At 34.7% G+C, this 60,948-nt stretch overlaps 2 protein-coding genes, 1 long non-coding RNA gene and 2 pseudogenes across 3 annotated transcripts; 3 read left to right on the plus strand and 2 right to left on the minus strand.

Annotated features, from left to right (window-relative positions):
• Window positions 1-1,184: 1,184 nt before the first annotated feature.
• Window positions 1,185-5,362, minus strand: LOC122276206 (annotated as a pseudogene).
• Window positions 5,363-18,625: 13,263 nt separating this feature from the next.
• On the plus strand, window positions 18,626-21,224 carry LOC122276202 (MDIS1-interacting receptor like kinase 2-like). The gene is made up of 2 exons (XM_043085772.1): window positions 18,626-19,346; window positions 20,556-21,224. The coding sequence occupies exons 1-2, from the start codon at window positions 18,701-18,703 to the stop codon at window positions 20,939-20,941; spliced, it is 1,032 nt and encodes a 343-aa protein (XP_042941706.1). The 5' UTR covers window positions 18,626-18,700; the 3' UTR covers window positions 20,942-21,224.
• LOC122277051 lies at window positions 21,188-46,483 on the minus strand (annotated as a pseudogene).
• Window positions 37,752-38,736, plus strand: LOC122276222. The gene is made up of 2 exons (XR_006228808.1): window positions 37,752-38,279; window positions 38,357-38,736. It is a non-coding gene; the product is annotated as an uncharacterized LOC122276222 (long non-coding RNA).
• Window positions 39,918-42,886, plus strand: LOC122276203 (MDIS1-interacting receptor like kinase 2-like). Its single transcript, XM_043085773.1, has 2 exons — window positions 39,918-41,076; window positions 42,228-42,886. Exons 1-2 carry the CDS (start codon window positions 40,434-40,436, stop codon window positions 42,539-42,541), a joined length of 957 nt encoding a protein of 318 aa, XP_042941707.1. The 5' UTR covers window positions 39,918-40,433; the 3' UTR covers window positions 42,542-42,886.
• Window positions 46,484-60,948: the final 14,465 nt, after the last annotated feature.

The following is a 60,948-nucleotide window of genomic DNA, read 5'->3' on the forward strand; positions in this document are numbered from 1 at the left end:
GGCGCAATTTGCTCATATGGACTCCATCCAAAGACGGCATGTTTACGGTTCGAAATGTTTGGGAGTGCATGCGAATGAAGTCCCCCGAAACTCCATGGTCAATGTGGGTTTGGCATGAATTTCTACCAAAAAAAATCTCGATTATGGTATGGAAAGTGTGGAACAATAGCCTTAGTGTGGATGATAGATTGAGAAGGATAGGGATCCCGATTTTATCAAAATGTAACTGTTGCCATGTAGGTGGATATGGGGACATTAATCACGTGCTCTATGCTGGTGACTTTGCTCAACAAATATGGAGGAGATGCACTCAGCACTGGGAATTCCTTTTTGGGAGGAAATAACATCGAAGGAAAATATGTTACTATGGTTTAGGCGTGCATTTCGGCCATCTCAAATGGGAGTAAGCTGGGGTGTACTCCCCTCCATTGTTACATGGAAACTGTGGCTGAGGAGATGCAGGGCAGGTATGGGAGAAAATACAAATTCAATAGAAGACGTGTGGCAGGCGGTTAGACTTTGGACGACCAGGTTGATGAAGGACTCCTCAAGGTTTCAGAAGCATGTACGTGGGGATAAAGAAATGCTGAAGGGTCTGAACATTGATGTAATACCACTGAGGTTAAAACATGCACAAGTGGTCAGGTGGATAAAGCCCCAGTAGGGGAGATATAAGCTCAATACAGACGGAAGCAGTAGTCCAGGTGCTTCAGGCGTAGGAGGTCTCCTTTGAGATGCCAACGGTAATTTAATTTTTGCTTTCTCCGTAGACTTTCGTTTTGGAAGTAATAACGCGGCTGAATTAAAGGCTACCCTATATGGACTAAAGATCTGTCAAGAATAGAAGATTAATGGGGTGGAGGTTGAAACCCACTCACTTCTGGTGGTTAAGTAGATTTGCGGTGCTAAATATAGAGTGTGGTATCTTGAAGACTATTGGGATGAAGTCTTGAAAATTTTTAGAGAAGGTGATCACTCAATTCAGCATGAAATGTGTGTCACAAGAATTTCTCTCTCACAAAAAGCCGAATGTCATACCCTTGACTACAATTTCACTCTCGCAACTGAGGAAACAAGCAACATATATGACTGGATCAGGATTTGCTTATTGTTAAGGTATTTTGTGTGTTGCCAATGTGTCGTTTACATTTCTCTGTCTTTTAAGCATTCCAAATCACCCCATAAATATGAAGTACTCACTTTTCAAGGTTGGAAGTAGTTTAAACAGAATGGGGTCTGTGTGTTTGTATGAGATAAGTTTGCAAATATAAAGTAGAAGTTAATTAAGTAAAATCACAAAGAGAATTTCAACAGATTCATCATTTCTTCTTCATGAACAACAAGCTTTCAGAATATCTTTGATATCAGGATCATCCCCAGCTTCTTTATCCTGCTCAAAAAGAAATAAACAAATTTTACATCTAGTTAGAGTAGTATCTAGCATAAGACCTCAAAACTTTAAAACCTTGAGTAGAGTCTTTCAATACTCCTCTTCGATCTTAATTGTATAAGAAAATATATTTAGACAAGGTTACAGAAAGTGTAAAAATATACACGTTAACTTTTTTGTGCATTAGGAAAAAAAGGAAACTATTGATCAATAACAAATATATGACAATGGTCATATTGATGATTAATGGTGTTCTGGGCATGAGGACAAAAGAGAAAGGGGACAAGCTATGATGAGGAACTTAATTACCTTGTGAACGTATGAGATGTTATTTTTGCCAGGACCTGCAACTATAATTCCACCTTGCTGCCTGAGAAACAACAAACTTCCACTTGTTAATTTTAAAAATAGGGAAAAAACCATCAGTAACAAAAAATTATTTTCTACCCTTGCAGCGAACAACTCATATTTGAAAAGCTTAGCCAAAATAGATAAAGATCATTAAACCAACTGTCTTATTGAAGGCAGACCTTATAACCTGTACACTTCTATATATATTTTTTTTAATTTACCCATTAGTGTAGAGTCAACTGTTGCCAGATTTCTTTGGTGGCTTCCCAGGATCTTGTTTAAGCCACCAAGGGGATTTAGTTGTGATGGATCTAGATTCTGTTGATAATACCATTAAGTCAAGTCATGATGTAAGTTTTGTTGATAGTTGCTAGGAGTTCAAGAAAAGTACATAAGTGGATACTTTGATATCATCTTTTTAAAAAGTAGACATAGTAGTTACAACAAGATGTTTTGCATACCAGCCACCTCTAGTCACGGTGTCCTTTTCAAATGAAAGCTTCCAGTCTTATTGATAACCTTCCATGTATAACTGTATTATCTTGAGACCTACCTACAGTGTCACAGAAATAACTAAACTAAAAATTCCTAGATGCAATCACAAAGTGCTAATTTTCACAAATACCTTATGTAAGCCACAAGTACTAGTAGAGTTACCAAAAAAGGATTTTCACTTACTTTAGGAGTGAATGTAGTTGAAACCCCTGAGACAAATTGTAAAGCCTCATATGATGAGTGGGTTAGGTCGGCATAAACTTCTGAAACAAACAACATGTTTTATTAGAAGGCTGCAAAATTAAGACACATTACATTTTTTTGTTGGGAAGTATAGACTCCACAACCTAAAATTGAAGACATTTCTCTCATTCTTTTACACCCTAGCTTTGATAAGTAGTAAGGTCTTTCCACAATGTAAGCTGCTTTGCAACAACATGCATGACACTGACATTGCTGCCATTACCAAACCTTCACCATCTCATCCTCATTATTACCACATTATTCTTCTTATCATCATCATCAATTGGCAACAGAAACAATGGTTCCATATCCACACAGACCCCTTTATTATAGAGTAATTGAAATTCCAAAATATAAAAACTGTAAGAACTTAAATATAAATAGGAAATTTAAAACAGAAAACAAAATAGAACTAGGAGTGCACATGTAATTAACCTAGAGACACAATCTCATCTTCATATTTCCATTTTACTCCATTGAAAGTAAAACCAAAGTAGAACTTGATGTATCACTGCTAATATAATAGAATTCACGTAGTATAAAAATTCTTCAAAAACATACCTCATTTGAATTTTGTTTTCTCAAAAAATGCTCTTGCCTGCATAACATTACTGCTACCAGTTACTTAAAACATTCATGTTATTTCCTTGATAAAAAATTGGGACAAAGGGTGAGAAATGATTTCAGTGAAGGATAACGTTGTTAGTCACATATTTATCCTTAAAAAACACATGAAGAGTGCCATTGGTTTCCTCATGAAACTTCCATACATATTTACAATCACCCTTATTCCAAGGATGGCATATTGGCACTCGACAAATACACAAGCACCTTATTATTGTATCCTTAATTCATCTATCAAGTTTTACTGAAGCAAGTATCAACAGTTCAATTAATTATCAGTACATACCTGATCAATACTACCAGGTCCAATTACAACCAAAGCTACTCCTGAAGCATCCATTATATCCTGTCAACATATCATATATATATTAGTACTATGTTGACATAAACACTTCCCACTTATCGTTTTAAACCAATAAAAATTAAGGGGGAAGATGCCAATAAGTTATTAAGTCTTTTTTTTTTTTTTTAACTACCTGTAAGGGTACGAGGGGGTTCCCTACCTAGATATGAACATAGTAGCACCCTACATGCTGGGAACTAAATAGGAGGGACCTAGACGGAGATAAGCCTCATTCGCTTCTTCAAGTCGAGTTTGAACCCCAACTTAGATCCTAGCCCTAATAGGAAATTGAATGAATCCTTTCGTAGTTAATACTAGTATTCTAATTAGGTGAAGCCATATTCGGATTAGAGCTCATGATCTAGTACATGTCGAATCACTTAGGCATAACCCAAGAACTATTGAGCCACCAACCTTGGTAGTAGGTCATTAAGTCTTCTATAGGCTTCTATAGGCTACAGGAACTTATCCTAAAGATAATTATGTAATGTCCTTCCTTGGAAACATCCATTCAATTGATTTGAAGCTAGTATTAATATAAAATAAAATTTTTTCCTCTTCACGGATCCAATAATTTCTAATTAACATCAACATTTTCATCTATTTTATGCTCCTCAACAATCTTTCTTTGTTGTTAATATCATGGGGGAGCAAATATTTTGTTTCTTTTCACAGGTAGAAATTATGTTATGGCTGAATGAATGAACGCATGGCATCTATAGTCCATCCACACATTTACCTTCTTGGTGGCAAGATAATCAACTCGTTTGGCAAAAAACACACCTGCAAAATAAAAGACAAGTACCATATGCAAAATGAAGGATTGGTGCGCACTACTTAAAGTGAAAATATTACCTCTATTAGCCTCTACTATCTATTTTCTGTTCATTGTGACATAAATCCACACAAAATAATCATATATAAATATATATAATCTCTGACCCGAAATGGCGAGCGAATGCCACTACAGCTTTCCTGTCTTTCCACAAATCAAAAATTGGGATCGTATTTCCATTCAAATCGAACACTTTCACCGTGTCAAGCACACTTGCTGTAACTTCACCCACCATTGAATTATCGGCAGCTATTGACATCCACACATGTCATAATTCAAAATAATTACGTTTGTTTGCCGCGAAAATGAGGAAATATAAAGTATAAACATCATGATACTCAATATTTTCAGTGCAAAACGACGGAAGTGAATAAAATGACACATATTATTGTTCACTTTTTTTTCTCTTTTCTGTTTATAGAAACTAAAGATATATGATAAGTGCAAGAAATTTAAACAAACCTACCAGGAGAGCCAGATATTGCAGAAGTCATGACGAGGGTTTGCCGTGGTGAGAAATTGGTTGCATACTTGAAGTGTTTGGGAATCGTAGAAAGTCTGAGAGTGCGATTGGGTGATAGGCCAGGAAGCACATGTGTAGAAGTAAGGTTGGTGGTCTTGTTGGAGCAGAGATTATTGGTCGAAAGTGTGGTAGACAGAGAAGTCGCCATGGATGGATGCTCGAAGGATAAGCTGAAACTCTGCCCAAGGACTCTGGTTGCTGAACTTTTTGGGCGGAATCGTGTCCGTTGGTCGTAATTGTGGGAAATGGAGTTACACGTGGCAACATTCTGGTTGGTCAAAATGCTTCAATATTAGAAATTCGCGTGGTTATTCTTTGGCAATTAAAACTGCATGATCTTTCATTGCGTTCTTATAAACTGCATGTCGCTCCAGAATTTGAACCAATTCGATTTCCTTTCTCCCCTCCCCCTCCAATGGCGGCCATTACCCTCGTGTCAAAGCCCTACTTTATTTCTTTCTTTGAGGAGATGCTTTTATCACCGGCCATTGTATCCTATGTCAATCCTCCTTTTGCCACTCCCGTCCCTCCAGAAGCCTGACCATAATCTCATTTCCGCAATGATCTCACGGATAGAAATGTCCAGTGGCTATTACTGGGCTCCCCAGCTTGGAAATGGGAACCTTCGCCAGCCGCCTCTCTAACATTCTCGGCGTACCCCGCGTCGCTAACGGCGATCTCGTCTCCTCCGGCCCCCTCTCTCAACTGGTTTTTCTGTCTAATCCCTGATCTGTTCGTTGGAGCTCATATTACTTTGGATTCTTATTATTTTTCACACAGGCTATCTTTCGAAGTGCGCTAATTTTATCCCATTTTTTGTTTGTTTGTTTGTTTGTTTTTTTTTTTCCTGTTCTGAAATCTCTGATTCTTGCTTACTATTTAGCGAAATGGTTTTTATTTTTTCTGTTCTGAAATCTCTGATTCTTGCTTACTATTTTCTAAAAAAAACAAAAGAAAAAAAAAATCTGTCCGCCAATGTTTCAATATTATAGTTCATAAATAAGTTACGTCTGTCATGTATAATCCCGCTAATTTATCATTTGTTGATATATTTGGGAGTTCTTTCCAATTAATATCCATGACTCTGCTAGAATATTCCTGAAGTAGATCGAGTTTTAACTCAAATTTATAGAGTCCCTCATCATATGTGTGTCTATTCGATATTTGTGATGATTTAATTGTTTGATTTGTCACAAGTAGCTAAGAATCACTCTATTTGAACTATGAGCTGTCGGGCTTGCCCTGAATTAGTGTTGTTAATGTTTTACTGTTTTTGTGTTAAAGACTCTATTTGTTTGGTTCTAAAGTTATTTTTGTAGAACTGTTTTTCTCGTTTTCTGGTGTTTGATTGGGTTTTGAGATGGCTGGTCTTCTGAAATTGATATGGTGAGCAAAAATTCCAGCTTTTTTTTTTTTAAAGACTGGTTTCAAACTCAAAAAATTTTGAAAACCAACTCAAAAGTCTTAAAACCAACTTATGCCATCGCCGGCCGTCTATCCACCACCAAAATCTCCCAATATTAACCATTGAATTAGGGACAAAGGCACTGACGTTGGAACATATACAGATACACACACTATACCCCTAATGTCCCGGTGCCCCTTTTTTAATCTCTTCACTACAATGTGTAACCATGCTGGGTATTGCTCATTACCCAAAAAAAAAAAAAAAAAAAAACGTCCATAGCAAAACTTTGACCATAATTAGCTACCCAAATTTTCTGTTAAGGGAAGTTTTCTTTTTCCATCCCATTGCAGATAGATGAAACCTTCAATGGTACGTGAAAAAGTGTTTTGGATTTCTTCCTCTCTTTTATAGCGAATCTGAACTGGTTTATATATATATATGTATGTATTTATATAAACTTCTCGGATGGTATCAAAATCAATTGAAACTTCTTTGAATTTTCCCAGAAAACTGAAAAAGGTTATTATTTAAAGATTTGAGACTATCATAGGTTTATAGTTTTTTAACTATGAAAATTATTATCTCAGGTACATCTTTTAATATGAAAAGTACTGTTATTATAGAAGTATAATGTGATGCATTAATACCAACTCTATAATTAAAAACAACATTTTATATAAAAAAATTTATGCTAACCGAACAACAAAAAGAAAAAAACAACTATTTTCAAGTGACAACCAAATTTCAAAAAATCAGTTGTTTTCTTGCAAAGAATTTTGCTGAAACAGTATCCATAACATAAATGTTATACTTCAAAACAAATGGAGCCTGGCTGTTTTATGCCTTACTTACACCTTATTTTGGAGGGGAATGAGATTTAAAAAAAAGAAGTAAAATATGTAATATCTCATTCATCCCCTTGATTGGGAGTTTAACAAGCTAGGAGGGATGATTCCCTCATTTGAAAGTTTGTGAACGGAATGGGAGGTGAGACTATACATTCCTTTTGTTTTCCCTTCAAAGAATCAATTGTTCATTCGCACAAACTTGGAAGGAATCTAAGGAATAGAAGTCATAAAATCTTGAACGAGATTATTATGATACCCCTTTTATTTTGTTAGATGCCTGTACCACCCCTCTTCATGCCATGAAACACACATCTAGACACCTCTTCACCTTATTGCTATTTAGCTCTATGTTATAAACATTGTAACTTATGTTCATCAAATGAGAAATTGTGAAATTGCATTTCATGGAACATTTGCTATATTTATTGGGTGTCCTTTTTCGCTACTGTGTGTGTGTGTGTGAAGATAATGTAGTGTAGAAGTTAATTGCTAAAATTCCCAAGGACGTCAAAAAGAATAAGATGAAAAAATATATAGGAGACTTTGAAAAGAATTGGTGAATGCCATGACATGGTTAAGGAAGTTTTTAGTGGATTTGATTGGAAGGATTCTTTAACATGTGACAAGTTGAAACTGGAGTTTTGGAGCCGTGATAAATTGCTATATTTTCGTGAGTTTATTTTTATTACTAAGATTTATATTTGTTTACATAGTGCTAAGAATTTTTTCTTAGTGTCTAAATTTGTAGTCAAGAAATGGTTGAAAATACATATTTTGACACATTACTATGGTACAACTTTGAGCCAAATTCATAGCAACAGCTGATCTTGCTGAGACTGAAAAGTAGAAACATGTAAGGTATGTTACCTTGAGTACTACTAATGACATCAATATGATGATTTTATAAAATGAAGTTCTTTTGTAAAGCTTTAAAATGGATGAAATTGATCAAATTATGTCACTTGAATTTAAGGCTTTTCAAATGATCAAGTGAAGAAGGAGAAAACCTTTTATAAAAGCAAAAAAATACTAGATTATGGTAAAAAGAACAAAATACAATTTCTCATTATTTGATAATATGGCTATGACAATTGATAAGACAACTAATGTTATTAGTGTCATTGCAAAGTCTTTATAAAAAGAGTAATGCTACATACAGTCATTTTTGCGCACTCTCTGTGCACTCCACGGATATGATTGGCTGGATTAATTTTTTTTTAATACACAACCAATCATATCATTGGAGTGCACAAAGGAGTCCGCAAAAATGACTGCACATAGAATTTTTCTTATAAAAATTATCGAGTGTAGAAACCTTAGGCTTTGCAGGTATTGGACTGTATACAACTTGTGTTATTGACTTCATATATTTTTGTGGATAATCCTATTTATAAAGAGATTTTATTTGGTTGCACAGTTGAATTCAGAAATGGCTCTTTTTGTAGTCACTAGTGACAGAAGTTGGATGCCATTCCAATTCCTGTAAAGCTGTAACGATTTCCGTTGAAGTCTTTTTGATAAAGACTTTGCAACAACACTCTTAATATCGATTGGCTTGTTACTTATCAAAAACATATCAGTTGGCTTATTAGTTTTCATCATATCATAAATGAATGGTTAATTGTATTATATTTTTTGTCATATTCTGGTATTTTTGTCGCTTTTAGAAGACTGTTTCTGGTTCTATCAAAAAAAAAAAAAAAAAGGAGACAGTTTCTGGTGAAGGTGCTTGGAAAGGATAAGCATCAATCTCAAATAACATCATTTGTTTGCTTTCATCAACTTCAAGTTGTCAAAATAAATTTTAATCTGGAAGACCAACATATATATATTGATGTCATCAATAGTGTTTGATATTATATACCTTACATGTTTCTCCTTTGCAGCCTTAGCGTGATCACCTGCTGCTCTATCTTTGCCCCAAATTTGGGAGGTCTATAACAATGTTATCGAGTCTTGATGTTTATTCTTTGAGGAAAGTCATTGTTTAGTGAGCATTGATTCTTGTGGAGAAAGAGTCTCAACGTCATCTGTTCATGTTACTATTTGTCTTGAAAAGTTTAAGTTAAATGTAATTGTGCTGCTGCACATAATTGTGTGTATAGGGTTTTATACAATCTGTTTCAAATATAAAAGCGCGGCCAAGAATATGGATGATTCAAATTAACACACTTTATATTGATGCACACTGAGGTTTGAGGTAATTTTCTTTTGTGTCAAGCATCTATCATAGCAATGTTATGTTTCTTTTGTAAAATGTCTCCTATTTTGTCTGGATTCTGTTTTCCTGTCCAATTTTTTTATTAGATTGATGTGTCCTTTTGGAGAGGTTGTTACTTCTAATGGTATAAAGATATTGTGTCATTGACTCTTTTGGGTTTAGTAGTTTTCCCTCCTGGTATAAAAACATTTGCATCATAGATATATTTACTTATAAAATGATCTCGGAAAACATTTTCTTTATTTTTCTGTGCTGTGCTAAGTTTGGAGAATTGACTTGAATCCATGTAAATTTGTTGATTGGATCTGTGGCATGGTGGTTTTAGGAAGTTATTGGCTGAGAGTTCAGCTCTTTCCAGTCTTGGATTGTTTCAGGAATGGTGGTGGACAAGATGTAGGAGTCTTTGGCTATTAAATGTAATGATTTCTGATTTTGCGGTATTTTTTCTTGAGTTCTTAAAGTGGATTATTTTCTATGCATGCCATTCTAGTTTTTCAAATTATGGGATCTAGTTATTATTGTAGAAAATGAGATTATTATTGCCCTCCTCCACTTTGCAAAGGTGGAGATAGTTTCTTGGATTTGGGTGTGACATTTTGATTATAGTGAATGCCAATAATTGTTTTGAATTAAAGGTTTTGGACAGGAAAGAAAAAACATCTTTTTGAATGCTTTTTGCAGTTGAATTTTATACAATGCAATGGACTAAGCTCACTAGTAGGATATCAGACCATGTTCTTAAGCATTTTATCATGTCATTACAATCTCTTCATCCATCTTGTTAATTAACCTATTGGTTCTCAATTCAACCAATTTTTGTATTTTCTGTTTAGACATGTTATTTCCACAATTTTTTTCACAACTAGGAAAACATTTCTTGCACGTTACACTACTGCTAGTATGTATGTGTGTATATATATGGTAACCTTTTATGTGATGCTAGATATATATGTATAGTAACCTTGTATGTGATGCTACGCTGCCTTTCTCTTGCTTGCCACTGATATCTATCTATATGGTGACCTTGTATGTGATGCTACGCTGGAGGCAAAAAGGTAATGCTAGATTTGGACTTTCATTTCTTCCCTTTGGCTTTAAAACGATGCTGTCTATTACAATGTGGCCTGAATTGTTTTTGAATGTCTCTGTCATTTCAGTATCAGTTGCAATGTCTTAATCCAATTATTATTTGGCAGCACTTCTTTGCATCTTTTCTATCCCGTGATGAAGCTTTCAAGCTCATAAATGATGGATGGTTGAATCATAGTAATGGTGTCAAAGGAACTACAAAATAGCAGGTGTTGAATAATAACTTCGTTTATTATGGTGACTAACATGAGTTTTTAATTTTTTTGCTGCATCAACTGCTGCCTCATTTCTCCGACGGCAGACATTTTTAAGTTTGGAAGAAATTTCCATAACAAAGGTACTATCTGTTGTTTTTTTATTCTATATTTTGGTTCACTTATTGAATCTAAATCCTTAATTATAACTCTTTGCAGATGCCTTCACACTGCCTTCACAATGCCTTCACCTGATTTTAACAATGAGGTTTTACAAACAGGTCTAGACATCAGAAGTTGCTTTATGAAATTTTTTAGCATCTTAAATTTACAGGGGAGGGTTTGGCATCTGATTCACTTCAAGAACGACTGGATTTATTTGGGGATACAACAAACTTGAGGAGAAAAAGGTTAAAAAAGCAATATTTTGGGTTTTAATCTCTCCCCTTAATTTTTATTTTTCCATTATTTCTTGCTCTGTCTCCCTCACTGATTGGTTCTTCTACTCTTCCATCCTGTTCGAGGAAAGCAAGCTACTGAACCAATGACCTGAAAATAACTAATTAACAAATATTTTATACTTCTTGGAATATGCTTATTATATTTTTTGGGTTTTAATTATAGAATATTTGACTAATATTATTTTTCTTTTGCATGTAGATCTACATTTTGGCTGGCAGAGAATCTCTGCTCAATGTGAGCCAAACTTTTAACTCACCCATGGCTCTTGCTTTTACATGTTAATTTTGTAGCAACCCTTCCCCATAGGGTTAGGAATGTTACTTCCATTACTTTACTTCACGTCAGGTGTTAAGAAATGCCATAATTCTTATTAAACTAGTTTTCTTAATGTATCATATGTTACAAAACCAAAATAATTAATACAATGTCCTTTATATAGTCATAACAGATGGAAGCATATCCTAAATACTGTGTAGGATTCTTATTAAGGCATGATTAAGTCAAGCTTTCGAAAACTAGTTTTTGCTCTATAACTTGTTCTAGCCTGCTGACCCAATCCCCATCACCATCAATACATGGGATGTCTAAAACACCCTTTGTACTGGTCATTATTTTACCATTGTGTCCATTTCATAATCATATAACATCTTTTCTCACCTCTTTGGTTTCACTTTCAGCTCGAACTTATAGGTATCACAAGGTATGCATTATTTGGATCTTCTCTTCTATTGTTGTGTTTGGACATTTGGGAGCTTGTGTTTATTGCCTTGACTTTACACTAATGAGCTAAAAAAGAATGCATAGTAAACTAGTAATGAACATCAATTTGGATTTCTATTATAACTTGACTTTTCCAGTGGTTTGGAAATCCACTTTGAACATATAGTGTATTGTGCGTTGCTTTGTCTCTTTATTTCTCATAATAGTTCATTTTTTGCAACATGCAAGCATATGGTACCTACTCTGCAATTGATGGGTGTAGTTAGAAGTCAATTTGTTTCAGTTTCTTATTAAAAAAAAAAAAAAATTGTTTTAATTTCTTGCTTGTGCAATTGCTTTTTTGAGCAAGAACCTATAATTTGATTTGGATGTGTATTATATTTCTTATGTGGTCTGTTCTAGTGCAAATTTGTTTTTTATATTTTTTTAAAATTTTTTCCCGCGAGTACACTTGTCCCGAAATTATTTTTTTGCCATTTAAGACTATTTTTGGCGATTAGTTATCGACAAAAGCGACAACCCATTGGCGACTCAAAATTGCCGAAAATGTGTAATTTCAGCGATATTTACTAGTATTTCCAGAGAAAGGCTCACCGGAAATTGAGATTTTTCTTTTAGTGTTAAACCTTTATTTGAACATGCTCGTCAGTCCAATCTCTACCGCCCTGGGCCATTTAACTAATTTGGAATCTTTACACTTTAGTTGGAATAAAATCAATGGATCCATTCCTCCCGAAATAGGGATGTTGAAATATTTGACCTATTTAGACTTTTGTTCGAACATGCTCGTCGGTCCAATCCCTACCACTCTGGGCCATTTAACTAATTTGGAATTTTAAGACCTTAGTGTAAACTATTTAAATAGAAACATTGTCTATAACCACGATAGCTTTTATTTGCTGAGACACGTTAACCTTAGTCATAACTTTATTAGTGGAGAAATACCCATTGCATTTGGGATTATAGTCTGTCTATCGATCTTGGATCTTAGCTACAACAATCTTACGTGCAATATTCACCCTTCTCTTATTTTTATACAAGTAATCAACTTGTCACACAAATCCTTGAAGGGTCGAATCCCAGAAGGTAAGGTTAACAAATGATTAATGCTTTAGGATGAGGAAAATAATGTTTTATTTTCTTTTTACTCTGACGTAACTGTTTTATGTATGCTTAAAGGTAAGGTTTTTCTTAAAGACTAATGATGTTAACTGAAAACACTTTGTTTATATTATGTTTAGTGCATGATGTGGTTCTTACCTAGTATTCGACTTATTTTAGTTGTTTTTATATTTTTATACCCCAGGTGACAAAAGGTTTTGAGGATACAGTAGGTAAGAATGTTCTCCAGGAAGGTGAAATTGATAATTAGACTTGTGGCATTGAGAGAGGATTTGGATTTTATCTTTAAGATTCAATGAATTCTTTTTTGGCGATGTGTAGAACATGACAAACTATTTTCTTTCCGTAAGTGCAACTGAATAATTCGTAGTGGACATTTACCATCATCAACGGCAAGTCTGCTTGAAGTCCCATCCTTAGAGAGCACTCATATGTTTAGCATCCCTAAAAGTGCGCCTCCCGAGACTCATTTCAGGAGGCACTACAGTTATATCTTACTGAAAAGAAAACCAACAGTTTATTCCTGTATATCTTACGAGTTAAACTACATATTAGCCACTGTAGCGCAACTAGAAATCCTAAACAATTATCTCGTCTGAGTGCTCTCTACCAATTGCATACCATAGTTTATGGTATATTTTCTTTATATAGGAGAGATATAAATGCATCTTTGAATTCATTTGATTTTGACAAACCGAATAGCGTTCTCCCTCTCTTTTAATTGGTGGGTTGGGGAAAACTTTTGGCATGACTGTTGTGCCGGTTGTCTCCTTTTGTGAAAACTGAGGTGATGCTGCGTGCCATTTTACAAATTTAAAGGTATTGTAAATAGCTTTAAAATTATGTCAAACAATGGAATTGAATTGGAGACCTTCGTTTCATGGTGGTTGCAAGTTCATTTGGACTTGTGATTAGTTTTAAGTTGGTACTCATGCTCCATTTGTGTGCTTGCTAAAATATAATGACCTGTATCGTTGGGTGGCTTACAAAGTACTTACACTACTTTGGATTGGTTGATCTTAGTCTCTGCTCATGGCTTAAAAATAAGAAGGGGGAAAGGAAAGGAAATTTGTTGTATGGATATAGATATAGACACATAGTGACAACAGCAATATCAGCAAGATCTAAAACATGATCAGCATCTACTTCCCAGCGAGTAAACTATGTAATTGCATTCCTTCCTAGATGAACCCAAGTGGATAAGTATTTTGTTGACTTGAATGTTTGGGTAACAATTAATTGAGTTCTTTTAAGATGAAACGTCTAAATCTACTTCGATCTGGACAAAGGAAGGTGAAGGTCCTATTTTAGGATGCAGATTTGTCATCCATACATGTTCACAGATTGGTTAAATTGATAGGATTTTTAAGTTTGGGTTTCAGTACAAGCCAACAAAGCTAATTAAGTGAAACTCCTGCAATAATAATATCACAATTTCCCCTTCAAATTAACTCCACAAATGAAATCATAGTTAGATGTTTTACCAAACTTCATGACTTCAAACCTATTTTTTAGCTTGTTCTATGGCCCACCAACCAAAATGGCCATGAAAGGTTGAGTAATCTCTACAGACTCGATATGTACTTTGTATTTAAAATAGTCGGATGAGTTGCATCGTCTTTGCCTTTTTCTATTTTCTTGGCAGTTGGTTAAATTCTACATCACCTGAAGAAATGCCTCTGTTTAAGCAACGTCTAGTATCTTGGAATTAAATCAGATTCCAAAAAGGAATAGTACAGCCCCAGATAAGCATAGTACATTGATAGTACACAAATTTTATTTGTGGTAAAGCGTGTAAAACACTAGTGATTCACGGGATCCCCTTGGGGTGATCCACCCTGAAGAATGCCTCCCTTTACCATTTTTTAAGTTTTTATTTTTAATTTTTGTTTTTGAATTATTATTGGAAATTATTGGATTGCTTCTAGCTATTTGATTAAAAATGGAAGACCCCACTCACATGCATGCATGTACTAAGAGGTGATTTTTGAGTAGTTCTGTAAGATGGGTATTGCGGCTTAGGGCATGGAGAAAAAACATTATTCTTTGAACCTGAGTTCAGAGGCATGGAGAGGAAATATTGTTCTTCGGTTTCTACTATTTTAGTCTTATCATGCTTCTACTTTCATCTTTGTGTGCTTCTAATTGAACTGCTTGAGCGAAAGCAAATGGTCTTGGTGAAAGCATGTGTACTTGAAGGAACTTCAAGAAACAGAGTTATATACTGCAAGCACTTATTCAAATTATAGTGCTCTTGGGAATCTGGCACAGATTGAAGTAGCCATCAAAGGAGGCTTTGATGTGAAATGAAATGAAGATACTGCAGCTTGTTGTGCTTGCACTGAGTCTAAGGGAGTTTGTGGTTATGACGTGATCAGTAAAAATAGATGGAAACAATTTATACATGCAGTGGCAGGATTACAGTAGATGGAAACAATTTATACATGCAGTGGCAGGATTACAGTAGATGGAAACAATCTAGGAGATAGCATGAAATGTGTCTTTTTCTTAGTCAATCGAGTTTAGTTGAATTGTTGAGTATACTAAATACCAGGAGAACCATCACTGCCACTGGCATTTTAATTAGTATATGACATGCTTTATGATTCGGATTGTTGGAGCAAAACTTTGCTGAAAATACATAAATTAACTCTCTCTCTCTCTCTCTCTCTCTCTCTCTCTCTCTCTCTCTCTCTCTCTCTCTCTCCATATTAACTTTAATTTTTCTTATGCATGCTTCCCCGCTATATAACTAGTTATGTCAGTGCCAATATGGATCTCTTAATATATCTTACGTTGCTTTTTATCATACCAAATGCTTGCTTGGTTAGGCAAAAATAAAAATAAAAAATGTTATAGGAAAAGGCTGAAAGCAGTTCAAGAAAAAGTAAAATGAAGCATCACTATCGCTTATTCTTTACCTTTTTCCAAAACGTAAGGTTGGGTGAGAAATCAGAAAAGTCTGTACATCAATCGAAGTCTTTGACGAGGTCAGTGCATAAAGTCTTTTCTACTTGGTAGCTTGGAACAAAAGCTCGTCGACAAGTGATCAAAACTAAAAAGTAAAGACTAAAGACTATGTTACCTTGACTTTAACAATTAAGATGTGGAAATTTTGATTCCCTAGCTCCAGACCAAACAATATGTGAAGCAATAATTTTTCCAATCATGCTATGACGTTTCTTGTCCAATCTTCTCAACTAATTAAATGTTATTATTGGTTATATGAATATATTATTGACACAAAAATATTAACAAAATAATATTACTATAACTTAATCAATTTAATTGGAGTTATAAAATTACAAATCATTCACGATCCATCCTCACTACAAGAAAATACGTCTTTTTCACCACCACGTATAGTCGCAAATAACCTCAAAAAACGCTGGTAATAATTATTCGCAACGTTTTTTACAACGCCGGCTGTTAGTCGCAATTGTATACTCACTTATAAATTAATCCGACGATAGACCAAAAACGCTGAAACTAATCCATTATTTACAGCGTTTTCTCACGTTGCAAAAAATCAAAAAAACGCTGGTAATATCAGTCTGCCTATGGCCATAAAACGCTGAGAAAAAAAAATGCAGCGTAGCTTCAATGTCGCAAATAATACTAAAATCGCTGCAAATTAACTGGACTCTTGCAGCGCTGTCGAACAACGCTGCTACTATCAGTACACTATTAACAGCGTTTGAAAATTACGTTGTAAATAGGTTTTTTAATAGCGCTATAAAACGCTGCAAAAGACAACTAGAACGCTACAAATATCCTTGTTTCTTTGTAGCGTTTTAATATAACGTTGAGAATATATTTTTAGCAGCGTTTGTAACGCTGCAAAATCTAATAACATTTCCGTTACAAATTAGTCCCAGTGGGATGTAAAACGCTGCAAATAACATTCATAAACCAAATTTTTTTTCACAGCACCTCATTCAACGCCACGAATGACCTTGTTTTTAGACATACCCAGTACGTAATTGTTACGTACTGTTTGGTACCTAATTCAATCCAACTCAGGTACTGTGGTCTGCGAAATGTTGGGGCGGGGGGTGGGGGGTAATTAAAATGTATTTACTACTTTGGCGCCCAGCTTCATCCCGACGTAGCTCTGCGCGCCACAACAAGTCCATTTCTTATTGCAGCGCCATTAATTGCCACTATTACTATAAAACTCACTGTAAAAAAAATTTTCAGTGCCCTCCTCTCGGACATGTAATAAATGTGCTTAAATATTTGTAGCGATGTGAAAAACGCTGCAAATAATACCCATTTGCAGCGTGTTTATTTTCAGTAGTTCAAAAAACGCTGCGACAAGTGTATTTTCTTGTAGTGCCTATACCGTCATAAAACTTTTATAGGAAAATGATATAAAATATACATAAAATCTTTGATTTTAAATGCATTTCATTGAAATTAATACTCACAAAGTTTAAAATATAAAATAATTAAAAACTATACAATTAATACATGAATATTAGTCAATGAGTCGTCAATTTCTAGGAAATCAATTAATAAAAGCTATATATGTAGGATAAATATTCATTCCATGGAAATTTCTGGAAAGATTTATTAAAATATTATTTCACAAGAAAAGTATTGAGTGTCGATTTCAAAGAAATAAATGTATGTATTGCCTATTAGCTTTTGAAAGGAAATTTCTATGGATGGGACGGAGTACTTTTGATTCCAGAGACCAAATAATTAATACTTCAATTAATAATTTTTTCAATAGCTCTCTATTTCATTATCAAGAATAAATACGGATTTATGTTAAAAAAATTAATTTTTTAATAATAAATATTACTCATTTTTAAAATAATCATATAACTCTTACACGTTCACAATTATATATAGCATTATTTTTGAGGTTATTTCCGTCCTCACAATGTATTGTCCTATCTGTTCAGTTACTACACCGACGATAGTTGGTGGTGGTGTTCATGTCCAACTACGATAATTTATTGTTGGTGATGTTGATATCGTCGGTGGTGTTATTCATCTCCAAGTAAGATAATAAATTACACTGACGATAGGCGGTGGAGAACTTATTACACCGACAATATATAGTCGGTGATGTTGATATCGTCGGTGGTGTTGTTCATCTCCAGTTGACCAAGACTTGAACAATGACTTCCCAGCAGACAACCATTCGAAGTTGTGGATAGTGCTTCATCTTTTTTATAAAAATAAAAAATAAAAAAAATTAAATATCTATTTCGTAATCATATACATGTTTGGTTTCACTTTCAGCTCAAATATGGTTAAAAGTAAATAGCAGAATAACTAAAGCTTTCAAAATAATACTTTTATACATAATCCTTTAAATATATTTTCTGTAAAAATGAAAAACCTATTAACATCTTATAATAGATAAGGGATCAAAAGAAAAAAGAAAGAGAAAAATGATACCCGCTGAAAACAATCAAACAAACGTGAGTCACCTGAACCTTGTTATTTTATTTTATTTTATTTACTTTCTTTTTAATATATCTTACTTTCATTTATTTTCCATCGAAGTCTTAGACGGGTTGGGTCAGTGCGAAATTCTTTTTTTATCGACAAGTGATTGATTAGAACTAAAAAGTAAAGACCAAACAATACGTCGAGACTCTGTTTCTTGCCCAATCTTTTCATATACACAAGTCAATGAGTCGTCGCATGCATTATTAACATACACAAGTCTTGAGTTGAGGGTCCATTTCTAGGAAATTAATATATAACTGTATTGGCTTTTAAAAGGAAATTTTCCGGATGATTCATTCAATTATATTAGTCTTCAGTATCTTTTCTTATATATAAATCTAACGTACGTCTAGATTAGTCGTCATGAACATATGTAATACTAATCGGTCATTACTCATAAAAATGGCAGCCTCTTCCCTTTCCATTTCCAATGTACCGATAGTAGCATGGGCTATCTGGATCTTTTTATGCAGAAACTGTTTGGATAATGCACTTCATCAGCTTGTTAATGTTGCTGCAGAATCTGGTAGCGTTTACAAAGCTGAATTACCAAGTGGAAATGTGGTTGCCTTAAAGAAACTTCATCAGAGAGAGGTTGAGAATCCCGTTTTCTGTAAGAGTTTTATAAATGAGATGAGGGTGTTAATAGAGATTCGACATCGAAATATTGTGAAGCTGCATGGGTTCTGTGTACATAAAAGATGCAGATTTTTAATTTATGAGTACATGGAAAGGGGAAGCCTATTTTGTGTTCTAAGAAATGTTGATGAAGCTATGGAACTGGATTGGAGCAAGAGGGTAAACATCATCAAAGGCACAGCACACGCCTTATCTTACATGCATCATGAATGCATCCCAGCAATTGTTCATAGAGATATATCAAGCAACAATATTTTGCTGAATTTTGAATTGCAAGTTTTTGTCTCTGACTTTGGAACTGCTAAACTTCTTGATCCCAACTCCTCCAATCAAACATTGGTTGCTGGCACTTATGGCTACATTGCCCCAGGTAAATTGTTAACTGTTTATTTCTACCACAACAATGTCATTTAAATTATTTAATTAAGAATATTGAATATAATTCTTCCATTAGTCATGTATCTAAACAATTTTCAAGTTTATTTTTCTTTACTGTTCTTTTTCTTCTTTTGTCAAATTTACAATTTACAAATTCGTTATCACCAATTAAGCTAAAAGGATGTTAAGTTGATAAAACTAAAAAAGACATATAATATAATCTAAAATCCCAATAATCTGAAATTTTAAATTTAATTAGATATTTTTGTTCTTCATTTAAATGTTTAGCATAATCGCATATATTATTTAATAATAATACATTTGGAGAGTTGATAATGAGACTATATAGGAATAGTTTGCAATTAGCAATAATATAATAATATATATAGTAGCTTCCTATAATGAAAGTTTCATGATTTAGCATTTTTTTTCAAATTTATAATTTTTTTAGATTCAAATTATATCCTCTAAGCAAAAAAAAATTAAAAAATTAAAAAATAAATAGTTGACGCTAGAACTCATTTTTGTGAACTTTATTTATTTTTCATAATATTATATAATGAAGTTGTCACGCCTTTGTAGTCTTTATCTTTAAAAGACTTATATTTTAAAAACTAAAGATTATTATCACTAACTTGATTAAATATTATTCTTCATTCAATATTTTATTGTTAAATTAGAATTATCAAATTAATTAGATGCATTACTGTTCATTTAATAAGCTTAACTGAATTCTATATTATTTCATTTTTATATAATAATATAATTGGAGTGTTGACGTCACATTACAAATAGAAATTAGATATTTAAATAATATGGCCATTTTCATTTAATAATATGACTTCCTAAAAAAATAATAAATTTAATTAGATATATTATTTTCAATTTTTAAATCCAATCTATATTTATAGTGGAGTGGTTGAGAACTTGAGGGCGTGGCTTCATAAGAGTAAAAAGTTATGCTTTGAAGGTTATATAGAGCATATAGTTTAAATAAAATTAATAAATATAGATACATTCGGTTCTTTTCAGTGCCGCCTATAAATTCCAAGATTAATATGAGAAGTCATGTTGAACAAATGGCTCAAAAAATACTACTGACCATTATTGTTTGTATGGAATCCTGCTCAATTGCAAACACTCATTTTAAAAGGCATTCACCTTATTTAGTTGTTCTCATCATTTTTTTCTTCATCTACAGAGTTTGTCTACACAATGACAGTTACTGAAAAATGTGATGTATATAGCTTTGGAGTGGTGGCACTAGAAGTATTAATGGGAAGGCATCCAGGAGAACTCTTATCCTCATTATCATCATCATCATCTCAAAACATGATGCTAAATGAAATATTAGACCAACGCTTGCCACCTCCAAATCGTCTAATTGGACAGGATATTTTGCTCGTTGCTACAATAGCATTTGCATGCCTTCACACTCAGCCAAAGTCTCGGCCTACAATGAAATGTGTGTCACAAGAATTTCTCTCTCGCAAAAAGCCGAATGTCATACCCTTGACTACCGTTTCACTCCCGCAATTGAGGAAACAAGCAACATATATGGTTGGATCAGGATTTGCTTATTGTTAGGGTGTTTTGTGTGTTGTCAATGTATCGTTTACATTTCTTAGTCTTTTTTCAAGAAAAATATTATTTGTAATCATTCAGCCAAATCACCCCATAAACCTAAAGTACTCACTTTTCATGGTTGGAAGCTGCTGAAAATTGAAATAGAATGGGGTCGGTGTGTTTGTATGAGATAAGTGTGAAAATATAAAGTAGAAGTGAATTAAGTAAAATCTCATAGAGAATTTCAGCAGATTCATCATTTCTTCTTCATGAATAACAAGTTTTCAGAATATCTTTGATATCAGGATCATCCCCAGTTTCTTTGTCCTACTCAAAAAGAAATAAACACATTTTACATCTAGTTAGAGTAGTACCTAGCATAAAAGCTCAAAACTTTAAAGCCTTGAGTGGAGTCTTTCGATACCCCTCTTCAATCTTAATTGTATAAGAAAAGATATTTAGATACGGTCACAATAAATGTAAAAATATACACATTAACTTTTTTGTGCGTTAGGGAAAAAATGAAACTATTGATCAATAACAAATATATGACAAAAGAGAAAGGGGACAGGCTATGATGAGGCACTTAATTACCTTGCGAATGTATGAGATGCTAGTTTTGCCAGGACTTACAACTATAATTCCACCTTGCTACATGAGAAACAACAAACTTATTGAAGGCAAACAACTCATATTTGACAAGCTTAGCCAAAAAAGATCAAGAACATAAAACCAACTATCTTATTGAACACAAGCCTTATAATCTAAACACTTCTATACTTTTGTTTTTCGATTCACGCGTTAGTGTAGAGTCAACTGTTGCCAAATTTCTTTGGTGGCTTCCCTGTGATCTTGTTTAAGCCACCAAGGGGATTTAGTTGTGATGGATCTAGGTTCTATTGATAATACTGTTAAGTCAAGTCAAGATGTAGGTTTTGTTGATAGTTGCTAGGAGTTCAAGAAAAGTCTAGGATTTCAAAAAAAGTACATAAGTGGACTTTGATCTCATCATTAAAAATAAATGGACACAGTAGTTGCAACAAGATGTTTTGCATACCAGCCACCTCTAGTCATGGTGTCCTTTTCAAATGAAAGCTTTTAGTCTTATCAATAACCTTCTATGTATAACTATATTATCTTGAGACTTGCCTATAGTGTCGATAACCTTCCATGTTTTGCATATCCTGCCAAGTATCCTGCTTGTTATCACGATTTTTCTCCTCCATAAATGAGGGTAATTAATAAAACTAGAGTGCCATCCTCTTTCTTAAAAAAAAAAAGAAAAAAATACAAAAAAAAGAACCAAATGGGGGTGCTCAGATTTCTCATTTGTTGTATGCTGATGATCTTTTGATTTTAGCAAATAGTAGAAAGGCTTCTATTCAGATTTGATGGGAGTGATTCGTGAGTATGAAAGCTTATCGGGATAGCTTCTGAGTCCATAAGTCTTCTATTTTTTTCTCCTCAAATATATCTTTTGATCGGAAGGCACAACTTAAGCATATTTCAGGGTTTGTGGAAGGTTTTGTTTATTTGGGTATGTTGTTGCACGTAGGGAGGGTGACTTTGCGCTTGTTTGACCCTTTGTTGGTGAGAGTGCAAAAGAAGTTGGCTAGTTGGAAGAGCACGTTGCTCTCGTTTGGCGGTAAGATTATTCTTATTAAATATGTGCTTAATAGCATGCCATTTCATTTGTTGTCTGTGATGAATTTGCCTAAAGGAGTTTTTGTAAAGCTTAAGTCAATTTTTTCAAATTGGCTATGGGGATCGAGTGTGGAGATTAAGAAACGTAAATAGATTTCCTGGCGTAGTATTTGTTTGCCAGTTGAGGAGGGAGGCCTTGGGATTTGGGATCTTGTAGAGGTGCAACAATCTTTGTTCATGAAGTTTGCATGGAAATTGCTTATTGGTGGACCTCTTTGGTCAATTTTTTTTTTCTTCAAAATATGTGAGGAATGATCATAATGCTTCAGTTGTGGCGGTGTCAAGGGGATCTCATTTCTGAAAAGGGGTTTTGCAAGTTTTGCCTTTGATGTTAAGGCATTCAAGATGGTTGGTCTGAGACGGTTCCTTAAATTTTTGGTATGATAATTGGCTTCGAGATGGGCCTATTGCAGATTGGTTACCAATTGTAACGCCTTGATCCCGCAAGGGTCGGAGAGTTACTTCCTATCACTTAAACCCACATTTCAGCAATATAGTTATAGACTCCAAATTCCCAATATCATAAAGAAATTGTGATTCAAATTAATTTCTTCAATATAATAAATTTCCCACAATGCTAAGTCTTCAAAACACAATAAAACTTCTTAATAAATTTTGCCACTACACATATAGAAACTCTGTAAACTTAAACCACCAATCTTAAATCATTTCACCCAATGCTTTATAATCTGATTCTCAGATGAAATATCCAAAATCATCTGAAAAATATTGTGGAGACAAGGGGTGAGTTATCAACAACTCAGTAAGCAAAAAACATATACTATTGTGTACAACATGAACCATTTCATAAAGTTTCATATGCAGAAAATAGAAACATTTCATTTCATATGTAGATCTCAAAACATATTATCAGGAAAACAGAGTGACGTTTCAATCTTTTCATATTCAGAAAAGCAACAGATTATATTTAAAAACAATTTGGCATAACATAACTGAACATTCTCATTATATCATATCATATCACATCATATCATATCATATACCATGTTTAACCCCCGTGGTAGGGTTGTACTATCCTCGGTGGCCAAACCAAACAGTATCATATTGTGAAACTTTCCATTTTTCAATCTCGGAGTCCTGAGTGTGCACACAGAAAAGAATACATAAAAGACCACTTTATTTCCAAAGTGGTTGCACTCATATCATATCATGTTGGTACCAAACATATCACGTGAACCAGTATCATCATATCAAAACCATATTCAGAATCAGAATAATAACAAATAAGTATGCCAAAGGTTTTTCATATTCATATCATATCAAATCACATGCAAAACACATTCATATCATTTTCAAATGATCAATAACATATCCAAAACATTTCATATCACATGAAAAAAAATATCAAATATTATATTCGCTCTTTTCACATTTCAGAACATGTCAAGTATTGCTTATGTCTACACTTTTCATGTCAAAAAGCATTTTCTCTTTCATATAGATTTCATGAGTGAATGCAGAACATATATTTGAGGTTGTTTTCACGTTTTCTTTTCAAAACACAACATACACATTTTTACAAACCAACCTTATTTCATTTCTCTTTTATGCAAATCTAGTATAGGAACCCCAGTTACCTGTACTTTTTAGCCTCTCTGAATTTCTCACAACAGTGCCAAAAGAATATCAATAATCACCTATAGAAATTTCATGTCACTTGAATAAATCTCTAATTGAATAAATATCTCGTATTTACACATAAAATACCTATTTTAATACCTCAAAGCCTAAAATTCTCATAAGTCCTAACATACCATCATTCTCCAAATCCATCAATATCCACTTAATCAAATTCATGCTGTAAAGCATAATCGAATTCATACCGAAAAAGATAACCAAAAAAAATATTTAGTTAATCATAAAAGTCAATAAATACACTTGTTTAAATTACTAACAACACATATATATTTATATATATATATAGAATACTTGATTACTATAAGCTCCCATAAATAAGTTGTGAAAACTCTCTCTCTTAAAATAGGTTCATTTTCTTAGAATTAACATAATTATTCAACTTTACAAGAAGTCTAATAATACCCAATGCAATTAAAACTTCTTAATTAAAAATACTACTAAAATCAACTTGTAAAATTAATACTAAATAATATAATGAAGATACCTTAATATTTTCTGCGAAATCAAGTTGTAAATAGATACTTCAAATAATTTAAATAAAATCAGTACAAATACAAATTAATTTGAGACCTAAAACAAGGCCATCATAAAATAGGTTCTACTTCAAACAAGCACAAAGAAGAAACTGAACCAACAAATATTCGTATGTAGCCTTCAAATATCAAGAGCATAAATGTAAAACAAAATTACACTACACTTGAGAAATAATACACGAAGGGAACAGAAGGCGCGTAAGAAGCTTACACTAAAAAATACAAGACCATAAACAAAGTAACGCCAAGAGGAAGAAGGATGGCATGCAATGGACACCGGGCTGCTGAAAACAGAGAGAGAGAGAGAGAGAGAGAGAGAGAGAGTAGGTGATGATGAGCGAGAAAGAGAGAGACGGCGAGAGAGAGTAAGCCGAGAGGGTGCCGCTGGCTTACTGTGAGGAAAACGGCAGACCTGGAGTGACGTGTAGTGCCCAGCGACGCTCTTCGTGCAAGTGGCGATGGCGTGGAGGATACTGGCGGTGTGGGGTGGCTGGCTTGAGGCCCACGGCGGGGAAGACTACTTCCTCTGTTTCGGGGGGGTCAAAAACAGGGGCTTCTTCGATGGTTGATTTCTTGCCATGCAAGCCGTGTGCTCGGTGTTTCACGTGGTGAAATCGGGGTAGTGATAGTTTATGGTGGAGGGAGAGGAGAGGGGCAGCGGGTTGGTGACTCACGAGTTGGTTGGGTGCCAATGAAGATGGTTGTTGCTTGAACGTGGGGCTTAAGTCTGTGTTGTGGTTGCTGCCGAGGTTGAGGGTGGCTCACGGGATGTGTTTCTACAAATGGAAGGTTGCTGTGCATTTGGAGAAGGGCTGGCTAAGAGGTGCCCGGCGGCACTTTCTATGCAAGCGGCGATGTCGAGGAGGAAGTGTGTGCGGCGGTAGTTTCTAAATGCAGAAGAAGAAAATATAAAAGTGCATCTATGTATAGGTCAGAAAATTGGAAAACCTTAGATGGAAGAAAAAAAAATGAAAGGATGGCTGACTGGCGGTTTGCAGTGAATGGGAGAGACTCTGAGAGAGAGAAAAACGAGAGCATGAGAGTTGTGGATAGATAGAGTTAGTTGATAGAAAAATCTGAAGGGAGAAAACGACTATAGAGGCGTGGGGAGGTGGAACTCGGGGTGGAGAGGGATTCGGAGGTGTAAAAAAAAAACTGAAAGGGAAGATATAAGAGAAGTAACCGACGGGTCAGGAAACATTTTTAAAAGGGAGGAAGCTTACCCAAAACGGCGTCGATTTCTCTTGAAGGCTAGGCTTCCATCTGGTCTGGGCTTGGGTTCTGGGTATTACACCAATAGTGGGCGATTCCAAGTTGCAGGTTCGAAATTTATGTGATGGGGCGGTTTGGAATTCTATTTGGCTTCGGCAACTGGTTGATGATGATATGGTTCAGAAAATTATCCAAGCGAGGGAGCGTGTTCGAGAGTGGGATGATGTCCTCGTTTGGAAGCACACGGTGGATGGGGTTTTTTCTACGAAGTCGGCCTGGAAGATTATTCGGTCCCATGGTAATGTTTGTCTTTGGAAGAAGTGGCTATGGCAAGATCATGTGCCCAAGAAGATGTCTTTTTTATGTTGGCGAGCACGTCAAAATGCCATTTCAGTAGATGAAACCATTAAACAACTTGACATTCTTGTTGTTTCTAAGTGTCATTGTTGTGCGTCAAACAAGGTGGAGTCTTTGGACCATGTGCTTTGTGATGGGGAGGGGCCGAGGAAGGTTTGGGATTTTTTTGCATTCGATTACCACTAACTCGGGTATGGACTGGGGTATTAAATGTTTAGTGGTGTCGTGCTTCTTCTTCCTCAAAAGTTCGTTGGCTTCGTGGTATAATTCCTCTTCTTATTTCTTGGGCTCTTTGGAGAGCTCGTTGTGCGGCACGTATGGAAGATGTGAAATATGACTGGAAGGGTATTATTCGGATGGTCAAAGGATTTATTCTGGACATTTCGAGTTCCATGCAAAAGTTCAAATTTGGGGTCGCATGCCTTGGTGGTGTTGAGGGAACTAAACTGTCCAGTTGTGCCTGTTGCAGTGCAAGTGCCGAAGTTGATTGCTTGGTCTCCACCGGCAGTGGAGTTGTCTAAACTCAATGTTGATGGTGGTTCGCTTGGTAACCCAGGGATGTCTGGCAGGGGAGGTATTGTTCGGAATGCGGAGGGTCATGTACTTGGGGGTTTTGCTCATTGCTATGGACAAGCTACCAACACAATTGCTGAATGCCGAGCCTTTCTACTCTCCCATCCTGTTCTAGGAAAGCAAGCTACTGAACCTATGACCTGAAAAAAATTAATTAGCAAATATTTTATATTTCTTTGAACATGCTTATTATATTTTTTGGGTTTTAATTATAGAATATTTGACTAATATTATTTTTCTGTTGCATGTAGATCTGCATTTTGGCTGGCAGAGAATCTCTGCTCAATGTAAGCCAAACTCTTAACTCACCCATGGCTCTTGCTTTTGCATGTTAATTTTGTAGCAACCCTTCCCCATAGGGTTAGGAATGTTACTTCCATTACTTTACTTCACCTCAGGTGTTAAGACATGCCATAATTCTTATTAAACTAGTTTTCTTAATGTATCCTATGTTACAAAACCAAAATAAATAATGCAATGTCCTTTATATAGTCATTACAGAAGGAAGCATATCCTTAATACTGTGTAGGATTCTTATTAAGGCATGATTAAGTCAAGGCCTGGGGGATGGGATACATGGGATGTCTAAAACACCCTATGTATGGACTCATCATTATTTTACCATTGTGTCTATTTCGTAATCATATAACATGTTTACTTTTCAGCTCAAACTTATAGGTATCGCAAGGTATGCATTATTTGGATATTCTCTTCTTTTGTTGTGTTTGGAAGATTGGGAGCTTGTGTTTATTGCCTTCACTTTACACTAATGAGCTGAAAAAGAGTGCAAAGTAAACTAGTAATGAACATCAATTTGGATTTCTATTATAACTTGACTTTTCCAGTGGTTTGGAAATCCACTTTGAACATATAGCGTATTGTCCATTGCTTTGTCTCTTTATTTCTCATAATAGTTCATTTTTTGCAACATGCAAGCATATAGTACCTACTCTGCAATTGATGGGTGTAATTAGAAGTCAATTTGTTTCAATTTCTTACTTAATTAAAAAAAAAATTGTTTTAATTTCTTGCTTGTGCAATTGCTTTTTTGAGCAAGAACGTATAATTTGATTTGGATGTGTATTATTTTTCTTATGTGGTCGTTCTAGTGAAAATTTGTTTTTTATATTTTTTTAAAATATTTTCCAGCGAGTACACTTGTCCAGAAATAAGTTTTTTGCCATTTAAGACTATTTCTAGCGATTAGTTATCGACAAAAGCGACAACCCATTAGCAACTCAAAATTGTCGAAAATGTGTAATTTCGGCAATATTTACTAGTATTTCTGAAGAGATGCTCACCGGAAATAAGGATTTTTCTTGTAGTGTTAAACCTTTATTTGAACATGCTCGTTGGTCCAATCCCTACCACCTTAGGCCATTTAACTAATTTGGAATCTTTACACTTTAGTTGGAATAAAATTAATGGATCAATTCCTCATGAAATAGGGATGTTGAAAGATTTGACCTATTTAGACTTTTGTTCAAACATTCTCGTCGGTCCAATCCCTACCACATTGGGCCATTTAACTAATTTGGACTTGTGATTAGTTTTAAGTTGGTACTTTCATGCTCCATTTGTGTGCTTGCTAAAATATAATGACCTGTATTGTTGGGTGGCTTACAGAGTGCTTACACTACTTTGGATTGGTTGATCTTAGTCTCTTCTCATGGCAACAAAGCTAATTAAGTGAAACTCCAGCAATAATAATATCACAATTTCCCCTTCAAATTAACTCCACAAATAAAATCATAGTTAAATATACGAATTTTATTTAAATGTTTTACCAAACTTTATGACTTCAAACCTATTTTTTAGCTTGTTCTATGACCCACCAACCAAAATGGCCATGAAAGGTTGAGTAATCTCTACAGACTTGATATGTACTTTGTATTTAAAATAGTCGGATGAGTTGGATCGTCTTTGCTTTTTTCTTTTTTCTTGGCAGTTGGGTAAATTCTACATCACCCGAAGAAATGCCTCTGTTTAAGCAACATCTAGTATCTTGGAATGAAATGAGATTCCAAAAAGGAATAGTAGTATAGTACAGCCCCAAATAAGCATAGTACATTGATAGTATATAAATTTCATTTGTGGTAAAGCGTGTAAAACACTAGTAATCCACGGGACCCCCTTGGGGTGATCCACCTTGAAGGATGGCTCCCCTTACCATTTTTTAAGTTTTTATTTTTAATTTTTATTTTTGAATTATTATTGGAAATTATTGGATTGCTTCTAGCTATTTGATTAAAAATGGAAGACCCCACTCACATTCATGCATGTACTGAGAGAGGTGATTTTTGAGTTCTGTAAGATGGGTATTACGGCTTAGGGGATGGAGAAAAAATATTGTTCTTTGAACCTAAGTTCAGTGGCATGGAGAAAAAATAATGTTCATCGATTTCTACTATTTTAGTCTTATCATGCTTCTATTTTCATCTTTGTGTGCTTCTAATTTAACTGCCTGAGCGAAAGCAAATGGTCTTGGTGAAAGCCATGTGTACTTGAAGGAACTTCGATAAACAGAGTTATGTACTGCAAGTACTTGTTCATATTATAGTGCTCTTGGGAATCTGGCACAGATTGAAGCAGCCATCAAAGGAGGCTTTGATGTGAAATGGAAGGAAGATAGTGCAGCTTGTTGTGCCTGCACTGAGTCTAAGGGAGTCTGTGGTTATGACGTGATCAGTAAAAATAGATGGAAACAATTTATACATGCAGTGGCAGTATTACAGTAGATGGAAACAATCTAGGAGATAGCATGAAATGTGTCTTTTTCTTAGTCAATTGAGTTTAGTTGAATTGTTGAGTTCACTAATTACTAGGAGAACCACCACCGCCTAGTACATGACATGCTTTATGATTAGGATTGTCGGAGCAAAACTTAGCTGAAAATACATAAATTAGCTCTCTCTCTCTCTCTCTCTCTCTCTCTCTCTCTCTCTCTCTCTCTCTCTCTCTCTCTCTCTCTCTCTCTCTCCTGATTAACTTTAATTTTTCTTATGCATGCTTCCCCGCTAGATATATCATTTTTAGATCAGACTTTACAAATTAGGGGTGATTCAAACTCTGTGTTTGGTCATCGATAATTTATTTATTTATTTATTTTTTGTAATCTCTCTTTCTCATGCTTTGTTTACCATATTAAGGAATTCGATTGGTTTATATTTAATTATTTGCTTTTAATATATAAGTAAAGGGGTTGTTAGAATTAAAAACCAACTTTAAGTAATTAAAGACCATATATATCTCAATAATCTTAATATGTAAAAGCTTATCTCATCATGATCACTAGTTAACTGATCTCATTCTATACAGAGAGCTAGCTAGCTATGAACTGCTATCAATTATGATGATCAAGATTGGAGCAATTATGGAGGTAATTCCAAAGTTATAAGTTGGGTGTGAGGGGAAGGCATATAGCAATTATGGAGGTAATTACTGGTCTTTAATGGGAAAACTTTTCTCTTTTCTCTACCTTTCCCTTTCTTATGCTTCTTTCTGAATCTTTTGAAAAATAACCCCCTGATTTGCAAGTTATGGCTCTACAATGGGCAGCTACAACTCTAACTATGGATCTGGAATTACAGAGGATTCATTGAAGATGTTACTCTTTTTTGCAAAGATTTTGATTGGATCATAAATTGTTCATTCATGTTATGTATTTAGATAGGCACAGTATTGGTATAACTGGAATGATTTTAAGTATGGGGATCTGTTCTTGTATTTGTATTAGTCATTTATAAATACTTTGATGGCATTTATTTCATGAACATGTGGTAAAAATTCTTGTTAAAAGCATTTGTTGAGGATCATCTATATTAGTTGAATGTGGTGATTCTTAAAGAGTTAAGCTTAGGGGCAGTGTCGATTGATAGTAATTATGTTCCAGGTGTTTTCCAAAAGATGCAGAATAACCCAAAAGTTCCAAAAGTTGAGGCTCATCTATATTAGTTGTTCAACCGCGAGCGTATCTTATCTTAATGTGTTTTCATGGAAGCTGCACGACTGCTCTAAAAAAGAAAACAAAAGTAGTTAACAAAAGAGATTCCTAATGGAATGATGCCATGAGAAAAATACATACGGCCTGTTTGAGCATTGAAAACTGAAACACATTCAACAGAGGTAGGACAAAATCCTGCAACAAACAGGGTACATAGCTAAAACCCAAGACAACATGAAGTCATGAACAGCTGCTACCAACAAACAAAAGCAGCAAAAAGCTACAACTCAACTTATGCTAAAAAAAATAATTGAAGTGCATGATTAAACATCCAAATTTCAATAGCTAGAGAACAAAAACCATAAAAGAAAACTCGCATGAATTATAGATTATATGATTATAATCGAGCAACATAACTACATAAAGACTTCATATGTAAATGAAAAGGAAATATAGGTATGCATGTAGCTATGTATCTCAAAGCTATTAGATACTGTTAGTATCAGTAATATTACTATTGTTAATCCAGAAATGTTTTGAAGAAAATTAGGTATTAAGCAGTTTATTTTCTTTTTCCTAGGAAAATAAAGGTTTAAATGTTAAAGAACTATGTGAGATCAGTTCTGGCTGGGTTCTGCTTCCATAGTTACCAGTGGCTGAGTTCCTTGATTTTTTGTGCCCTGTTTCTGTCTGTTGCATGTGTGTACTACAAACCATAAATATGCATAATGTTTTATTTTAGTATTGTGTTATGCTTGATTGTTGATTTTCCTTTATGGGGATGGAATTCATATCTAATCCATTCATATAACATTTTTTAATCATTACTTTCATCAGTTTGATTTTCTTATAACTAAAGCCTGACTCCTTCCCCTTCACTCCCCCCTTTTCTTAATTTTCTTATCTCGTAATATTATTGTCAATATTAATTAAGTCTTCAAAACTCCTCTATTGACTTTATTCTTGTGTTTTCCTTCTCTCGATTTGCCTGCAGGTATTTCTCAAGTTGAGATATGAGATCACCAAGGTTGAACAGATCTTTGTGGTGGGGAACTCTGGCAAAAATTTTGAGATAATTCTAGTTAAGTGTCTTGGATTACTTGTTTAATTCCAGCATGTTTATAGCTGATTTTAGGAAACCACACACATACACACAAGTGCACATCTTCCACTTGATCATATCTGGAATAGATAAAAGGTGTTGGATGTATGCCCTCGAAGCATTATGGGCTCTGGCACTGGTGGACCATGCTAAAAGGTGTGGTCTTACTCATGATAAATTTTGTGGTTTGGGATTGTATTTGGATTACTGAGAAAGCTGTACATGTGTTCTCGTATTTTACAATTTTTATTTTTAATTTTTAAAGGACATTTGGCGGTGATATCCTTCCGTCGCAAATATCTATTTCCCACAAATACATATTGACGGTAATAATCTTTTCCCACATAAATCAATCGCCGTAAATAATATTTCCTGTGAGAAATATTGCCGCAATAAGCAATTATTTTCAATTTTTTGGAAACTTTTACAGCGGCTATGTTGTGACACATAAAATTCTCCGGAAATATTTATTTGCTGCGATTTTTAAACATTTTCCGGCGATTTTATGTCATGACAAAAGCCCCTTTTCTTGTACATAAGATTTATCTACAAGAATATGGTTAAAGTTCACTAAGAAATCAAATTTATCAACAAATGTGCTATTTAAGCATATAAATGGAGTTAATATTTGAAGATCTTAGAATTCGAATATCGGATGAAGAACACGTTATTTGGAATTTTGAAGTAGAAATCACGCCTCGGCTGCAACTTGTATTGATGCCCTATTTGCAGAAAATTAGTTTATATAGTTACTCGTTTAGAGATTGTGACCAAGTTGAGTATGCAAAAGGAGAAAAAGAGTTTTGTAGCTATGATAAGAAAACTTAATTTTCTTGGAGTGTTTGACAAGAACCACACAAAACACAACAAGGGAGATCTGTACGTGTGATGTGAGACAAATTTAGCTACTGGAGATTCCGGTAAAAGAAAAAAGATTTTAAGTTTTTTTAGAGTTTTTAGTGGCTATTGAGATAAGAATTTATATTACAAAAGTTTTGTAAGAAAACTTAAAAGAGTAGAGATTCTTACTTCATAATTTGATTTGGGCAAAGCTTTCGTTTTTGGTTTGGTTTTTTTTAAGAGAGCCTAGGTTGCAACTGAAACTGAAAGAATCAATGTGGCGACCTTGGGTGCTGTAAAGGTTCGTAGTTGTGCCCAGGCTAAGAGGGCAGCTGCAATTATAGTCTGACATGTTAATGTTTATGGGTAGAAAGAAGAAGGGTCAAGAGAAGCTAAGAAGAAGATGTACTTGAGTAACTAGTGTTAAAAAGACATTGGGTGAAAGAAAATTTAAGCATCGACGGAAATATTTGGACGCAAAAAAGCTATGTTTCTTGTAGTGAGTTGAGTTTGGTTCAACAACCAAACACAACTTAAATTGTAATGATTTTTTCTTGATACATTGGGCGAGGGGGTCAAACTCAAGACCTCCATTTGGAGACTTGGTTGTTTTGTCATCAGGACATACGCCTAAGGCTTCCTTAATTGTGATGATTTGGTGCAAAAAATCAGGACAAACTGAAACCATCAAGTGCAGAGCAGGTGCCATATGCCTGCATGTTGCAAAAAATGAACTATTATGAGAATTAAAGAGACAATGCACTATATGTTCAAAGAGGATTTCCAAACAATGCACTATAGGTTCTAGCTCTATCAACAAAAATATATAAGGTTCTGCCTACAAGTAAGAAAAGGGCAATAAACAAGAAAGAAAAAGTCAAAATTCAAAAGTTAAAATAAGAAAGAGGACCTTGATGCTCGTGTGCATCAACAAGTTTCTACTGATGCTACCAACTTGTTAGGCGTTGGATCCTGCGATACAGATAGCCTCTTTTACAAGGATGAATTCAGAAGAACATCAAACCAGAAAATTAAAATAAGTCAGTAAAGGAAATTATATGGTCAGAATCAAAACTGATTGCACCAAAAAGAAACAAATGTTACATTAATAATGATGCTCATGGAGAAAATTTTATAAAATGATAGCTACTACTGTTGTTTCAATTAATCAATATACATCTATACTACATGTAGTTAACAAGAAGAGAAAAAGCAGCCTGCATCCCAATGCCGACAATGGAAAATCTCTTATGGCATTTTCACACATCCCTGCCCCCTTAAAGCTAAAAACTTTGGGCTTAAAAAAAATAGCACTAAACAGGATACATAATACTGCAACTACAGTTGGTTGAATTTTCTTCAAATCCTGAAATGTAACTGATACAAATTGTCTCAATGCAGTATGATCATGGTTATTGATTGGCATCTCAATGGACAGCATTAAATACATTAAAACCCAACAAAGAGAAGCTATACTTTAAATACAAGCAAGGAAGAGAGGCAAGCTCAAAGATATGTCAGTACTAAGATGAAATTACCCAAAAAAACACTCTGATATGTGGCAGAGACTGTTACAGGGCAATTATGAGACTTTCCTCCATAAATAAATTATGAAGACACAAAAAAATAAACCAAGTATATGTAAATAATTGAATAAACCAATTCTCACAAATCCACAGAGTAGCATAGTGAACAAAATACTTGAATCAGATGTAACATACATGGCAGCCAACAACTTCCATTTGTAGAGGCAAGCTTGAGTTTCCAGTGGGCGGAATTCATTGTCAGAGATAACTGTCTTCTTGCAGTGTAGAAGGCAATTAAGATACAAGCCTCTAAAGGTTGGAGTAAAATACAAACTTTGTTATAAAGAAAAAAAGGTATCTTCAATAATACCAGTTTGGATCTCAAGGTATAAAAAATCTGTCACACCTTGAACTGTGTCGTGTCATGTGCTACTTGTATAGGTATAAAGTTTGAAAGATTTTGCAATAATATAATAACAGTGACTGAGAACATGCCTCTTATATATCATGAAAATATGACACATAGCTAAATGCAAAAAAAAATATTACTTTTTTTATATGCTAGTCACATACCTACAGAGCCCTTTATAGTAAACAAAATAACAAGGAAGTTTCTATGTTTTGGACGTGTTTCACATGCCCAGCCGGATCTCCTTGGACACCTAGGGGATTAGGGCTCCTCTACATTACCCTATTTTCAACCACAATTTACTGTTTATACATGTTATTTACACAATTTTGTTTTCACAACTAGGAAAACCTGTCTTGCACGTTACATGGAGTCATTGAAGAAGAAGCACTTGGAGTAAAGACAAAGGCAACATGCATACTTTATAGTCATTATTCTTGATCAGCATATCCATCTTGTGCAAAGAAAGCCAAAATCAAGTTTCCTAAAACTGCTCCAAAGTTTTGTTAATCGAACAGCTAAATACAAGTCCTAACTCTGTCTGCTATAAGTTGCAGTTATGCTCTTTGACATGTTGTACTAGATTTCAATTATCCCCTGCATAAGAACATAAATTTATACAACTTATGGCACAAAAGAAAGCTATGAAAATCAAATCAACTAAGATGAACTTCTCAAATAACAAACATTTCTGACGTAGTGTGTATTAAAAAATTCTGGCAGCATGTAAGTTTCTGACACTCGCAACTCCAACTAACAAAAAAGGAACACTAGATTGTTGATATTGTTAAAATATGATAAAAGATAAAGCCGGTGACATCATTTAAGAGTAAAAATGATGAAAGATATGCTTTCTATGAGACTAATGTGAAGACTGCCTCCCTATTTTGTTCAATTGGGTGATTTAGTGTTTAAAGCTCCAGTATTTCTACATCACACAACACCCAATGTCCAAGGTACAATTAGAACTGAAACATGAAAAAAAAAATTGTCCAGGGTAACCATAACAACCAAGCCTTTTAAGTGATAAGTAACTAAAAAAAGTACTTCTAACTATCACTTTTGAGGCCACACTAAAGCTAAAGTTTCATGGTGAGTATCAGTCCAAGGTCTAGACACTATATTAAATATAATAGCATAAATCAATTCGTTGAATTTATATAAATATATATAAAGCAATTAGGCCTTAAAAAGAAAAGAAAGAGAAGACAAACAGAGCATCACAATGAGTTGGTAGTCCCACTGAAAATAAAATAATGGTGCTCATAAGTTTTCTTTCTCCACGACAACAAGCAAGAATCCCAAAACCCAAGGCTTTTACCACTTGAGCCAACCCCTAGGGGTTCAAAGGTGGATTCTAGTCTATCATGACCATTAATTCAGCAGGAGAGGAGCCAATTATGGCAATCCTTCATTCTGAACAACCAAGGAGATATCAGTATAGGCAAAAGTGCACAAATCCTAGGGTCTTCACTTTGAGATAACTCAACATGATGCTGATGATTCATGTTAACTAATGGCCCACACAACAAAGCTCAACAGACACTCAAAAACAAAATATTAGCAGATATATTGAAGTGATTAAAGAGCAACATCACCTACCATTTTATTCATAAGTGAGAAGTTTGAAGAATTTGCAAATAGAGCTGTTGCTATCTGTTTTATTTGTAATACTAGTAAGTTGCCAAACAGTAGATGATAGAGCTGTTGATATCTGGATATATGAATCATAAAACCATGTAAAGCAATTGCAACTGAATTCGGGAGTTAATACAGATAGAAAGTCGATGAATGCACACCTCAGTAGAGATCCATAACCACCCCCAAAAGAAAATTTTCCACACAGGGAGAGCTGTACCAGTGGTTAAAAAAAGCATGTTACAAGCACATTTATGCAACTATATTGAGAAAAATATTTCCGAACAATATGCAACAATAACATATCCAACATCAAGAAATTATAAGGAGTTATATAACAGAATTAGTTCAGAAAACCATACACAAGCATGACAGCCCATTCAAATGCTTGTCTATGTATTTGTGAGCATGACAACCCATAGATAATATTTACATATGTATTTATAAGCATGACAGCCCATTCACATGTGCACAAATACCCAAGAATAAGACCATTAAAGTAGACAAATACCATATTAAAGTAAAACAAAAATGATCTAGTTTGGAACTTAATCATCTATGCATGCATCATGCTAAAACTATGGGATGAGAAAACCAAGAAGAGGAACACTAGATTGTTAAAACTAATGGTATAAAGATATATATTGTGTCATTGAGTTTTTTGGGTTTAGTTGTTTTCCCTCCTTGTATAAAAGCATTTGCATCATAACTGTATTTACTTAGTGTAAAATGATCTTGGAAACATTTTCTGTATTTTTCTATGCTGTGCTATGTTTGGAGAATTGACTTGGATCCATGTAAATTTGTGGATTGGATCTGTGGCATGGTGGTTTTAGGAAGTTATTGGCTGAGAGTTCAGCTATTTCCAGTTTTGGATTGTTTCAGGAATGGTGGTGGATGAGATGTGATACTTTTAGGAGTCTTTGCCTATTAAATGTAATGATTTCTGATTTTGGGGTCTTTTTTCTCGAGTTCTTAAAGTGGATTATTTTCTATGCATGCCATTCTAGGTTTTCAAATTATGGGATTTAGTTGTTATTGTAGAAAATGAGATTATTATTATCCTCCTCCACTTTGCAAAGGAAGAGAGAGTTAGTTTCTTGGATTTGGGTGTGACATGTTTATTGTGGACGCCAATAATTGTTTTGAATTAAAGGTTTTGGACAGGAAAGAAAAAACATATTTTTGAATGCTTTTTGCAGTTGAATTTTATACAATGCAATGGACTAAGCTCACTAGTAGGATATCAGACTATGTTCTTAAGCATTTTTATCTTGTCATTACAATCTCGTCATCCATCTTGTTCATTAACCCATTGGTTCTCGATCCAACCAATTTCAGTATTTACTGTTTAGACCTGTTATTTCCACAATTTTTTTCACAACTAGGAAAACATGCCTTACACGTTACACTACTGCTAGTATGTCTGTATATATATATATATATGGTAACCTTGTATGTGATGCTAGATATATATGTATAGTAACCTTGTATGTGATGCTACGCTGGAGGCAAAAAGGTAATGCTAGATATGGACTTTCATTTCTTCCCTTTGGCTTTATAGAGATGATGTCTATTAAAATGTGGCCTGAATTGTTTTTGAATGTCTTTGTCATTTCAGTATCAGCTGCAATGTCTTAATCCAATTATTATTTGGCAGCACTTCTTTTGCATCTTTTCTGTCCCGGATAAGCTTTCAAGCTCATAAATGATGGATGGTTGAATCATAGTAATGGTTGAATGATAACTTCGTTTATTATGGTGACTAACATGAGTTTTTAATTTTTTTTTCTGCATCAGCTGCTGCCTCATTTCTCCGACGAGCATGCATTTTTAAGTTCGGAAGAAATTTCCATAACAAAGGTACTATTAGTTTTTTTTTTTATTCTATATTTTGGTTCACTTATTCAATCTAAATCCTTAACTATAACTCTTTGCAGATGACTTCACACTGCCTTCACAATGCCTTCACCTGATTTTAACAATGAGGTTTTACAAACAGGTCTAGACATCAGAAGTTGCTTTATGAAGTTTTTTTAGCATCTTATACGTACAAGGGAGGGTTTGAGGATCATCTATATTAGTTGAATGTGGTGATCCTTAAAGAGTTGAGCGTAGATGCAGTGTCGATTGACAGTATTTTCGCTTTTCTTTTTTTAGATTTCTCGCTATCTCTCTCACTTTATCTTCCATTTTCCAAATTTCATACTCGTGCTGTAATATATCATCCCATGTCTTCTAAGCCTTATTCTCTCTTATACGAATGTTCTCTTCTAACAAATAAAATATATCTGCACATATAAAAAATTCACACCTTGCATCTCCAACTCCCAATTAACATGAAGTAGATACAATAAATATTTTTTTTTCTATATATGGTAAAGAAAATGATACTCATACAACCTTTTTTATAATCATGTTTTTATAAAAATATCCATATGAGAAAAAGTATTTCAAATATGTTCAGGACATATTATGCTTTCATGCATCTTTAATTTATAAGTTGCTTATTGCAAAATGACGTTCCCAAAACATACTGAAAGAAGCTGTGCCGACAGAAAGTTTCACTTTCATGACATTGTTGAGGTTTTTAGTGTTTGCTAAATTCGGTTTTAAAACAATTGGTTACGTATGTTAATGATTGGAAAATACACTAAGATTTATGTACAAGATTATGGTTAAAGTAAATAGCAGAATAACTAAAGCTTTAAAATAAGAATTTTATACATAATCCTTTAAATATATTTTTTGTAAAAATGATGTTTTGGAAAAATATCAAACCAGGCCCAGCACGAGTTAAATCCATGGGCTTTAATGGCAATCTTGTAAATATATCCAAAAGCAGGCATTTTCTGAAACCTGAAAAACCTAAATAGAATCAAAGCAACTTTAAATCCATGGGATCGGTTGTTGAAGGAGAAGACGTGTTTTGCTGGACAGTGGTATTCGACGTAAAGCAGCTGATCATCCGTGAAGGAGATAAAAGAAAAGAAAAGGGCGAGAAGAAGACAGAGTTGGTGTAGGTGATAAATAATGAGTGGGAGACTTGGTATTATTTGCAACGATGGAGGAAGCGTCACAGGCATCGAAAGATCTCATCAAGGTTTGAGAGGTCAGTTGAAACTCAACTTCTCTTTCTTCCCAAATTTAGTCAGTCTTGGGCTTAGTGAGAACAACCTTCATGGGCGTATCCCACTTGAGATTGGGATGCTAAAAAATCTGACTTATTTATACCTTTATCGGAACATGCTCGTCGGTCCAATCCCAACCACTCTGGGTCATTTAACTAATTTGAGAATTTTATACCTTTATCAAAATAAAATCAATGGATCCATTCCCCCCGAAATAGGGATGCTGAAAAATCTTACCTATTTATCCCTTTCTTCGAATATGCTTGTTGGTCAAATTCCTTCCACAATTGGTCATTTAACTAATTTGGAATCTTTGTACCTTGGTCAGAATAAAATCAATGGATCAATTCCCCCCGAAATAGGGATGCTGAAAAATCTTACCCGTTTATATCTTGGTTCGAACATGCTTGCCGATCCAGTCCCTTTCGTCTGGGATAATTTGACTAATTTGAAATATTTAGACCTTAGTGGAAACTACTTAACCGGAAGCATTCCCTATCATGAGGATAACCCTTCTTGGGTGAAATATGTCAACCTTAGTCACAACTTTTTCATAGGAGAAATACCCAGTGCACTAGGGAGTGCTGTAGTAGGTCATCTCTCGAGTTTGGATCTTAGCTACAATGATCTTACAGGCCATATCCCCCCTTCTCTCATTTATATAAAAGAAATCAACTTGTCACACAATTCTTTGAAGGGTCAAATTCCAGACGGTTTTGATAAGCATCATAAATCCCACACATTAATTGGCAATAGGGATTTATGTGGTCAGTTCAAGAATATTTTTCCTCCATGTCCCAAAAGCAAATAATCAATCATAACCAAAATAGAAATTTTTGCCCCCATCACCACTTTCCTCGGATTCCTGGTTATTGGAGGTATTCTCATGTCTCGTGTGTTCAAAGAAAATCAACATGAGTTAAGAGAATCTAAGGATGGAAACATATTCTCGATATGGAATTATGACGGACATATTGCATATGAAGACATCATTGAAGCAACTGAGGATTTTGACATCAGATATTTTATTGGAACCGGTGGTTATGGTAGTGTTTACAAAGCTAAATTACCAAGCGGAAATGTGGTTGCCTTAAAGAAACTTCATCAGAGAGAGGCTGAGAATCCAATTTTCTATAAGAGTTTTATAAATGAAGTGAGGGTGTTAACAGAGATTCGACATCGAAATATTGTGAAGCTGCATGGGTTCTGTGTACATAAAGGATGCAGATTTTTAATTTATGAGTACATAGAAAGGGGAAGCCTATTTTGTGTCCTAAGAAATGTTGATGAAGCTATGGAACTGGATTGGAGCAAGAGGGTAAACATCATCAAAGGCACAGCACATGCCTTATCTTATATGCATCATGCATGCATCCCAGCAATTGTTCATAGAGATATATCATCCAACAACATTTTGTTGAACTCTGAGTTTCAAGCTTTTATCTCTGACTTTGGAATTGCTAAACTCCTTGATCCTGACTCCTCCAATCAAACATTGGTTGCTGGCACTTATGGTTATATTGCCCCAGGTAAATTGTTAATTGGTTATTTATACTCCAAAAATGTCATTTAAATTATTTAATTAAGAATATTAAATATAATTATTCCATTAGTCATGTATCTAGACATTTTTTAAGATTAATTTTCTTTACTATTTTTTTTTCTTTGCCAAATTTACAATTTATGAATCGTTATCACCAATTAAGCTAAAAGGATATTAAGTTGATAAAACTAAAAAGACATGTAATATAATCTAAAATCCCAATAATCTTAAATTATAAATTTAATTAGATATATTTGTTCTTCATTTAAATCTTTAGCATAATCGCATATATTATTTAATAATAATACATTTGGAGAGTGGATAATGAGACTATATAGGAATAGTTTTCAATTAGCAATAATATAATAATATATATAGTAGCTTCCTATAATCAAAGTTTCATGATTTAAAATTTGTTTTCAAATTTAGAAATTTTTTATATTCAAATTATATCCTCTATGCAATAAAATTAAAAAATAAATAGTTGACGCTAGAACTCATTTATGTGAACTTTGTTTATTTTTAAGAATATTATATAATGAAGTTGTCAAGTCTTTGTAGTTTTTCTCTTTAAGAATATTATATATTTTAAAAACTAAAGATTATTATCGCTATCTTGATTAAATATTATTCTTCATTCAATATTTTACTGTTAAATTAGAATTATCAAATTAATTAGATGTTTTACTGTTTATTTAATAAGATTGATTGAATTATATATTATTTAATTTTTATATAATAATATAATTGGAGTGATGACGTCACATTACAAATAGAAATCAGATATTTAAATAATATGCCATTTTCATTTAATAATATTACTTCCTAGAAAAATAATAAATTTAATTAGATATATTATTTTCAATTTATAAATCCAATCTATATTTATAGTAGAGTGGTTGGGAATATGAGAAAACATTTATGCTTTGAAGGTTATATAGCGCATATAGTTTAGATAAAATTAATAAATATAGATATAAATTCCAAGATTAATATGAGAAGCCATGTTGAACAAATGGCTCAAAAAATATTACTTATCATTATTGTTTGTATGGAATCCTGCACAATTGCAAACACTCATTTTAAAAGACATTGACCGTATTTAGTTGATCTCATCGTTTTTTTCTTCCTCTATAGAGTTTGCCTACACAATGACAGTTATTAAAAAATGTGATGTATATAGCTTTGGAGTGGTGGCGCTAGAAGTATTAATGGGAAGGCATCCAGGAGAACTTTTGTCCTCATTATCATCATCATCATCTCAAAACATGATGCTAAATGAAATATTAAATCACCGCCTACCACCTCCAAATCGTCTAATTGGACAGGATATTTTGCTTGTTGCTACAATAGCATTTGCATGCCTTCACACTCAGCCAAAGGCTCGGCCTACAATGAAATGTGTGTCACAAGAATTTCTTTCTCGCAAAAAGCCAAATGTCATACCTTGACTACGGTTTCACTCCCACAACTGAGCAAACAAGCAACATATATGGCTGGATTAGGATTTGTTTATTGTTAGGGTGTTTTGTGTGTTGTCAATGTGTCGTTTACATTTCTCAATCTGTTTTCAAGAAAAATATTATTTTTAAGCATTCCAAATCACCCCATAAACCTGAAGTACTTACTTTTCAAAGTTGGAAGCGGCTGAAATAGAATGGGGCCGATGTGTTTGTATGAGATAAGTGTGCAAATATAAAGTAGAAGTGAATTAACTAAAATCTCATAGAGAATTTTAGTAGATTCATAATTTCTTCTTCATGAACAATAGACTTTTCAAAATATCTTTGATATCAGGATCATCCCCAGCTTCTTTGTCCTACTCAAAAAGAAATAAACAAATTTTATATCTAGTTGGAGTGGTACCTAGCATAAAAGCTCAAAACTTTAAAGGCTTAAGTGGAGTCTTTTGATACTCCTCTTCGATCTTAATTGTATAATAAAATATATTTAGATAAGGTTACAGAAAGTGTAAAAATATACATGTTAACTTTTTTGTGGGTTAGGAAAAAAAGGAAACCATTGATCAATAACAAATATATGACAAAAGAGAAAGGGGACAGTCTATGATGAGGAACTTAATTACCTTATGAACATATAGGACCTGTAACTATAATTCCACCTTGCTGCCTGAGAAACAACAAACTTATTGAAAGCAGACAACTCATATTTGACAAACTTAGCCTAAATAGATGATGGTCATTAAACCAACTATCTTATTGAAGGTAGGCCTTATAATCTATTCAATTCTATACTTTTGTTTTTCAATTTACCCATTAGTGTAGAGTCAACTATTGCCAAATTTCTTTGGTGGCTTCTCCAAGATCTTGTTTAAGCCACCAAGGGGATTTAGTTGTGATGGATTTAGGTTCTGTTGATAATACTATTAAGTCAAGTCAGGATGCAGGTTTTGTTGATAGTTGCTAGGTGTTCAAGAAAAGTACATAAGTGGATACTTTGATCTCATCATTAAAAAAAATGGACACAGTAGTTACAACAAGATGTTTTGCATGCCAGCCATTTCTAATCATGGCGTCCTTTTCAAATGAAAGCTTCTAGTCTTGTCAATAACCTTCCATGTATAACTGTATTATCTGGAGACCTACCTGCAACGTCATAGAAACAACTAAACTAAGAATTCCTAGATGCAATCACAAAGTGCTAATTTTTACAAATACTTTATGTAAGCCACAAGTACTAGTACCAAAAAGGGATCTTCACATACTTTAGTAGTAAATGTAGTTGAAACCCCTGAGACAAATTGTAAAGCCTTATACAATGAGTGGGTTGGGTCGGCATAATTTATGAAACAAGCAAGTCTTATTAGTAGGCTGCAAAATTAAGACAAATTACAATTTTTGCTGTTGGGAAGAATAGACTCCACAATATAAAATTGAAAAGATTTCTCTTTCATTCTTTTACGCCCTTGCTGTGATGAGTAGTAAAGTCTTTCCACAATGAAGGCTGATTTGCACCAACATGAATGACATTGTCATTGCTACCATCACCAAACCTTCACCATCTCATCCACATCATTATCACATTATTGTTGTTATCATCATCATCAATTGGCAACATAAACAATCGTTCCATATGTACACAGATTTCTATAGCATAAAATTGAACAGATTTCTCCTTCATTCTTTTACACCCATGCTTTGATTAATAGTATGGTCTTTTCACAATACATGCTGCTTTGCAACAACATGAATGACACCGTTTATGCTGGCATCACCAAACCTTCACCATCTCATCCTTATCATTACCACATTATTGCGTTATCATCATCATCAATTGCCAACAGAAACAATGGTTCCATATCCACACAGACCCCTTTATTATAGAGTAATTGAAATTTCAATATATAAAAACTGTAAGAACTTAAATATAAACAAGAAATTTCAAACAGAAAACAAAATAGGACTAGAATTGCATATGTAATTGACCTAGAGCCACCATCTAATCTCCATGTTTCCATTTTACTCCAGTGACAGTAAAACCAAAGTAGAACTAGATGTACGACTGCTGATACAATAGAATAGACATAGTATACAAATTCTTCAAAAACATACGTCTAAATTTTGTTTGCTGAGTAAATGCTCTTGCCTGCATAAAATTACTTCTACCAATTACTTCAAAAATTTATGTTATTTCCTTGACAAACAATTGGGACCAAGGGTGAGAAATGATTTCAGTGGAGCATAATGTTGTTAGTCATATATTTATCCTTAAAAAACACGTGAAGAGTGCCCTTGGTTTCCTCATGAAACTTCCATACATATTTACAATCACCCTTATTCCAAGGATGGCATACTAACTCCCAACAAATACACGAGCACCTTATTATTGTATACTTAATTAATCTTTTAAGTCTTACTGAAGCAAATATCAGTAGTTCAATTAATCCTCAGTACATATGATGGGAACCAAGGTGGAGCTATCCTTAAAGATCCCTTGCAAATTCCAGATGGGCCAATTACAATATCAAGAGCCAAGAAGATCAAGGAAGCAATGCAAGGATTGGTGCAATCCACTTGGGATGAAGCTAGGAAGAGCCCAACACTCAAGATGGGCTTAAAGGGAAAAGAACCAGTTTTGATCCACTTGATACAAGCTATGGAAGACATGACTTAAAGATTGGGCCTATTGTTGTTAAGGCTTTCAATTTGTTTAACGGTATTTTATTATTAGTTTAGAAGAAGTGGGCTTGAGGATGCTTGGCCCACGTATGTCTTATTTCTAATGGACTAGGGTTATTTTTGAGAAGGCCTTGTATTTTTGGCCAAGGGTTTATTTGAAAAGTTATAATTTTATGTCTTACTAGGGTTTCAGAAGTAACTGTAGCGCGGCATATGACACTGTTCACGCTACAGTACCCGACGCATTATTTACTTAGGGTTTTTGAGAATTGTCTATTTAAACCACTTGTAACCTCATTTGAGAGGCAGACTATATGGAATTGTGATTGAGAGTTGAGTTATCTCCTCTTGTTCTTCTTGAACTTCTAAACTTATCAAAGGTAAATTAAAACCTTTGTGGCGTTCTTCCTTTGTAATCTAGGTTCTTGAGACGGGTTCTTTAATGGGTCTAGATTTTGATATAATCTAGGTTCTTTGAACGAGTTCTCATCGGGTCTAGATTCTCCATCCATATACCTGAGTTTGGGTTTATTGGGGTTGTTTTTCCAGTATTTTTGTTGGGTCTCAAAGCAAGTCTATTGGGGTTCACATCAACATACTTGATCAATACTATGAGGTCCAATTACAACCAAAGCCACATCTGATGCATCTATTATATCCTGTCAACATATCATATATATTAGTACTATGTTGACATCAGTACTTCTCACTTATCATTTTAAACCAACAAAAATTAATGGGGAAGATGCCAATAAGTTATTGAGTATTTTCTACTCCTCAACAATCTTACATTGTTGTTAATATCATGGGGGAGCAAATACTTTGTTTCTTTTCGTAGGTAGAATTTATGTTATAGCAAAATGAATGAACGCATGGCATCTATAGTCCATCCACACACTTAGCTTCTTGGTGGCAAGATAATCAGCTCATTTGAGGCAAAAGACACGCATGCAAAATAAGAGATAAGTACCATACGCAAAATGAATGATCGGTGCGCACTACTTAAGTAAAAATATTACCTCCATTAGCCTCTACTATCTCTTTTATGTTCATTGTGACAGAAATCTGCACATAATAATCATATATTTATATAATCTCTTATCCAAAATGGTGAGCGAATGCCACGACAGCTTTCCTATCTATCCACAAATCAAAAATTGGGATCGCATTTCCATTCAAATCGAACACTTTCACTGTGTCTAGCACACTTGCCGTATCTTCACCCGCCACTAAAGTTTCGGCAGTTGTTGACATCCGCACATGTCATAATTCAAAATGATTACATTTGTTTGCCTAGAAAATGAGGAAATATAAACATCATGATACTTCAGATTTTTAGTGTAAAACGACGAAAATTAATAAAAGGACACATATTATTCTTTACTTTTTTTCCCTCTTTTTTGTTTATAGAAACCAAAGATATATGATTAGAACAAGAAATTTAAACAAACCTACCAAGACAACCCAATATTGTAGAAGTCATGAGGAGGGTTTGCCATGGTGAGAAACTGGTTGCATACTTGAGGTGTTTGGGAATCGTAGAAAGTCTGAGAGTGCAATTTGGTGATAGGCCAAGAAGCGCATGTGTTGAAGTAGGGTTGTTGATCCTGTTGGAGTAAAGATTATTGGTTGAAAGTGTGGTAGACAGAAGTCGCCCTGGATGGATGCTCAAAGGATAAGCAAAAACTCTGCCCAAGGACTCTGGTTGCTAAACTTTTGGGTGGAATCGTGACCGTTGGTCGTAATTGTGGGAAATGGAGTTACACGTCCCCATCACTAGATCTAGCATGCTAACCCATCCCCATCACCATCAATACATGGGATGTCTAAAACGCCCAATGTATGGACTGGTCATTAAAACAAAGGGTTACGTATGTTAATATTTGAGTTGGGTTTAGATTTGGAAAATACAAGACATTTTATTTGCAACGATAAGGAATTTGTCACAAAAGCTTTTGGCAGTGAAAATTATATCACCGCAATTAATTTAGACAGAAAAAATCAATTTCGACATCTTTGGTATCTTTTACAGCGATATTATTTTGCCGCTAATTATATTGGATGATATTTAGCTATTTGCGATTATTATTTAACTATTAACGGTAACCTTAAATCATGATAAAAAGTAGGGATGCTACCCACCCCATACTGTGCAAGGTAGCCCCCTCCCCGCACCCCGCCTTGCATAGGGTGGGGGGTGGGTTTTCACCCCCACTTCCGCATCCTTGGGGTGGGGTACCCCGCCCTGCTAGGCAGAGGGAGAGCCGAATTCCCAATCCGCCCTGCCTCATATTCACTTAAAAAGAAGACTACATTTTACCAAGTTTAAAAATTATTCCTAAGTCCAAAAGTGATCAAAAATACATTTTTAAACTTAAATTATAAATTTAAATTTCATAAATATGACTAAATTTAAAAACTATGTAATTTTTAAATTTGTTAGTGCATAGTTTTTGTAAGTTGTAGTATAGTAGTTTTTAAATTATGTAGTTTTTAAATTTGCTAGTGCATACTTTGTGAACAAGTCTAACAAATTGTAATATATATTTATATATACACAATTTTTAAAATATAAACATATATAATTTTATATATTTATGTTTTTATATATATATAATATATAAGCAGGGCAGGATTGGGCCCTCCCCGCCCCCGCTAGGGGGCTAAGATGCGGGGCGGGGCGAGGCCCCCCGCCCTAGCCCATATGGTTTTGGGTTGCCCGCCTCACCAAGTGGGGGAGGGGCAAACGGGGACAGGGCAGCGGGGTGCGGGGCCCCCTTGCCCACCCCTAATAAAATATCACAATTAAAAATCAGAACTAAAGGTAATGTTTGAAATTAAAATCTAAAAGCATTCATATTCGGTTTTCTATAATTTTCTTTAAATCTTAGCTAGAAATCATACTTCTTATAAATTTCTCTTAAATTTTATTCATCTCTAAAAAACTTCTTACATCCGATTTTATATTCTTTATCTATTCTATTAAAATAATCTTTTTACTATTAATATTTTGTTATTATTTATACTATTTTATTTCTACATCTTTAATTATTTTCTGTAAAATATATACAAAAATTAATTTAAGTGATGAATAGTAACTTTCCAAATACAAGGAGTCACCGTTTACATCTTAAATATATACCTTAAAATAAAAAACCGGATAGAGTGCTTATTTTATTAAAAAGTTACGTTAATTTCTTAAAATTTAGAGATTTTAGAAATTGAAATTCTCCTCCCTCCCTCTTTTCCTATCTTCTCTCTCCCCTAACCCATGCCATCCCGCTCCCTCCCCTATTACCTCTCTCGCCCTCGCCTGCGCCCAGCCACCAACCACCACAAGCCATCATAAATAGAACCGTTGCACACCGCCGGCCAACCAACTCCCTCCTCTCCCTTGGCCCCTCACTCCCTCGACGTTGCCTATCTCATTCTCTTCTTGATTTCTACCCCTAACAGCCCTTTCCACCACCAACAACCAAACAGGCCGCCATCAATCAACCTCCGTGAGCCATTGGTAAGTCCTCTCCTCTCTCTCTCTCTCTCTCTCTCCGACTTCTCCCTCTCCCTCACGTTCTCCTCTACTCGCAACACCTCTAGTTGCACAAAAAGTGCCGACCACCATACAGGGTGGCTCCTCCGTGTCCAACCAAGATAGCAAAGGCAAAGCCACAGATTTATAATTATTTCCTCCATGCCATTGCAGTCACAAAGAGCCTCCATGACCCAAATAGCCCTTCCATCCTGCACGGTAGCAACTGTTTTTCTTGTCTCAAGCCTACATGCAGCTTCACCATCAACAACCATCTGAGACATTCTCAGCCCCTAGATTTTTGGTATAACCCTCATTTCTCTATCTCTTAGATTAATTAGCACACTTTATTAAATTGTATTGAGCCATGAATGAAGCTTATAAATCTTTATGATTGTGTTTGGGGTTGGTGCATAAACGATATGGCAGATTTATATATTGAATGTGCTGGTTTCAATGAACTAAGAAAAGTGATGTAAAGGTTGGGATATTGTGGAGCTCTATGATTATGTTGGTTTAGTGTATGTTGAGTGAAGTGATAAAGGGGTATGGTACATATGTAAGCTTGGTTGAGATTGTAGAAGTTGGGAAATTGTGAAGCACGATTATAGTATCGATTAAGATTTGTGAAGGTACTTGATTATTTGGCTTTGTGTACGTTGAGTTTAAATGGATGATGAATTGAATATGCATGTTCTATTTATTGTTAATTGGCGTATTGATTGAATCTAATGATTGTGGGGGCTGGGATTGAAATGGAGTTGCAAGTGAAGCATAGAGATTGTGAAGTATGGGGTAGTGTTGGTTGTTCTATGTGGAGTTTAGGCGGGCTTTGTATTGAGTATGTGTGTTGTATGTATTGCCAAGAGGCTTATATATTGAGTAAAGTATTTTAAGTGTTGGAGGGACAGATTTTATGCATTTTGAAAGTAATATGAGGTTTATACGATCATAATTTGTGTAATGGGTTTAGTTTATGGGCACATATTTATTTAGTTGAAGAGTTGGTAAGATTTTTTTTAAATGCAATGGTTTATGAATTTGAATGTACATGAGAACCATGAAGTCCAAGAATTGGACAGATTTGATTATGTTGGGTGTTCTCTGCATGAAGAATGGATTGAGGTTAGGCTCAAGTGATAAATGAATAGTGTGTATATTGGTGTTTGTGGTATTCATTGGACAGATTTTTGCATAAATATGTCGGTTACGATAAATTATATGGAAGTGATGTATGGATTGAGAATTTGTTATGGGGTATGCATGTTTGTGTGAAAGAAGCTTATTAGTCTTTGTGAATTGTAGTTGTGTTGGATTGATGTATATGTGCAACAAGTATGCTAGTATCTTTTATGAATTTAAGTTGTGTATATAGAAGATTGGAGTGGAATGATAGGAATTGGTACTAAATATTGAAGTGATGTTGGTTGGGATTTAGTTGTAGGCTTGTGAGATCAGTTTATTTTCTTTTTCCTCAGAAAATAAAGGTTTAAATGTTAAAGAACTGTGTGAGATCAGTTCTGGCTGGGTTCTGCTTTCATAGTTACCAGTGGGTGAGTTCCTTGATTTTTTGTGCCCTGTTTCTATCTAATGCATGTGTGTACTACAAACCACAAATATGCATAATGTTCTGTTTTAGTATTGTGTTATGCTTGATTGTTGGTTTTCTTTTATGTGAATCACAGTCTGGGGATGGAATTCATATCTAATCCATTCATATAACATTTTTTAATCATTACTTTCATCAGTTTGATTTTCTTATAACTAGCCCGACTCCTTCCCCTTCACTACTCCCTTTTCTTAATTTTCTTATCTCATAATATCATTGTCAATATTAATTAAGTCTTCAAAACTTCTCTATTGACTTTATTCCTGTTTTGTCCTTCTCTCGATTTGCCTGCAGGCGTTTCTCAAGTTGAGATATGAGATCACCAAGGTTGAACGCATCTTTGTGGTGGGGAACTCTGGCAAACATTTTGAGATAATTCTAGTTAAGTGTCTTGGATACTCGTTTAATTCCAGCATGTTTATAGCTGATTTTAGGAAACCACACACATACACACAAGTGCACATCTTCCACTTGATCATATCTGGAATAGATCAAAGGTGTTGGGTGTATGCCCCTGAAGCATTATGGGCTCTGGCACTGGTGGACCATGCTAAAAGTTGTGGTCTTACTCATGATAAATGTTGCTGCAACAAAATTTTTATTAAGTTCTTGTTCACCCATTTTGGCCAAAAAAACCATTCATTGTCTAAGCTATCAGGCCAAACTCGAGTTTTAGGGATGCATTAATTGTTTTGGAGATGTATTAATTGTTAAATATGACATCGTTGTATGTTTCTTTGCGAACAACAAGTACATAAAACTCATTGCATGTTTAGCACTAATGCATGTTTATAGGTATCTAGTATCTACATTCTAGATGCACAAGTAGTACATACAACGAATTTTGTGGTTTGGGATTGTATTTGGATTAATGAGAGAGCTGTACATGTGTGCTCGTATTTTACAAAAGTTGTTTTTTTTTTTAAATATATAAAGGACATTTAGCGGCGATATCCTTCCATCGCAAATATCTATTTCCCACAATTCATATTGATTGTAATAATCTTTTTCCGCACAAATCAATCGCCGCAAATAATATTTCCTACAAGAAAGATTGCCGCAATAAGCAATTATTTCCAAAATTTTTAAAAAATCTCCGAAACAACATTTTTTTGGGAACTCTTACAGCAGCTAGGTCGTGACTCATAAAATTTTCATGAAATATTTATTTGCGTCAACTTTTAAACTTTTTCTTGCAATTTTATGTCGTGACAAAAACTCATTTTCCTTGCACGTATGATTTATCTACGAGAATATGGTTAAAGTTAAAATAAGAAATCAAATTTATCCACAAATTTGCTATTTGAGCACATATATGGAGTTAATATTGGAGTTAAAATTAGTTTATACAGTTACCCGTTCAGAGATTGTGGCCAAGTTGAGTATGCAAAAGGAGAGAGTGAGTTTTGTAGCTTTCATGAGAAAAATTAATTTTCTTGGAGTGTTTGCCAAGAACCACACAAAACACAACAATGGAGATTCGTACGTGTGATGTGAGACAAATTTAGCTACTGGAGATTCCAGTATAATAGAAACAAGATTTAAAATTAACGGCAATCACGGTCTGAAATGTTAATGTTTATGGGTAGAAAGAAGGGTCAAGCCTACGGAAAGAGAAAGAAGAAGCTAAGAGTAAGATGTACTTGAATAGTGTTAAAAAGACAGATGGGGTGAAAGAAAATATATTAAGGCTTCACATTGCTAGATGTACTCCTAGCTAGAGTGGGTATGGATATGAATGCAAAACTGAACGAGTTTACATCTTTCCATCCTCTCGGACATGGCTTTGTTTGGATTGCAAGATACTCTAATCACAACTATATATCTAAATACTACAAATAAAAACATTTCAATTTTAAATCTTCAATTTTACCATCTAAATCATTAATTACCTAACATTACAACTTATAATAATAATAATAATAATAACTTCTTAAATTCCAAAATAAAAATTATATGTCACTATGTTTCGTTGCATCAGCCAAACGAATGCAACGAAACATAGTGACATACAAATTATAGATTCCTCCAATTGTATGGATAAAAGTAGCCATTTAAGGCGTCTCTCACTTGGTTTTTCCAAGAAAGATGGGGATGGGCATGAACCAAATTTTTTATCCCAAAGCCCTTTCTTAGTTTTCTTTAAGTGCTATGTTAGTAGTGATGGAGTAATTGTAGGGGACCCTACTCTTAATATATATTACTTTCTTTTTTATCAAACGAAATGCTTGCTTACTTAGACAAAAATTAAAAAAATGAGGCTAAAAGCAATTCAAGAAAAAGCGAAAGGAAGCATCACTACCACCTGCTAGCTTGGAACAAAAGCTCGTAAACAAGTGATCAGAACTAAAAAGTAAAGAGTAAAGACTATCCGTTGACGAGTAAAAAACTACCCCTTCATGTCATCCACGTCAACAAGTAAGAGGGGGAAATTTTGATTCCCTAGCTCAGACCAAACAATACGTCGAGCAATATATATTAATATGTAAGCATGGGAGCTATATATAATTAATACATGAATATTAGTCAATGAGTTGTCGCATGCATCTTTTCTTATATATAAAATTCTACGTCAGGATCAGTCGTCATGCACATATACAGTACTAATCGATTATTACTCATAAAAATGGATTCATTCCCCTTGAAATAGGGATGCTAAAAAATCTAACCAATTTATCCCTTATTTCAAACATGCTCGTTGGTTCCATCCCTACCACTTTGGACCATTTAACTAATTTGAAATATCTAGGCCTTAGTTGGGATAAAATTAATGGATCCATTCCTCTCGAAATACGGATGCTGAAAAATCTGACCTATTTAGACATTCATTCCAACATGCTTGTAGGTCCAATCCTTACCGTCTTGGGTCATTTAACTAATTTAAAATATTTAGACCTTGGTCAGAATAAAATCAATGGATCTATTCCCTCTGAATTAGGGATGCTAAAAAATCTGACCGATTTATACCTTAATTCGAACAGGCTCGTCGGTCCAATCCCTCTCATCTGAGATAATTTAACTTATTTAGAATATTTAGACCTTAGTATAAACTATTGAATTGGAAGCATTCCCTATCACGAGGATAACCTTTATTGGGTGAAATATGTTAACCTTAGTCATAACTTTATTAGTGGATAAATACCTGTTGCACTTGGGAGTGTTGTAGTAGCCCGTCTCTCAAGTTTGGATCTTAGCTACAATAATCGTATGGGCCATATCCCCCCTTCTCTCATTTATATTAAAGAAATTGACTTGTCACACAATTCTTTGAAGGGCCAATTCTAGACGGTTTTGATCTTTATCATAAATCCCATACATTAACTAGCAATAGGGATTTATGCGGTCAATTCAAGATTTTTCCTCCATGTCCCAAAAGCAAAAAGTCAATCGCAACCAAAATAGAAATTTTTGCTCCCATCACCACTTTCCTCAGATTCCTAGCTATTGGGGCTATTCTCTTGTCTCATTGTGTGTTCAAGGAAAATCAATTTGAGTTAAGAGAATTTAAGAATGGGAACTTATTCTTGATATGGAATTATGATGAACATAGTGCATATGAAGACATTATTGAAGCAACCGAGGATTTTGACATCAGATATTTTATTGTAACTGGTGATTATGGTAGTGTTTACAAAGCAAATTTACCAAGCAGAAATGTAGCTACTTAGAGAAACTTTAGCAGAGAGTGGCTGAGAATCCAACTTTCTATAGGAGTTTTTTGAATGAGGAGAGGGTGTTAATAGAGATTCGACATCGAAATATTGTGAAGTTGCATGGATTCTATATACATAAAATATGCACATTTTTAATTTACGAGTACATGGAAAGGGGAAGCCTATTTTGTGTCCTAAGAAATGTTGATGAAGCTATGGAACTAGATTGAGCAAGAGGGTAAACATCATCAAAGGCACAACACACGCTGTATCTTGCATGCATCATGAATGCATCCCATCAATTATTCATAGACATATATCATCCAACAACATTTTGCTAAACGCCAAATTCCAAGCTTTTATCTTTGACTTTGGAACTACTAAGCTCCTTGTTCCTAACTTCTCCAATCAAACATTGGTTGCCGGCACTTATGGTTATATTGCTCTAGGTAAATTGTTAATTGATTATTTTTACCACAACAATGTCATTTAAATTATTTAATTAAGAATATTGAATATAATTATTCCATTAGTCATGTATCTAAACATTTTTCAAGTTTATTTTTCTTTACTTTTTTATTTTTGGTCAAATTTACACAATTTATGAATCATTATCACCAATTAAGCTAAAAGGATATTAAGTTGATAAAACTAAAAAGACATGTAATATTATCTAAAATCCCAATAATCTTAAATTATAAATTTAATTAGATATATTTATTTTTCATTTAATATGTTTAGCATAATCACATATATTATTTAATAATAATACATTTGGAGTGGATAATGAGATAATATAGGAATAGTTTGCAATTAGAATTAATATAATAATATAGTAACTTCCTATAATCAAAGTTTCATGATCATGATTTAGAATTCATATAATAGTAGTCCTAAATCTGAATAATGTGCGAGCTAGTTGAATCATCTAAGATACCAATTAAGAATATCATATATATCTTGTAAATATTTTATTTTAAGATATTTGAAATAAGTCTAAAATGTTTTTTAAAATTTATAAAATTTCTTAGATTCAAACCATATCCTCTACCGAAAAATAAATAAATAGTTGAAGCTAGAATCCATTTTTGTGAACTTTGTTTATTTTTAAGAATATTATATGATGAAGTTTTCACGTCTTTATATTCTCTCTTTAAAATACTTGTATTTTGAAAACTAAAAATTATTATCGATAACTTGATTAAATATTAATCTTCATTAAAAAATTTTACTATTAAATTATAATTATCAATTTAATTAGATGTAATATTACTGTTCATTGACCGTATTTAGTCATTCTCATCATTTTTTTTCTTTCTTTATAGAGTTTGCCTACACAATAACAGTTACTGAAAAATGCGATATATATCGCTTTGGAGTGGTGGTGCTAAAAGTATTAATGAGAAAGCATCTAGGAGAACTCCTGTCCTCATTATCATCATCAACATCATCACAAAATATGATGCTAAAAGATATATTAGACCAGCACCTGCCATCTCCAAATCGTCTAATTGGACGAGATATTTTGCTTGTTGCCATTATAGCATTTGCATGCCTTCACACCCAACCAAAGTCTCTGCCTACAATGAAATGTGTATCACAAGAATTTCTATCTTGCAAGAAGCCGAATGTCACACTTGACTACAGTTTCACTCCTGCAGAAAATATTAGTTATGATACTGAGTTTTGAGGTGGTAAAATCGACGCAAATGATAATTTGCGACCTAAAGGTCATATTTTCTACATTTTGCAGTGAAATTATTTCGCCACAAAAAAGCCTATGAAAAATAAAAATAAAAATCTTACAAATGAATATAAAAGAAATTTCTTATATATTCACTTATAAGATTTTTTTTTTCTTTACTTTTAATAAAGGGAAGCACTCGATAAACAACCATAAAAAAAATTAGAAACAAGAATGCTCTTTATAATAACAACGACAATTCCCAGTTAAGTGGCACTGTATTAGCAAAAGTGCCTAAATGGCCAAACTGGCAAAAGTGTCTAAATCAAGAAAACCCAACTCTTGAAGATGCCACGAAAACATTGATCTGCTCCATGTCGTGGCTGTTTATCTTATTGAATTTTTTTTTATAGATTCAGAAAGAAACAAAAAGAACACAGGTTATAGATTCAGAGAACATATATATTGTGAGAGTTCAAATACTACTATGTGATTAAGGCAATACTAATTTGTGGCTTGGATGGGTCTCTTCAGTCGCATGAGTAGTGAGAATCTCAAGCTGTAAAGACAAGCTAAAGGCAAACTAATATAGCTGCAACAAAATTCCAGAAAAAATGTATTGAATATACCTGCAAGGAAGGTGGCATTTAAATACAGAGTAAACTATTCAGGTGCAAAACATACATGTATCTCTTTAACTGACTGCCTAGAATAGGTTGATATGACATATGCTTGAGCCACAATTGATAAGTAAAACTTACAAATATTTTTTTATGAGTAATAAAAAAGATAATGACTTACATTGCTCTGAAAGTTGCTCTTTTTTGTAGCAAAATGGTCAGGAAGCTAGAAACAGAAAAGCTTGAAAGCAATACACATTTTAGGCAAGGAACAACAACTAATTTACTGCATATATACACAGGAGCTAGTGGAGAAATGTTAAAAAAATACACTTACCAAGTAGTAAATATCTTAGAAAAAACAAGACAAAAACCAAACATTATGCCTTTTGTCTTCTTATCTTAGAAAAAACTTTCCAGATTTGTTGAGAAAAAGTAGTATTTACCTTACTATGTATGTTTCACACTAGGAATAGCACTGCAAATAGAACCATATGATTGGACTACAAAATCTGGCATCCATAATTTATCCATCTGACCAACATAAGAGATATCCTTAATAAGTTACCAGCCATACCGGCCGAAGTAAGGTAGAAAACACACAGCAATAAAAAGAGTGCGGCAACATTTTCTCCAAACTTTCATGTTAGTGAACCCTTCCCACGCACAAAACACTAACAAAGAAGAAGAAAATCTTACATGATTAAGGAGACAGATGGAAGTAAGCATATACATGAGTTTTCACCAAAAACAATGGAATATATATGGTAGCTAAGCATGGCAGCTACTTCAAGTAATAAACCAGGATAAAGAATCAAACAATGGAATAAAGAAACAATATTGCAATACATGTTGCAAATTGCAATATACTGGCTTCTGTTCGTACTTCAGATTAACAATATTCCCATCTCAAAAGGTTACGTAGTTGTGAAACTATTTTACATGAGGGGCTTAGTTGCTAAATAAAACAGGATTAATACACCAATGAATCCACAACAAAGATTTTAGGTATACATGACTCTTCCATTCAAAGGATACCCAGCCTGTTTTGTTCACACAATTCCATCCAAGACAGAATCCTCGCCTTTTAAAAAATGCTCATGTTAATACAACTACACAAAACTCATTGTTATCTTACACGTAAAAACCATAACCCTTCATAACATCAACTGACCCCAAAACCACACCCAATATACTCGTCAATGGCCAAACTGTGCAAATCCACAACTGTCACCAAGAACTCAATCATCTGAAATCCCTCCCAACAATACAAATTAAAGTGATTAATTTTTTGCAACAATGCCCACAATCCATTAAAACTCCCATCCTTTAATCAAACCAAAATCCAACTCCACACTAATAAAGTCTAGGTTTACCTACTGTCCATGGTGACAAATCTCGAGTTTGAGGGTCTGTTCCTTCCCATTCGACAGCACCAACATGCCCAGCAATCAGTCGAAGTGAATAAACTCCCTCCAAAATTTCAGTTGGATAAATGACTCCCCTGCCCTTTCATCCATGGCAGATATTGAAGTGTGAGAGTAGTCATCAGCATCGTCATCGGTCAATGTAGAAGATACAGCCACTTTTAGCCCCAACTCTACAATCAAGGCATGGAGATTGCCAGCACAGCATTAACACCTTCAGGAGGAAGCATTGATTTCCCACAGTACTATCAAATGGCACAAGAAGGGTAGCCCATGTATCCAGCAAGATATCATGGCCCACCTAGCTCCATGTCTCCTCTTCAGTGTTACCCATCATAGGGACTTTAATGACCTCACACATCAAGGTGGATAATAGGGAAAGAGCGCCAAAAGGCCTCATGGACTTCAAGAGTTTTTTTTTTGAATAAACCTTATAACCGGTCGAGCTGCTCTTCCTATTATAACAGCCTTCCAATTATAACCGGCCACGTGTGTAATTTATATTGATCCGGATGCACCTGTTTACACCAAAACATTCCCTAATAGTGTAATTTCAGAACTTTTCCGAACTCCTCTCTCACCTGCACGCACCGGTTAACTGAGAACACCGGTAAGGTCCTCCGAGTTGCACCTCGAGTGCCTCGGTCTCTCATTTTCCGTATCCTCTTTTTCCGAATCCGGTCCTTCAAGCTTCTAGTTCTCAAAAATCGAACCGCTCTCCGTACATTTTGTCCCCTTCTTCAAGTTCTTGATGAGATTTGATTTAATGGAGACCTCCATTAGGCCTTGAAACCTCTGGGAAGATGAAAGCTCGTCGCTGTCTAGGATGAGCTCCGCTCTGTAGCGATCCGAAGCTGTTCTCTTCAGTTCCGAAATCTCGGCCTCCATTGCCTTGACTTTTTCCTCGCTTTCTGTCCTCTGATTATCCATCTTCGTCTTCAGACCCTCCAGTTCCATTCTCAACGTCTGGTTCTCAATCTACAAGCACTCGACTCGCTTCGAAACTCTGTGGAGCTCATCATCCTTGACGGAGATCTCGTTCTCGAGGACAGGAACAATGGCGACGGACTCCTTCAAAAGCTTGTACTCGAGGAGCTCAGTCTTCAACAGAGACTCTCTCTCCCGGAATTCCTCGACCAGGCGAAGAAGCTCCGTGACGTCAGGTGGTCGAGGCTGGACCTGAGCCGAGGAGCGTGGGAAGTACACCCCAAATGAGCGCGAGATTGACGACTTCTGAGGCACCTTCCCCGAGCTCGGCGACGGCAATGGCGGTTTCGGTAGCATTTCTTGCGCCGAACGCGCTGGTGACTTCTGCAGCCCCATGGCCACTCTCACCTTCCCAGCCACCATTGCTACCGCAACGCTACCTCTCTCTCTCTCTGTCTCTCTAAAAGCAGATGTTTTTTAATTCTTTCCGAGTAGGTTAGTTTTTGGGCTCTTTTTTTCTTTTTTCAGTCCTCTTGTTTTCGATTCACTGGACTAGAGTGAAGCCTACATACAAAGACATCGTTGTCTGAAATCAATCAGCTGGAATGTATTTGTTGTGAGCTTGCTTACGTATCAGTTTCTGTGTGGGGGCTGTTATTATGAGGAAAACAGCCCGACCGGTCCAAAGGGGCTCTGTTTTTTTTTTAAATGAACTTCAAGAGTTGGTCAAACACAAAGGAAGTTGTTACATTTGCAACAGACAACAATACACGACAACCGTCGAGCCTCTCACTTTCAATTTTTCTACATTCAATCGATTTTGAAACTACATCAGGAGGATCAATCCAGTCTATCGTCCCTGAGGGCAGCTGCAGAAAATGATGTTCATGTATTTTTCCATTATCGGAAAGAAAAATGGTTCCTGTGACCCTGTCAATGAGCAGGACTTCAAAATTAATTTACGAGCAGAGACTGCAATAGGGCAGTCAATCCAATAACCTTCATACAAAAACTTCTGTCTAAGCGCCACATATAAGCTCAGGAGCCAGCCTATATGGCCACTTGACATCAAAACATCATGCCAAGCAGGATCAGGCTGCACTAAGGTACACTCAGATCGCCTAGGTGAATCAATATCATGCCTAGCTACCGTAGAGAAAACACTTATACTGGATTTCATGCTGTTGTTGTTGTACCGAAAATCCCAATTCAGGATCTGAAGCATGAGGCGCAATGCAGCATTATAAACTTTAACCTCTGATACTGCACAGTTGGGTACAATTATCCTGTTTGTGACACTTATAGCAACATTTCAAGCCCTAATTATCTCCGAGATTGCTCCTGAAACTCCCTAGGAAGGCCCATGGCACTTGAGAAAATTTTTCCACGTTGCGTAAAACACATCCCCCGAGCCTAGTCTCCTTCTCCATCGCCCATTGACATCGACTTCGCCCCCCAGCCCCACGAGTGAGTCTCCCCTCCCCTCCATCTCTGACCTCATCTCTGAAGTCCAAAAAGATTCCAAATTCCAAACCCACTGAAATCTCCAGAAAATAAAGAGAGCCGAAGAAGAAGATTAGAACAGGACTGGTGCAACCACTTATATTCTCTCGTGTGTGTTCAACAAGGCTTTAGTTGTTTGTAAAATTCGTGCAATTTTAGTTGTTATAGCCTGTAATTGTAGCTGGTTTTTCACCTGTTATTAATCTGTAAAGGGTGCGTTTGGAGGCTTCGGGGGCAGGGAACACGTCAAACGGGAAGAGAAAGCGGGATGAACGAACGGGATCTGTAGCCTTTCCCCTGGTGAAAACGCTTGGAGTCCAAATACTCGTCACAATGAAAAGTATAATTATCAAACAAAAACCTCGCTGTGTATGAATTAATTGACCACAAAACGGCAAAGGAACAAATGGGTTTTGAGAGGGCTGGTCAACTGAAAGTCTGAAATTTAGATGGTGACCAAAAATTCAAGCTTTTTTTTTCAAATATTGGTTTCGACTCAAAAATTTAAAAAACCAACAGATGCTATAGCACGTACGTGGTCTATCCCTAGCCATAGAATTAGGGACGTAGGCACCTACGTTGGAACATATATATACATACAAATATACACAATACCAAATGGTACATGAAGTCTAGTAGGGGTTTTGTACTCTTTTATATAGTGACTATTGTTGTAAAATTGAAGAAAAATAATAAGTGAATTGAAGGAACACTATATATGAAATTAGTTCTTTCAAGAACTCAATATTATTTCTCTCAACTTCTTT

The sequence above is a fragment of the Carya illinoinensis genome, chromosome 9 (genome assembly GCF_018687715.1).
Source record: "Carya illinoinensis cultivar Pawnee chromosome 9, C.illinoinensisPawnee_v1, whole genome shotgun sequence".
Classification (NCBI taxonomy): Eukaryota; Viridiplantae; Streptophyta; class Magnoliopsida; order Fagales; family Juglandaceae; genus Carya; species Carya illinoinensis.

Coding starts and splice junctions, on each gene's coding strand:
- LOC122276203 (XM_043085773.1), top strand. CDS start 40,434: ATGTCTCGTGTGTTCAAAGAAAATCAACATGAGTTAAGAGAATCTAAG. Junction 41,077..42,227: donor TTATGGTTATATTGCCCCAG/GTAAATTGTTAA, acceptor CTTCCTCTATAG/AGTTTGCCTACACAATGACA.
- LOC122276202 (XM_043085772.1), top strand. CDS start 18,701: ATGAACATATGTAATACTAATCGGTCATTACTCATAAAAATGGCAGCC. Junction 19,347..20,555: donor TTATGGCTACATTGCCCCAG/GTAAATTGTTAA, acceptor CTTCATCTACAG/AGTTTGTCTACACAATGACA.